Source organism: Pteronotus mesoamericanus, unplaced genomic scaffold, assembly GCF_021234165.1.
Source record: "Pteronotus mesoamericanus isolate MK-2021 breed Mesoamerican mustached bat unplaced genomic scaffold, CSHL_Meso_final contig_182, whole genome shotgun sequence".
Taxonomy (NCBI): Eukaryota; Metazoa; Chordata; class Mammalia; order Chiroptera; family Mormoopidae; genus Pteronotus; species Pteronotus mesoamericanus.
The window spans coordinates 35076629-35148717 of record NW_026555078.1 but is presented as its reverse complement, the minus strand read 5'-3'; the positions used below and the strand labels follow the sequence as shown (position 1 = coordinate 35148717).

Below are 72089 nucleotides of genomic sequence, written 5' to 3'. Positions count from 1 at the left end.
TATTTCAGTGACTACTTGATTTGATTTGTGTTACTCCAGAAAGAGAAAGGAAAAAACAGACTATTTTAGTTTGTGATTCATTCTAAAAATGTGGTTCCTGGGCCAGCATGCCTCCCAGAACTTGATATAAATGCAAATCTTCCAGGGCCACCCCAGACCTACTGAAGCTGAAACTTTGGGAATGGGGCCAGCAAATTGTGTTCCAACAAGCCATCTGGGAGATTCTAATACGTGCTAGGAGGAAGTCTGGCTAACACCACTTCTTCTAGTGTGTATTCTTTAGAAAAGTATTTTATGGCATATTAAAAAGTGTTATATCACATAGGGGTTCCTCATTTGAATAAGTTTAGGAAATTCTTGGCTAAAAAGTTTGCAGAGCCCATGGACCATGCCCCTTCACAGAGGTTCCATGCAGTTCACGTACCCTGATCTATTACTACATGAAGGCACCTGCTTACCTGCTTATCCCCACAAAAAGCACATCCCATGTTCTTTCTTCCAAGAGCCTAGTTTTCAACCTCTCTCAGGCATTGCGAGAGAGAGAAAGAGAGAGAGAGAGAGGTATTGAGAGAGAGAGAGAAAGGAGATATCTCCTTCCCTCAGTCCAAAGCCCGCTTTTCTTTTTTCCACTCCAGTCTGGCTAACAGGTGAGAAACTCAGTGTGGTCTGAGACCCCATCCCTTCTACTGCAAGGCAATCACAGTAGTTACTGGGCAACATAGTAACCAAAGTCTGGGTTATTCAGTCCTTAATAACTACCCTTTCAGGACACATTCAGTACAGTCTACATATATATTTAGAAAAAAAGACATATTTTCTGCAAAGACACAGTCTTGCTAAAGACATATCCACTTTCTGTTTCTAAACTGAATAAAAACATCTCAGTCTGCGGGCCTATATTTGTGTCATTTCAATGGTTCAGGGATTTCCCAAAATTAATGTGGAGTAATTTGTTTTACAACTACCTGTAATGCAAAACCTAACAAGGGCCTGTCCACAACAGACTCCGATTTTCATTTTAACATGAAAAAATTAGTTATGGACTCCCAGAGAGCAGTGTTTCAGTTTCAGCAACTTTAAATTCAGACTCTACTTCCAGCAACAGAAAGAAACTGTCGGTAACTTAAATATACTGATTTGTCCCCGATACAGGACTACTCAGCAAGACTTAAATAAGAGGGCTCAAATTGCTTTTTTACTTATGTAAAAATTAAAATACTTGAATACTTTTAAATTTTACTTTGTTTAATTGTTGGTTCAATATCACAGGCCAAAGAGCAGGAGGATCACAGGCAAAAAAAGATTATTTCAGCCTTTAAAGAAAACAATATTGCATTCCTTGTTTGCTTTTGCTTGGGTCAAGATCTATCTCTACACAATGAACTACAAACACCTAATGGTCATGCAAGGGGACAGCTTTCCAAAGCCAGAACCCTAAAGAAAGCTGATAAAATCTGAGTGAGAAAACACTTGGAGGTTAACTCAAGCATGACTTCAGATTTAAAACTTCATAAGGGAAAACGCCAAATTACACCAAGCTGCGTGTGCCCAGCTGCCATAATTAGAACAATTCTGTTCCAAAGGAGAAAGGGCATTAATGTAAGGATTGTTAGCATGGCAAACAATAGATGACGTCTCATCCCTTTATATCCTACAATAAGTGTGTGTCATCCCAGCTTTCCCTCTAGTTCCTCTGACTCAAATTCATGCATCGTTAAAAACTTATTCAAACGAATTGAATAAGAGCACTGCAAAACAAAAGTAGAGGCAGTTTTTGATTGCAAGCCAAATAATTTTGGCTTTTCTTCCCAATGTGAATGTAAACACTTTGTCAGACACCCATACATAAGAAAGGAAAATTATTCATAGAGGGGGGTGATGACTGAGGTTTTCGGAACAGTTATAACATCAGGGAATTAATTCACTGACATGTCTGTGAAGGGCTGTTCCTTCACGGAGAGTCATGTGTCACGTTAACAGTTACCTCATTTCATGTTGTCCACCACTAAACAAACTCTTGTGTAAATTACAGTAATTAAATCCCAGCTCTTTCTGAGAAAAAAAATCGAGGCTTTCCCATATGCTGCTTGTTCTTTCTCCAAGAAAGAAGGTGAGAAAGCTGTAGAATAATTGTCCTGAAAATTTGGCAGTCAGGTCTTAGAAAATGATCATTGGTAAAGCAGTCACATGTATCAAATAAGGGGTGTGGTGCACCAGAAACTCATATGACAATTAGAAGAATGTGAATCTAGGGAGAACAGCAGTAAAAATGTAACTGGATTTTAAATGTGCTAAATAAATATATGTTAAAGGTTTTGTTTTGATTGGATGAGGGGTTATAGGTTCTAATTAATCCTTGAAGCAAATAACAAAATTAAAAGTTTTAGTTGTTGCAGAGACTGCTAGTTGTTTCCCAATACCTATCCTCCCAATCTTCTTAGTTTTAAGATTTGTAGTTGGGTTCATAGCCTCGCAGGCACCCTTATAAGCCAGGTGTAACATATGATGAACTTCTGATAGAAGAGACCTGGGGAAAGTGTTACGTGCATCTTCCAAGTTGCATCCCTAAAAAGAAGGGACATCTCCTTCAGTTCCCCTTCCTCCTTACCATGGGCTGAAATGTGAATAAGAAGGCAGGTACATGTGACACCTTAGTGATGAGGACCTATGAGATAGAATCCTGGGTCCTGATACTGTGGTGTTGTCAAAGCAGCCACTAACTGCTCATATATAATCAGAAAACTAAATTATATTGTCATATTGTTTAGATTACCAGTCACAGAAGTTGAGTGCAGCCCTGGCTGGTGTGGATCAGTGGATTGATGGCCCACCTGTGAACTCAAAGTTCCATTCCGGTCAGGGCACATGGCTGCGTTGAGGGTAGTTGGGGGCTTATGAGAGGCAACCAATCGCACAAGTATTTTCTCTTCCTCTTTCTCCCTCTTTTTCCCCTGCTCTAAAAATAAATAAATAAAATTTAAAAAAAGTTGAATGCATATTCTATTAATGAAAGTTATGTTTGTTAAAAAAAAAGGAAGAATGTAAAAGTTCTAATACTCTATAACAGGGGTTGCTAAATTATGGCCACAGGCCAAATTTGGCTGGCTGCTTGTTTTGTAAACAGTTTTATTGAAACACAGTCATGTTTATTGATTTATGTATTTTCTCTGGCTGCTTCCACAGTAGAACATGAGAACTGAGTAGTGACAGAACCATACGGCCTACAGAGTCTAAAATATCTATTATCTGTTCCATAACAGAAAAAGTGCCTTTACTGTAGAGGGAAAGAAAAGGAAACCTGGTCCTCCAGTACAAGTCAGGAATGAGAGAGAAACAATAGCAAATAGGAAATCATGAAAGAGAATTTAAATAAGAAGCCAAGAACATGACTAAATACACTGGTGGTTAAAATAAATGTGAGTGGGCTAAAGTCCTCCACTAAATATGTTAACATTCGTCAGGTAAGATGAGTTAAGCCAGGAGTTGTTAGGCAATTTGGGGCAATCAGATAAAGAATAAGAGACTTTCAGAGGAGAAACAGCAGAAGGGATTGGTATGGGTAAAATTTCCCAGGAAAGGGGAAGAATTTTAATTTCAAAAAATTCCGTGTGCAAAATTCCAACTACTTGCTAGTAAGCTAAGAGCATCAGTAATCATTCCAGCTGAAAAAGAAAGAGCCCTTGGTAAAATATTCTCAGAGCAGGGTGGCTATAAGAGAGGTAGGAGTGATTTAAAAGTCAGTTCTACCAAAACACAGTCCAAGTTCAATTAAATGGGATCAAATGGTTGGAAATCATTTAATTGGTACAGATTATTTACCCTACAATTCCCTTACATTTTCATTACAAAATAGTATGCTTAAGTATCTCATGGAGCTCTTACCACTGGAGAAATACAGAGAAACAACCATGACTCCAGTGATAAGTAAAGGAGAAACATCTGGGATTACTCAAGGGCAGAGACTGTGAGGAAGCCTCTTTCTTTGAGCTTTTCTGGGGTTATTCTGTTTCTGTGCTGCGTGAGGAGCATGCTAGCATTCTTGATGCTCACTCTTGTCTTGGTCAGCCCTTCTTTCAGGGGCATGTGCTTAGACTTCCTTCTAATGCCGGCACCTGTTATGATATCATCTTCCCAGCCTCAATCACTTCTGCCAGAAAAGATTACCCAAACTCCCTAATTATTTACAGAGCAAAATAACAGGATGCTGACGTGATATCAGTGATAGAGTAACACTTTAAATCCAGTACCAGGGTGAATTTTTACTGGTGTTAAAAGTTATACTTTGAAAAACTGGTCTTATTATCAGTTCATTCAATAAATACTCCCTACGCTTCACTTGTAAGGTACTGTGTTAGGTAATGGGAATGCCAAGGTAGATAAAATGTGTTCTCCTAATGTTGATTAATTTACACCTAATAGACAAAAATTCAAGAATAAAACTCCCTCCATTGTCCCTTCACCACTTTCTCTTAATGCACAAATATAGACAAATATGTATAACAATGTGCCAACTGTTGGTCATAAAATTATTGCTACAGTTATTACAATACTTAGGTTGTCTGCTTGCTCCTAGAATCAGCTGTCTTTGAAAGCAAAGGGAAAGAAAATAAGGGTCTCAGGCTATTATAAGCTAAATTTGTTCTGCTGATATTTTAGCATTATGAAAATTTAGGGATAGAAGGAAAATTTAGTCTGAGTTTTAAAAATCAATTCCATGTCCTTTGAAATCAGTATTTAATTCATGCTATTTTTTTGAAACCAGTTCTAACACTTTCTGGCCTCCAACAAATACTGCTTGAAAAATCACAGCATTGTAGTGTGGAAGTGACTTGAGCTCACTTTTCATACATTTTGGATAGTTTTAGTTTATTTGTTTCTGAATTCAAATGACCTTGTGAAACAAACAAACAAACAAGAAACCCAGAAATTCTACTTTCAAACTTCCAACGAAAGGAAGGAAGGTTAATCAAGAAGCTGTGGGACAATGTTCCTGTGTCAGCAATTTTGAGACAACAGTTTTCATTTACCACTTCCAGAGGCATGTTTTACCCACCATAGTTTTTTTTTTTTTTAATGCATAATAGAATTAAATGAAGATCCTTTGAGTGAGGACGGTTGTCCTTCTGCTGGCAACTGTCAAATTTTTTCATTAAAGAATTGCATGTTCTAAGGATGGCATTGGGCAAAATTACCAAGCAAGTATAGTTTCTTTGCTCTCCCTCACTTCCTCTTTCCATCCTTCTTCCCTTTTCCTAGTTACCCTTTTCCCTTCTTTATTATCATCATTTTCCCATGCCCAATTGCCATCCTCAACTCCACTGTATCTCAGCTGATCCCTTAGGCTGGTTTTCATTGCCACTTGTTCCTATCAAAATCAAGCTATTTATGTCATATTCCCTTAAGAGCCCCTTATTCTCCAGAGGTTCCTGGAGCTAACCTGCTTACATAGAGTTAATGCATCTGTGCCTGTTAAATGTTTTATTTTTTCAAAATTATATTTTATTGATTATGCTATTAGAGTCGTCCCAATTTTTCCCTTTTTACCCCTCTTTAACTAGCACCCCCCATTGCCTCAGGCAATCCCCATACTATTGTTCATGTCCATGGGTCATGCATGGGTTCTTTGGCTACTCCATTTCCTATACCGTATATCCCCATTGCTATTCTGTAACTGCCTGTTTGCACTTCTTAATCCCCTGCTCTCTTCACCCATTCCCCCATACCCACCCACCTCCAATCTGGCAACCATCAAAATGCTCTCTACCCATGATTCTGTCTCTGTTCTTCTTGTTTGCTTAGTTTGTTTTTAAGATTCAGTTGCTGATAGATGTATATTTGTTGCCATTTTATTGTTCATATCTTGATCTTTTTCTTAAATAAATCCCTTTAACATTTCATATAATAATAGTTTGGTGATGATGAACTCCTTTAGTTTTTTCTTGTCTGGGAAGCTCTTTACCTGCCCTTTAATTCTAAATGGTATCTTTGCTGGGTAGAGCAATCTTTGTTGTAAGTCCCTACTTTTTATGACTTTGAATATTTCTTGCCAATCCCTTCTAGCCTGCAAAGTTTCTTTTCAGAAATCAGCAGACAGTCTTATGGGAACTCCCCTGTAGGTAAGTAACTCCTTTTCTCTTGCTGCTTTTAAGATTCCCTCTTTATCTTTAAACTTTGGCATATTAATTATGATGTCTTTTGGAGTGGGCTTCCTTATATCCATCTTGTTTGGGACTCTCTATGCTTCCTGGACTTGCATGTCTATTTCCTTCACCAAATTAGGGAAGTTTTCTTTCATTACTTTTTCAAATAGATTTCCAATTTCTTGCTCTTTCTCTTCTTCTAGCATCCTTATGATGAGGATGTTGGACCTCTTGAAGTTATCCCAGAGGCTGCTTATAGTATACTCATTTTTTAAAATTCTTTTTTCTTCTTGTTGTTCTGATTGGTTGTTTTTTTCTTCTTTATGTTCCAAATTATTGATTTGATTCTTGGCTTCCTTCACTCTACTGTTGTTTCCCTGCAAATTGTTCTTTATTTCAATTAGGGTATATCCTTCATTTCTGACTGGATCTTTTTTATGCTGTTGAAGTCCTCACTAAGTTCATTGAGCATCCTTATGACCAGTGTTTTGAGCTCTGCACCTGATAGATTGCTTTTCTCCATTTAGCTTTTTTTATGGAGTTTTGATCCCTTCTTTCATTTGGGGTCATGCTTCTTTGTCTCCTCATTTTAGCAGCCTCCCTGTGTTTGTTTCTATATTTTAGGCAGAACTGCTTTGACTCCATGTCTTGGTAGTGTGGCCTAATGTCATAGGTGTCCTGTAGGGTCCAGTGGCACAGCCTCTCCTATCACCCAAACTGGGTACTCAAGGTACACTCTTCATATGGGCTAAGTACACCCTCCTCTTGTAGTTGAGCCTTGATTATTGTTGGCACATCAATGGGAGGGATTTATCCAAGCCAGTGAGCAAGGACTGGCTGTGACCACTGACCATCAACCTCCGCCGTCCGTGGAGGATAGCTGTGCAGAGGCAGAGTAGTGGTGCTCAAACATGGTCTGTAGCTGTCCACTGGGAGTGTATGCTCTGGGGTTTCCTGGGTGGTGAAGGTCAAGGTCAGTCCCCATGTGCTTTGCTCAGGGTCACCCTGCCTGGGCTATAAAGAATCTGCGATAGTTGCTACTTGTGCTGGGCTTAGAGATTCCCAGCTGAAGCCAAACTATGAATCTAGGCTGGCTGCTGCTAGTGCTGGGTATGGGGCCAATTAGCAAGAGGTATGGGGGCTGGGGGCTTACTGAGGTCAGCTGTTGCTTGTTTGAGAGGATTTAGGAAGTTGTGAAGCATGAAGTGAGACCAGCCATTCATATGGGAAAGCAGCTTAGGTAAGCCTGTAAGTTGGGTGAGATGGGGTCTTTAGGGATCTCCAGGACAGGAAAACAGTGTTAGCCAGGTAGATGGAGTCTCAGATATGGCAACAGCTTGCCAGTTCTGTGGCTCTCTTGGGGTCAGGTTCAGAAAAGAGACAATGGCCTGCCTTTCTGACTGGGAGAAGGTTGCCTCCCAGTTCTCACCTTGATGTCAGCCACTTCAGTTTCTCCCTGTATGCCACTGGTGCCTCTAAGGCAGCTACCCTAGTACTGGAACTCAGAGGGAGTGCATCTGTGTAAATCTGTGTGTGGGTTCTTTAAGAGGAACTGCTTTAGGCTCTTTGAGTTAGTTCACCAACTCAATCCTTGCTGATTTTTTGCAGCCAGAAGTGATGAAGGTTTACCTTCCTGGCACTGGAACCCTGGGCTGGGGGCCTGGTATGAAGCTGGGATTCCTTGCTCCTGGGATATCCCTTTTGAATTTTTATCCACCACACATGGATGTGGGATCAGTCCGTCCTGTGTCTCTGCCCCTCCTACCAGTCTGGATGGATGTGGTTTCTTTAATTTTGTAGTTGTCAAGACTTCAATTTAACTCATTTTCTCATAGTCCTGAGTGATGGTTGTTCTATATTTTAGTTGTAATTTTGATGTGGCTGTACGAGGATGCAAGCTATGTTTACCTATGCCACCATCTTGACCAGAAGTGGCTATTAAATGTTTTAAAGCATTACATTGTTGGCTTCAGTTTTATTTTGAGGCTATAACCTCAGATATCATCAAAAGTTAATATAATAAATGGCTAATAAGTGGAGAATGATTTTGCATATTTTCCTAAGTAATTGTTGAAGAAAAGTTCATTTTTCTGTTTCCTACATACAAGGGTCACTTTTAGGAATGTAGTACCAGAGAAGTGTATCTCACCTGATAAACTGGTGTCTTTTCTTTTGACAGGTGATAATCATATAATAAGTCATAATAAAAATTTAATTTGACTGGAAAAAAATTCAGGAAATTTGGAGCTCAATTAATGGTAAGCACAGTTTAGGTCTGGGGCAGATTTACTTATTCTTTTCTGGGGCCGCTATACTAATGATCTTAGAAGAAATATATTTTTTATTATGGGTCACCTCATGCTTTCCTAAAAGTTAGCAGAATATAAAATATAAATCTGATCCTACAATACCCCTCCCAGAAGCAGATGGAAGCAAATGACCTAACACAAGGCAGCGGTCATGATAATCGGGGCCCGGCCTTAGAGAAGATTAGTTCGCACTAGTAGAGTCTTTTCATGCCTCCCAAATCGCACTCCCAGGGTGCTGCTTTTACAAGCCCACCTTTCTGCCTGGCCCACAGAGACACTGACTGTTTTGACGGCCAGGAAAGGAGAATCTGGTGAAAACCTCCCAGGAGCTGGGATAGTTGCCTTAAGAGAGCTAGTCAAGATGAATGTGAATGGCGTGATAATTTATAATGTAGTGTAGCTTAGAAGGCTATGCAGGAAGAACCTATGAGGGAAGAAGGTAGAAGAATTTATCAACAGACTCCTCTGATATATTCAAACCTAGTTTTCATTGGTCTCAATGTTATTTTTGTGTCTGAAATCATGCCCTGTGGGGAAAAAAATCAGGGCAATTAGGGCATGCCTGTGAACATCTGGGACTTTAGAGTAGGTGTAGTTCTAAGGTTTTGTTTCTTTTATTCACTACCCTCAACCTAATTCCCGTCTAGTTCCCACTTAACTTAGAAGAAAACCTTCATTTAAAAAGCACCTTCACTGTGGATCTTCATTAAATGATGTAACATGACCTCTTTTAGAATTTAATTCTGCACAGCTGGACAAGCAAGGGGGCGAAGCAGGTTGCCACAGAAACTGCTGTTGGTGCTAGGACTCTTTATACTTTGCTCCTAAAAATAAGATGTAAAATGTATGGAGGGTGTGATTAGCACAGCACAGAAGGGAATTTCTAAAAAGAGAGCCAAGCCTCCCACCCCCACAGGAACGGGGGTGTTCTTCGTAGCTGGGGGACAGGACAGCGATCTGGGAGCAGATGCTCAACACGGTTCCTCCCTTATAAGGTGCCGGGAATGACAAATGGGAAAGTGGCTTTTGCAAAAGAAAAGTCTTCAATGAAGCATAATTCATATACATTTCAAGGTTGAGATGTCCTGAAATCACCCAGGAAGGAAATCGAACTCTTCTCCCAGCCTACAAAAAGGCTGTAGAAAGTTGGCCAAAACACTGGGTCAGAACATTGTAGTTCAGTGTCTTGCCCAGTACAGGAAGATGTTACAGACTACCCTTGCCAGGTGGTCCTCCAGTCAGCCTGGACACAAGCAGTGACCTTTACTCCTTTAGGCGTCACCTGACAACTGGAACTTTCTCTTTAAATATTGTTAGATGCTGCTTTTCTGTCAATTCTACTCACTTGCTTTTACTTACCTTCTGGAACAATCAAGTAAAGTCAGTTGCCCCATTACTATTATTTTTTGTCTCAATATGATAATCTTCACTTAATACCAAAACAGAGCAATTAGCCCAATTGCCCACTCACAGCTTGGGGAGGCTGGCCAAGCTGACAAGTCAATTTCATAGATCTCTGGCTTCAATGTGAAATGAAATGACATTAAAACTGTTCAGAGAAATGTGTGTGTGTTTTTAAGCACAGTCATTATCTGTTGTTGCCAGGCACTGTCGTAGGTGTATACATTATTTCATTTTATCCAGGTACACGAGTGTGGGACCTTTATGATCCCCATGTTACAGAGGAAATTCAGTTCAGTCTGAATGGCAGCATCTTCATGGGCGTGTGCATAGAGTACAGTGGCAAATGCGTAGACTTTGGCGTCAGAGGGAGTTGAGCTTAAACACCAGTTCCTCTACTTGCTAAATTTGTAATCTTGGATAAGTTATGTAACCTCTTTAAACTTCAGGTTTCTCATCTCTAAAAACTGGGATGATAAAATGTCATGAGCTAGTAGAAGGAAAGAAAATTATATGCTTGAAATGTCAAATGCATAGTGGGTGCTCAATAAACCCTGGTTCCCCTTCCCTTCCCTGGCAATCCTAGAGGTCCCCTACTACTGTAGTATAGCAGAGCTGTCAATCAAGTCAGCTTAGATCCACATACAATCAAGCCTGAACAAGCTACCTGTAGAGGTATTAAATAGTCAATCAGAGCAAATGAACCATTAAATGACTAAATCCTTTGCAAGCAGATTATAGTGAAATGATAGGAGCTATTAACATAAAAAAAAATTAACCTCCCCTAAGGAGGTGATATGGAGATCTCACTAACTATTAAAATGGAAGGAAAAAGTAAATACATACATACTATTGAGGTAAAGGTTAAAATAGTCTTTGTGCTAGGTCTGAAATTCCTTGTTGTGACTGATACTTCTCAGCCTTCTATCTTTACTAGCTATTGCTGTGCCTCACCTGTTCTTTGTATCCCTAGAGGGACAGACAGCCAGTCCCTGGGCTCCAAGCCTTTCGGTCCTTTCACCCTCATTTTCTTCCTACCTGAATGGATCTCACAGGAAGTCTTTTCAATGAGACTTAGACTCCTTCTGGGACCCAGCTTTAGAGACAATGCCACCCAGGGTAGAAAGGCCCTCTCCTGGCCATCAAGAGATCTAATAAATGTAAATTCTCAGGGATGATAATATTGATTAGGGACTCATTATTTTTACATAAATGTGAAACTCATTTAAATAACACAGATACTCGTATTTTGAAACTCTTGGCAGACAGACCTGGGTTTAAATCATAATTCTGACACTTAGAGTGTTGCCATGCATAGGTCAATCGCTTAATCTTGGCCTTGACTAATACAGACATTGATTTCTCCTACAACAATGCAATGATGGTGGACGGGTTGTGCTGCTCCACAGAGTTATCCGTGAATCCAGGCTAGCCGGATGGCTCTGTCGTCCTCAACACTGAGCTTCACCACCATCATTCATCACCAATCCTTACCATCTTCAAACAGCTGGGAGGCAAGGGATAAAAGAATATGTAAGTCCAGGATAAGGAAATTTCCTTTTAGCCAAGTAAATACAGCTTGGTACACATTGCTTCTGCTCTCCCCCCATTGGTTAACACTTAGTCACATAGTTGCATCGAGTTAGTTAAGAGAAGTTGGAAATACAACATTTAGTTGATCAGCCACATACTCAGGAGAGAATGGATGTAGGAAGACAATTAGGACTCTCCACCATAAAACCCTAAAGGAGAGTCACATTATCATCCCCATTTTACAGATAAAAACACTGAGGCACAGAGAAGTTAAGTAACTCGTCCAAGGATGCAAAGATAATAATGGTGGGCCAGGATTTGAATTCCAGGGAGTATGGCTTGAAAGGACTTGCTGTTACCTATGACACTCTTGTACCCTCTCAGAGTCTACTGTATATTGTGGTCATTTTTTTTTCTTTCCACTGTGCTATATTATCTCCTTGAGGACAAGATCCCTCTCATATTTAAAATTTCCTTCAGTGTAGCTTTACATATAAAGGGTGCATCAATTAGTTCTTAGTTGCAAGCAACGAAGTTGCAAATTCTAGCTAGTTTAAGCCAAAAAGAAATGCAGAAAATGATTTTGGTAGCACACATCTCTTCTGGAGGGCCAGCCAATTAGTTTTGAAGGTTATACAGCCCCTAGCAATGTGCAAATCCTAGCACAGGATGGTCCTGTGGAGTCACCAGGTGGGAGCACACCACAGCTCACTGCTGCCCCAGAAAACAATCTGTAACTTACAGTCAAACTTTGGCCCCTGCTGTCTTTGCAGTCGCTTTCCCCAGAATGAGTCTGTGGTGCTAGCTTAGTAACTCACCAGTTTCTGATTTGAAGTGTTGCATGTGTCTGATTGGAGTGGCCTCCATCATACGTGGGTGCCTAGTTGTCATGGGCAGTGGGAAAGGGTTTCTGGCTTCTGTCATGGGAAAAAGAGGACTCAAAAGATGGAGAATTTCTCAACATAGGAAGGATGTTCCAAGGAGTAGGACAACCAAAAATATATTAACTGTGTATCCCAAGGGGGATTGAATAAAGAGTCTTTTCTCTCCTTACTTTCCTAATATTTTTTCTTGCCTGAGAAGTGCAGTGCCTGAAATATTTCCTCTCTCTGCTTGAGAAGAAATTTTAGCATTCAGAGAAACCCAGCATTTTCCAATTCTAGAGATTTTAGGCATTGATTTAGTAGGACACAGGCGAAGGTAACTTAGCCCATTTAGCTGCTATAAGAAGTGATTAGCAACCTCAAGGATGCCAGCCTCTGAATGAACTTTAGTCTTTTCTATGTCTGGCTCACTTCACTTTAAAATAAGTAGTTATGCTTTTATTCTTATTGTTTTATCCTAAGAGCCTACTGATAGACATCTACTGAGTAAAGTTTCACTTTTCTTGTTGATATTTTACCAATTTACAAATTCATCTAAAAAAAAGAAAATATAAGTGAAAGAAAGAGCACTGTATTAGCATATTTCTTTGAAAACATTAAGTGATATAAATAGCAATTATTGTTCTTATAATACATAATACTATATTATCAAAGTATAATAAAATGAGATTTATTAACAAAATGTACCCTAATAATTTATTATATTGATCAGAAATTTGGAGATACAGTAAAGTTCTAGAAATCTGACTGCCTCAGTTTGGGTTCACCTGTAGCAGATATTGTCTCAAGTGCAGGTGGTTGATTATTTGGGAGGTGAAAAGAGTCCCAATAAGAGAGTGAAGAAATGAGAGAGGAGAAGGCGGCCAATAAAGAGGGTGCTATCAGGCCAACTATGAGCGGGGGTGGGGGCGGGGGGGGGGGGAGGTGGAGGCTGAGCTTAATCCCACTGAGGATCTGGGGAGCCAGTTTACTCTCACTCACACCTAGAGTTCTCCCACCGCAGGAGTTAGGGAGTGCTTGGGGCTGCCCTCAACGGGTGTCCATTTCCGCCTCCACCCTGCCCCGCCTCCCGCCCCGCTTGTCACTGAGTGATGGTAGTAAAATTTCGCCTTGCTGGGTCTGGCAGCAGGAGTTCTTATCCTCAGGTAAAGAAACGCTGGCAGTGGGAAATCACAACAGAGTAAGATGGTGAGGGTGGGGATGGTGGGCAGGACACCAAAAGTGTCTGCTGCTTTGATTTCGTAACTGATCCAAATCTCTTAAAACTTGACTTACATAAGCTGCTGACCTAGTAGTTAACCTCTTTATCTGTTAGGAGAAATAAATGGGTCGGATGTTTTCTAAAGTTTCTGTTTCTGTGATGTTCTTCAGTTTTCTCAGTTGCTTAAACTTTGCGGCCAGAGTTACATGTTTGCTTATGGTTTCTAGTACAACATAAATGGAATGTTTAATACTGCTGCTGTGTAGGAAAACTTAAGTTCCAGGATATTATTTGTGGTATGTGATATCAAAATATCTGATTTCTTGGTGGCTTTTTTGAGATGTTATTGTGACTCTATTCTAGCACATTTTATTGCAATAATTTTCCTAAGCTATGAATAAGTGTTAATATCTAGAGAAGCTCATTTTGAAGAAAGTAAATATGGGGAGATGTTACAGAAGTATTTTTTAATAATAAGAAATCACTCTGGGCCTATGGCTTGACTATGAAGCACAGATGTACTTGTTTGTCCAATTACTCTTTTTTTGTGGGTCTGGGACATTAAGTTTACTAGATTCTTCATCTGATAAGCATCTAATCCTGGTTTTTGAGATGGGAGATACCTTTGAAGTTGGAGATGGAATGACCACATGGAATGAAATTCTGATGAGCTTTGCTCTGCCTCTGCTAAGCTGGTGAAAATGACTGTTGTCCTCTGCTGTGTGGCTCTTTCTTCCTTCTCCTATTTGTTTCTTTTTCTCCTCTTCCTTTCTTTTTCTCTTTCCCTTTCTTCTATTTCCTCCTATTTTCTATTTTCTCGATTTTCCCTCTCTCCATTTCTCCTAGGGTTGGGATACTCCCTTAGTCTGTTCCTTCCATTTTAACCAGCTAATTTCAGTCCTAGCAACATCTGGAACAACTCAGCTTAGTGCCAGTTGTTTTTATCTGGATTACATTCTTTTTATTTATTAAAGTGATTGGAATTATTCAATAGTCTTAGTAAAACAAATAAATGAGAACTGTTTGGCTTCTCTTCATATCTAGGGTTGTCACATTTAGAAAATAAAAATACAGAATACATAGTTAAATTTTAATTTTAGATAAAGAGTAAGTAATTTTTACTATAAGCATGCCCCATGTAAATTTGGGACATACCAGTACTAAAAGTATTTGTTGCTTATCTGAAATTTAAATGTAACTGGACAAACTATATTTTATTTGGTGGCTCTAATCTTAAACCACTTCAAATTATCCTCTTGCTTTTATTATGTGACTGGCTTAACAGCAATAACTGCAGTTCAATTTCCATTTCTAGCGCTTACATCCAAGGAGGTATCAGCATAATCCCATCATTTATGGTGAAAATGTAGTTATTATAGCAAGAAGTACTTCATTTAAGGAAGTTTCCTCTTACTTTTTTCTTTTGAAACTGAAGTATTTCCAGAATTGTGTGAAATAATAAAATGAAGTGTACAATTATTATGCTGTTAGGTTAAGGAATGGAAATTGAAAAGCTATTACTAAAGCTCTTACTAAAGCAATTACTAAAGTAATCACCTACATATGGCTTTTGTGATTACCTGTAGGTGATTTGTAAACTTGAATATTTCCATATGTACTCAAGGCGTTCTGTATAGTGTCTGTTACAATAAAAAAAATTTAATATATCTTATATACTGGCACACCACAATAATAATTTTCTACTCTTTATCTTTACATCTATCACTTACTGGGCTTAACTTTAGAAACATACTAGTTGATGGCATTGGAATTCTCAAATTCTGCTCTGTCAGTCGTCCTTTCCTCTTGCTCTTTTCCTCTTGTGGGTGATTCTAGAAAGAACTATACACTAAAGAAATAAATAACAAATCAAAGAAACAAGGTAATACTATCTCATTATGTGAGCCAATGTTGAGCTCTGGTAAAGATGATTTGGACCATGTGGTTCAGACTCTGGGACTGTGTGAAGCCCCTATTTCCCTCTGAGTGGATCAAAGCCTGAATAACTTGAGGAAGATAGATACCCATGTAGGAGGGCAGGCCTCGCAGGAGGTATTAGAGCACTGGCAGAATGAGGGGGGCATCCATTTGGAAAGAAGGACTGGGGTCAGGAACTGAAGCCCAAATGGGGCGATGAAGGTGTCCATGAAGAGTAGAGAGATACATATAGGGAAAGTAAATTTATTAAGGATAATGGGAACCAGGTTTTTCACTGTTTGAGAAGGTGGTTACAGATATGGAAAGGGAAAAACTATAATGAGTGCCAGGATGTTGGCCTGGAATTGGAAATATTGGTATGAACTCATGGGTGTGTGTGTGTGTGTGTGTGCGCGCGCGTATGAAAATGCGTGTGTATATGTACTTTTGCTCAGCCCACAGAGAGGGTATGAGAAATAAAAATAATCTGTGGGCGAGGCATGTAAATAACTTATTAGAGTGGAAACAAAGTGTGAGATCTTCATATTGCACATTAATGCCCACCAGAGGGCATCCACTGTAGGAGAAGCACTAAATAACCAAGTAGACAACATGACTTGGCCAGCAGATGTCAGCCAGCGTCTGTCATTGACCACCCCAGTGCTTACCCAATGGGCTCAAGAACAGAGTAGACATAAAGGCAGGAATGGGGACAATGTCTGGGCTCCATAGAACATCAAGTCATTCCTTCGCTGAATGTTTCACTTTCCAGGAACAGAAACCTGACTGAGCTGTGATATGGTACCAACGCATTAGGAGACCCACCAGCTTACCTGATGGTGGGGTAAGTACATCAGATGCCTTCTACTCTGCAAAGGTCAATGATTCATACTGATCAAGATCAACAAATACTTCAGGTACGGGTTTGCCTTTCCTAACAACAGTGCCTCAACAAGCGCCACTATCCAAAGGCTCACAGATTGTCTGACAGCCTGACATAATATCCTGAAAAACACTATCCTCAGCTGAGTGAAACATTTATGGCAAAGAGGGTATGGCAAAAGATATATGGAAATGATATCCATGGTCCTACCACATACTTCATCATAATGAAGCTGCCTGCTTGACAGAACTGTGAAAAAAGGTCATTTGAAGCCACAGTTGATGTGCCAGGTAGAAGGAGATACCCTTTAAGGTGGGGTGCTATCTTTCAAGATGTAAGTCAAAAACTACTTTATGGCACTATGTCCCAAACAGGTTGGCCACATGGGCTGGGGACCCAGGGGATAGAAGTGGGAGCAGCACTGCACTCCATTATTATTAATGACCCACTTGGGGACTTTGTGCTTTCAATTCTCACAACTTTTGGGTCTAGAAGTTCCTTGTTCAGATTAGGGACTGCCGTCTGGTCACTTAAGCCTCCTTGTGTCAGCAGAGTAGCAGGCGCACAAAGGAGTTCCCACACTGCGAGGCATAGTTGATGCTGATCATTATGAGGAGATCAGCCTGACAGAAAATGGGGGTGGGGGAACATGTTTGGCACTTAGGTGATCTCCTGGACATCTTGTGATTTTCCCATACCCAATTTTAATTGTAAATGGGAAAGTATAGCAACCACAGACTAATAAGGCACAGTAAGGTAGAGCCAGACTCTTCAGAGATATGCATCTAAGTCACTGCCCCCCACCCCGCTACAAGCAAGCCACTTAGACTAGTAGGAGTACTAGCCAGGGATGAAGGAAATCAATAATAGGTGGTAAAGGAGAATGTTAATGAGCTCCCATGAGAGCCTTGGGATCAACTGCCATAGCAGAAATCTACTTTCTTCCTCTAATCTTCCCCAGAAATTGAGACCAGCTAGAATCCTGGACTAATTGTATTTAGATGGAGTGAACTTAATGTGAGAAGTCATTGGATCTGAGTGCTTCTCGTTTGGACTGTAGTAGATGCTGCTCGTTCTCCACGCAGTTAACCTATACCAGACCTGTGCACACATCTTCCGCCTTCTCCAAGTCCCATGGCTAGGATGCTTGGGAGGTCATATATTCCTCTCCTGGGGACAGAAAATAGTAGCCTGTAACAGGCAGGGCAACTCTGTATTGTGATATTTTACTCCATACCAACCTCCCTTACCCCTACACAACACGTACACACATACATCCCAAAGGATCAGGCCAAGGATAGACTACATGAGACCATCACCTTGTTTAGTACTTTGCTCTTCCCTATACTACCTCACTCGTCCTTACAGGTTCCTTTATTTTTTCCTGAAAAGCACTCCCTCAATAAAACATGTGCCCCCAAATCTCTATTGCAGATAGATTTGGATCCACAAATCCAAGCATGGGTGGATTTCAGAAGGGAAAAGAATCCTATGGTATATTTAGGGGAAATTATTATAAAACTCCCCAAATATAAATTTAAGATACAGAAATATTGGTTAAGCCTAAAGACTGACAAAAAAAGAACTGAGTACAGTTGATCTCAAGAGCCAAATATTAACTAGCAATGATAGTGCTATTGTTTAAAATATTATTAAAAATAGAGATATATTATAGAAATTTAATGTCTGAACAGCCACTAATAAGTCTTCTATTATCTTCTGAAAGTAGTTTATCCTATTTGATAAAAGAGTGTGTGGAGAAACTTGAGAGCAAGTGAGGAACAGCAATAGAATTGGTGAAAGTCAGCACAGTATGGAACTAACTTAAGAGGCTTGTTTTGGGAGATTGAAAAATGAATTCATTTCCACCCCTACCTGCCAAATCTTAAAGTTTATATAGTGGCCCTAAAAGTTTACTTAGTTTATATAAAACTAAAAAAGTTCATATAGTGGGTTGAGTCACGTACCCACTCCAGATAGTCTCAATACCACTTTCTGTCTCAAGGCTGCATCCTTGGGGCATCTTAGGAGCAGGAGAGGCAAACAAGTGCACCTTCCCAAACAAAGGGGAACTGGTAAGGAGCCTCTGATTGTCCAGGTCTAGCTCATGGTCTAAATGGTGATTATGTCTTTTGATGACCTGCCCAACAGTAAGTACAGAAACTGACAGTAAGACCTCAGAAGTTTTTATAGTAATTTGATTTTTCTGATATCCAGTGTTGTTTTATAGTAATTCATTTTAATTGTATCTTGTACAACTATTGGTCTAAGGAAATTTTTAAAACTCATCCTTCACCACAGATACTATTTTGAGAAACATTTGTTTATAAATCTCTGGCTGAATTACAGGATATATTCTAAAGTATCTTGATTAGACAAGACGGTGAATGAATCTATGAATCCAAAACCATAGATTCACCAAAGCTGATTACATGGGAACATAGCATGTTATGTTAGGACAATTTTAAACATGCTATCCTTGAACAAACTTAATATGGTTCTTCTAGTGTAAACCTTATCAGTACAGAGAAGATCAAGATGTGAATATTTAGATGGTTGGTTTCATTATATACTTACCTTAAAGAAATAGATTAGAACATGGTAGTTCCTTGGGAACAGTGCTCACCTTGAATTCTTTTGTAGAGCAGACAAGTGGGAAGACTCCAGGAATAGAATCAGTAATATATGGATAACTGTGTGCAGAAGAGAGTAGGAGTAATTCAGTGTTCAATCCCAGAGCAGTGAGAACTGAGATGACTAAGGCAGTATATAATGGAAGACATTTTGACCAAAATTATTAGGAGATGAATGGAAGTGTCAGTCTCTTAGTGACAGAGGTTTCTTTCTACCTCAGTTTCAGTTCTGCTTCTCCCTTGGTTATTCTGTCATTTGAGACAATTTGGCATTTCCTTTTCAACAATGGCACCAGTCATGATTCAAGCAGCAACTTAGCTCCACCATGTTCACTTTAGGTTACTACACAAAGTAGAAGGAAGGAATATTAATATTGCAGAGGATTTTAAATCTATGACTTTTATGATTTCTACTATAGCTATTACATGGTACAATTATTAGTTATCTTCATTTCATTATTCATCCATTCATTTTGTACTTTATGGTGTATTAGGAAATAATCCTTTGACAAATGAGCCAACTAGATGAATAGAAAATAGGTTAGAATAAATTTAAGTCTGAGGAATGCAAGATATTCTTGCCTATGGGAAATAGGGGATTTTTTTTCCTTTTTGAATCTATTATGTTTAGAAAACATTCTAAGAAAGCCATTGTTCCTTCCATTAATTCTAGCAGTCAACTGTGCTAAAAAAATGTATATACATCAGTGTCTAAATGCTTAGAATAAGAATGCTTATGGACACAGGCATGTTTTACTGACTTTTTGAAAAAGAGAAATCAGAGATATTTCTTACATAATCATAGGCAGTGTAGAAAACATTTGTGTTCTGATAACTCATTATCCAGTGTTCTGCCTGTAGCCAAATTGCTACATAAAACAGACTCATATTTTTAACAAAAATTATATTTTAAAAAAGAGACTTTATATTAGATCGCTATCTCATGACTTTGTTCAACATCCAGTTCCATTGTACACTCAATCTTGCCTCCATGAAGTTCTTTGTAGTTTAGCTTGATTTTTTCCAATAATCACTGAGTCCCTCTCTCACATATCTTCTTTCAAGAATTGCTTCGGTATAATATGGCTGCAGGACAATGTATGGGACCCATATTCACAACTGTATATTTGAAAATTTTCTGACTGAATTTAAAACTTGCTGAACTTTTCTTACCCAACTGTATATCAGAGGAGGCAAAGTAGGGCTCTCCTGACAGAAGCAAAGCAGAAACTGTAGGAAGAGACAGAAGGAAATAAAGATGGCAGAGGTGGCTGTCTCCTGGGAGTTTAGTACCCATAGAAGGCTTTATACTAAGGGTTCCTATCTGTAATTCAATACTCCCCTGTGGCTAATAATTTCTGACTACTTTTTGTATATTATTTCCAGAAGGAACATTGCTCTTAACAATGAATGCCGTGATATATCAGAAGAAAGAGCCAGTAAAAATGGCATCTGGGTGACTGTAGAACTTACCAGCTCACACATTCATTATCCCCAGTGCGGTAAAGTGTGGGTGAGCTTAATAAAGCTTTTCAAAACTAAATTTCAAATGGGTGATAGATCTCTACAGACTCTGTCAACACATATCCAGCGTAGGTACTATTTTCATTGATAACATGGAATTTTAAGAAAAAGTTTTTAAAAGTATGCAGCATAATCTACTGAACATAAAATGCAGGATCCTTTCTTCCCATTAGCTATGTTAGAGCTCTTTCACATACTTAAGGTTAATAAAGTGTCTCAATTTAGTGGCATTAAATGGTACAGTAAACTATTATAAAACTTTCCTTCTCACAAAGGCATTGAATTCTAAGGTATTCTAATACTGTTGATAATTGTCATCAATTGATTGTTGTTGGAGGCTCTATAAATAAATATTATGTAAGATATAAGTCAAGAAAAAATACATAGTTTAAAACATTAGGGTAGCAGAAAGGTTGATTTTTGGTTTCTGTGACCAGGGACTCTGTGATCCCTGATTTTGATATGCAAAATCTTATTTAATCTTTATTTGGTTTTATTTCCTCTTTGCTTTATTTTTGTTTCTGAAAAATAAACCTTTAAATAAGTCCACATTTCTCCTTACACAAAGGATGATTATCGAACTAATATGTCTCTTGATTAATTTAATTGCTGTCTCACTGTTGTTATTTTGTAGTACTTAAGAGAGATAAACTATTGCATATTACTTTTATTACATTTATTATATTTATAGCAAATGGCACCATTTGTATTAGGAACTTTTGAAACGTTTAATAAAAATGCATTTATAAAAGATTGATTAAAAATGCATTTATGAATATAAAACAAATTTCACTTACTTATGAAAATTCCAAACATAAAGAGTGCCAATGAAAAACTGAGTTTAGTCTGTATAACTTTTCTTCATTATTTAAGAAAAATTAATGAGCCCTGGCTGGTGCGGCTCAGTGGATTGAGTGCCGGCCTACAAGCTGGGGGGGCTGCTGGTTTGATTCCTGGTCAGTACACATGCCTGGGTTGCAGGCCAGATCCCGAGTTAGGGACGTGAGAGAGGCAGCTGATCTATGTGTCTCTTGCCCCTTGATGTTTTGCTCCCTCTCTTTCTCCTTCCCTTCGCTTCTCTCTAAAAATAAATAAATAAAATCTTTGAAAGAAAAAGAAAAATTAATGAGAAAGAAATAGCCATTTTTCCTGGCTAAACAATTTTGCATAGTGTTTTTTTAACCCCAAAATGCTGTTCTCTTGGGCATGACAAGCATATTGTTGGTCAGCTGATAGCTAGCTGTGTGTGTTCCCTGGTTTCAGTAGTATTTGAGCTTATCAGTCCCCTCTTAATGGGCATGGGAGAAAGTAGAGACCACTTAAAGCCAATGTGGGAATAACATCCAGCACATAACACACAGCAGAGGAGCTGGAGGGCCCAGAGCCACCAGCTGCTATGGTCCAGCCTTTTTCCTCCTTAAGTAGCCACGCCAAAGGCAAGTCAAGGATAGGATGATACCCTGTGGCAAAGAACAGCTTGTTCCCCATCCCTTGCTGCTTTGGTCGTTCTTTGCTGCTTTTAATATCATGTTAACATGTGCTGCACCAGTGGCCCCATGGGCTGGTGGTGGCAGGGGAAAAGGCCATGACAAGAGAAGATGAGGGAAGTGATGAAGGATCACATGTCCTCTCTGCCCAGGAAATGTGTCCCTGGGGCTCAACTCAGAAAACAGGGATGGACTCTGCATTTCTTGCGTTAAACATCTGATGCAATATCACAGACACACCTCCTGTGTTATCCCAGAAGTTAGTGCTACTCGCTAGCACCTCCTTGATTTTATAATCTAGCTTCCAGATGAATAAAAATTACCATGTTCTTAATCAATTCAGGAGACTCACTGTGTCTAAACTTGAAGATTCTTGGTGGCTAAGACACCTCTGGTTAGTGGGTAATTTTCCTTTGAGATTTGATTGTTTTTAAAAATATGTTGAACACATCAAAGACAAAATAACTTCAAATTTAGGTCACTGGCATCTGCATTTTATATACATTGGAAAATAAGAGTAGAGACTTATTTAGTTATGGTCATTTGAATACAAAGAGCCCAAGATGAGTATTGATCTTCAGTTACCTCACCTATTCATCTTATGCTCATGCTTCCATTTATATCTGTCTGGTTCCTTAATTTTAATACCCACCATTTACAGCTGTTTCATTGATTTTTTCTCATTTGTTTTCCAGAAGGCATGTTTTCTTCAACAGCACCTCATAAATCATTTTTACCCATTCTTCCATTTGAGCAGGATATGTTCCTTTAGAACGATAGATGTTGAGGCACAGTTTGTTCTCAATCCAAATGATATAAAATTGGCTGTGCCACTGTTCAAATTTCTATTTTTTTATTTTCCCCTGCATTTGGAAAAGATATTTCCTTTGAACACAGCTCAGATTTCTGTTCTCCTTAGTAAGATGCATGCAATCTCTTAAATTTTTTAGAAGTATTTTTATTTTATCTCAATTAAATAATTTCAATTTCATCAGGGTAAACTAGAATTTCTGGAGAATCACATTGCTTAACAAAGGAGCAGCTAATGAATCTTTAAAATATTATTTTATTTCTTATGCATGATTATTATCTTGAATGTTGATTATTATCATAGGCTGATGCTACAAGAGGAAGCCCAGTGATTAGCTGGTAGATTGTAGCAGCTTATGAAGAGGAATAGGTCTTTAGTTTGGGGGTTTGAGTTTTAATTCACATGAGAATTTGCTAATGTGCCAACATTCATTCTGTAAACTTTGTGTTAATAGCATCTGCCCACTGGCCGGACTGTTAAGAACTCCCCTTGCCTCCTATCCGGGGTCAGGGTGGGCTCTTCCCATGGATAGTAGCTGCTTGACTCAAGCTGCCTGTCTCCTTCTCCTTTTCCCTCCTCTTTCGCCATCCTGACTGCTACTCCCTGAAAGGCCAGACCAAGTGTGTCTTGACACTCAGACTGAACAGACTGGGGCCCACAAAGCATTTGAATAGATGGGTAAAATACCCGTCTCAACTCACCAGAACTTTAGGAGTCTCATCCCAGTGGCTGTGCCCTTTCCTAGAGGGAGAGGGAAGGCCCAAGACTATGACTTGAGTTTTGGGATACGTGTTCACAAACCAAGAATAGTACCAATAATGCTTCTGGTTTCTAGACCTATTAGTACCTTATTACAATTCATCCATATAATTCTTATGAGGACTGAAGATATCGGACAAAGGAAAATACAGAAAACCCTGATCTGTATTCACATGACTTCCTTCACGGAGAAGAGATTTCCCAATTTCACTGAGAATTACCGAGAACTGTCAATGTTTTACAGATACAGTTACGCCTAAGCACAGTTTATATTTCCCAGCCTATTTTCCATGTCTAAATGCTATTTTCCTTTTGGGAAGGAAAATTATAATCCAATTACAATATTTTCCCAAGTAGGTGTAAAATATTTCCTTCAGTTTCTGTCAACTGTATTTCAAGATGGAGAGTGTCTATACTAGTAATTTACCAGCCTGTCTGAAAGATGTAAGAGTAGTAGACAGATCACTCAGATAACACATAACATACTTCAAAAAGCTATATAATGGCTGCAAATGGTTCTACACCTACTCCCCTCAAAAGTATGAATAAGAACTTCTGTGAGACAGAAATGTCATTCAAAATAAGTCAAGACAATGTAATGCACTTGGGATATATACTACATTCATGAAATAGAATATTGAGTCCTGGTAATACCATATAAAATTCTGGGTTAGGATGAAAGAATCTTTTACTAAAGAGAAAATCTGATCTTTGTATTTTATAGAAGAGGATATTTTATATTTTGAAAGATTAATGTCATTGGATCTTCATGGTATAAAAGAAAAAGTAACATGTTTTATAGCTTTACTCAGTAATAAGTAAATAGAAAGCTTATTACTTAAACTCCCAAATATGATAAACTTTAAATCTCACATTAGGTCACACTTAGAACAAACAAGTTACAGACCTATCTTTATAACTTTAGCTTCAAACCACACTGGGCACCAATTTCTACAACTATGGTGTTAACATATTTCATGTGACATGTTAACTAGTCAGCTGTCCCTAGCAGGTTCCCATAGCCTAGCAGATGGCCCACCATTCAAATACATTGCAACACCTGTTCTTCAGGGACTCCTAACCCAGGCCTTTCCCTAAACTCAAAGAAATTTTTTCCAGCTATGTGTGGAAGTCATTCTGTTATCTTTTGTTACACAAAAAAGACTGTTCACATTGGGGGTTAGGGAGACAGAGATGGAAGAGAATGCTCTTGAGCCCGCAGTGGAAAGAGTGTGTTGTAGCCAGGAAACAGAAGAAACCACAGGGGCAGGCCCCCTATAGCTACCCTCTGTTCACTGCACCATCTGCTTTGCAGTTAAGACAATACCAGGGGCCATATTAGACAACTAACTTACCCTGAAGAAGGCCACCTTTAACCTAAAAAAGCAACCCAATTGCCCCAGATGGTATATTAATGCCAATCTATAGCCTATTTAAAATGATTTGGGCAGTCAGATGGGTACTAGACTTACTGGGTGATGACTTTGGAAATTATATAAATATGGAATTGCTGTGTGGTACACCTGAAACTAATATAATATTGTATGTCAACTGTAATTTAAAAGTCAAACAATTTTAAAAAAATATGATTTGGGCAGCAAAATCTTTAGATAAAGTACTTAATTGATTTAAAAAAACTTTTAAGGGACTTTTCATTAAAAGAAAGGTCTTATCTTAGAATTGTACTTTTTGTCTTTAGTTATTTGAAGATATAAGTTTGCATATGTGGATGAATTAGCCCCAGTGTCATAAAAGAGACAGGCGCAGATCCTGAACTATTTTGATCATAAAGAGCACTAGGAAGATCACTGTGGTTTGTGGCAAAAGTCATTCATAAAAACCCCTTGGATAATAATTCTCTATAAGTTTTGGGATCTATAAAAGTAATTTTAGATAGCTATACCATAGCAAACCAGTATTTTTATAGGCTCAATAGCAACCCAAAATTCAGGCATTAACTGTTAGTTTGAATTAGGACAAAATGGTAACCTATAATTTAAAATAGAATACAGCCATGACTGGTAAAACAAAGTTCTTCATTAAATGGCAAATTAATGAAAACTGAAATAGGCCATGAGGCAGAGGGATTTCTAATTGTAAAATGAACCAAAGCAGGTCATTAAATTGACAAACAGGATAAATATCTGATTCTCAACACCAGAGCCAGTTTGACAGCTATGACTACATAGGAAAGCTCTCATCTAGATGCAGTGGAGTAGAGGAAGAAGGACAAAGACAAAGAGCTTCCAAAATTGGTCATTTCACTTAACATGAAAATGTTAGTGAATCATTATATTTGCATAGGTCTTCACAGAAGAGTCTACTGCTGTTTATAGAACTTGAGGTCATTAACTCAAATATGCTCTATAGAACATTTTCTAAAGCCTTTCCAGTGAATCTTGGTGAGGGTCTGGGAAGGATAACAGCTTTAGAAAGACAGCAGTTTCTAACTGCAGCTTTGACTTTCCAGAACTAAATGGTGAGAAGATAGCCAGAATGAGCCGAAGGAAGACTTCAAGTGCGTCTTCAAGGCCTGCATGGCTTCTTCAACACTTTCCCTGTCTGTCCACAAGTGAATCTAGAGAGCAGGAATTATTTGAGGGCTGCTGGGGGCAGGCTCGTGGCCTGGGGCAGGGGAACTAGTGCTAAACTGGATGGATATGCCAAGTCAAATCTACAGCACTTAGGAGGAAAGAAACGGGAGCAAGGATGATTTCTAGTTATAGTTATATCTCCTCATAGGGAAGAAGAAAAGAGGTAGAACTGAAGAAGAAATGGAGGAAAAAATGCAGATGCAAAAAATTGAAATAAACATAACTCAGGAATAATAATGGCTATCACATTTTGAGAACTTACAGTGCCAAAAATGCTACTTTGTTTTTATATATACAAGCACATATGTAACATATTTACATTTTAATATGTAATATAATATTTAATAACATATATTTAACATTTTTTAAGGATGACCAATCCTATAAACACTATAAACAGTAATGTACTGGCTACTGATAAATGTTTAATAACCAGTTCTCAAAAGAAAAAAAAAGAAAGCCAGATTTATAGTTATTGCCAATTTCAATGTATAAATACTCCCCCCACCCCCGTGGCCAATTTCAAGTTACCAATGTCACTGAACATGGGAGTTGGGTAGGAATTTGCAGTAGCCCACCCTTATATACTATATGTACCATATAGATACAACAGATATAAATAATCCCCCAAACATAAATAATAGTAAAATAATTAGGAAGTAATGAGTTTTGACTATTTATTACCTTTTATTTAATATAACTTATTATTAAATTATATAATTAAATTTTTAATAGGGGCTGTGTTTAATGAATTGCAAACTTTCTGAAAATTTAACAATTGGCTTTTGTAAACAAATACAAGTCCTCACACCACTTCTTGTGAAAGAAGTACTATTATTATCCTCATTTTACATTAAGAAGAGACTGAGAAAGAGAAAAGTTTAGTAATTTGTCTAAGGTTGTATCATTTGTGAATGCCTGAGCTGGGATAACACAGGCTCCAAAGCTGGTTTGTCTTTCTGATAGAGATGTATAGACTTAAAACTGGCCCCAGGGACCCCAAATTCATCTCAATTTACATTCTGATTACTGGTTGCAGCAAAAACATTTTTTTGCAGATCCTTAGTGGAGAGGGTAGTTTTAAGAAGAGGTGGGTGATTCTCCAGCCTGGGTGATTAGAGGCTGGTTAGAGGGAGGCACCAAGAAGGACTGCTACTTCTTCCCTCTGCACTCCAGCGGGAGGCTGCATTTGAACTCAAGCTAATATGTAGAACCTTGTTGAATATTCCTTGGGGAGAATAGGAATGTAAACTTACTTTTCCACTTACATGAAAGCAAGCATAAGATGTCACTTCTGGCTAAAATGAATGATTTTAAAGAATCTAACAGTCATTTGGGCTAAATCCGTATTTTCTGCAGAATCTTTACTGAGCTTTCTGAGTAGGTCATAATTCAAAATGAGAAAGCTATAGTACTAAAGGAAAAATATTGTCATTCGAGAAAAGAGTTTGTTATGAGAGTTAAATAAATATTGCAGGTCATAACCATTACTAACACTAAACTCACAACAGCAAATTACTTTCTGTCATGACTTTTAGTGATTCTCATTTATGTATATATTTTGAAATAATATTTTAAAATTTAGAACAAAAAATTTATATACTATATAATATTAAATAATTTAGAATAGAATATTAACATTAAGCTTGATATTACATATAAAATTTTTCATTCTAATTGTACATTTTAATGATCTGTAACTAGCAAAAAGCAACTTATATCATTAATTGTATTTTTTTTGCTCTAACATTTTTTGATGAACTAATTAATAACTCTAGACTCATAAAGTGAATATTTCAGTAAATTATTCTGTTTTTATAATCTATGATCCTGGGCTGCATTATTTATGAAACTGAAGTAAAAAATCCATATTCATTTTTGACAAAAATGTAAATCACTTCAAAAAGTATTTGGAGTGAATAAATATATAAAAACATTCATTGTTTAGAGGCTAATTCATTTGGTTTATAAATTTATGAAGATTGTGCTTTCTGTGATCTCCATGGCAACAACAGTAAAACAAGTTAACAGGAAAGGTTTCTCTTAATCTCAATAAAAGGGGGTAAGGCCCTTTTATGAAATATTCCAATTTAAACCATCAAATCAAATTTACATCTAGTTGGCTTCAAATATTAAAAAGTTGATCAATATACTTGAATGTAATTTTCAATAACCTAACAACCCAATTACCTAATTCTGTGCTAGGTTCAAATGTCCTTTATAGCATGAGGGTAAAAATAATATTTTTCACCTGTTTTAAATATCACTAAATTATTCATTAATATATTTACTTAATGAAAATCAGTACTTTTTATTGTTCAGGTTTTCATTTTTCATTCTACTGATGAACATTGGCCACATTCCCAAGAGTTCTCTGTCTGCCAGAGGTGGAAGCCAGGTCACACTAAAAGAAAGGGAGTACAGATTCCAAGGACAGTTGGAACACGGTGGCAGAGCTCTCATTCTGGCATATGAGCAGTGGCCTCAGCCAAGTCAGGTAAACCTGAGCCCTTACTTCAGCCATTGCATGTCCATCTTTCCTCTTTTGTGCCCGTCCACAGCTTCTGTCTGCTCTAACGACTTCCAGAACCATGTAACATTTGAGATCTCTTAGTAACAGAATTCACTGCAGTCTTACTCTACAGCAGGAATTTTCGACCTTTATTTCCTCAAGGCACACATACACTAATTACTAAAATTCTGTGGGACACCAAAAAATATATGATATTTTTGGCAGATCTGACAAAAAATAGTCATACTTTTGAATCATTCACACTGGATAGCTATTGTTGTGTTGGCTGTTGTCATTTTTATTGTTTGACACTCTAAGGCAAAAGAGGTCAATGTCCCTGACTGAATAGTCAGGTATTGCATGTTTTAAAAATTCTCGCAACACACCAATTGAAAATTGCTGCTCTACAAATTCAAAGATTAAGTGTGGTAGCAGGGAAGGGACAAGGCTTGAAAATTCTGCATTCCCAAATTTCAGTTGTTTCTATATAAGGAAGGCATGAAAGAGTTGCTGAAAGTAAGCCATTTGTTCAACAAAACCTTTACCTTTACTGTATCTCCTTAGTTCCCACTTGCCAGCTGGATGCAGAGGACCCAGCAGAGAAGTCTGAGGTCTTAGCAGATGGTGGAGACAAATTCCCTGAAGGACCACATTGAAGGCTATTCTCCACCCCATATCATCCTCCTTAGGCTTTACATGAGAGCAAACCCTGAACTTTTATTGTGTTAGCTATTGGCATGTTGAGATTTGATTGTCATAGCAGCTAGCCTTACTCTAGTACAATGGGAAGGGGGAAGCAATGTTATACAATATGAAATTTTTTACCCTTGATGCCTTTGTCAAGGTTGCCCCCTTTTTGTTAAAACTACACTACTATTTACAATGGAACAATGGCTTTTGATGCTTATTAGGTAACTAAAAAATAGATATTTTTAGTAGGAAAACAAAAAGCATTGTAGAGGTTCAGAGAAAGGGAGAAAGGTACAAAAAAATAAATAAGATATCTGACTTTTAGTTTTATTGCATAATAATATATATACAAAGTAGGCAAAACATAAAAATGTAGGCAATAATCTCTTCCTAAACAGTGAATGGATGGAAAAGGATATCCAACAGTTAGAGGAACTAAGTTGGCTAAAGTTATATTGTACAGGATAATTACAATCTAAATGCACAGTATTTTAAGTTGTAAAATACTTAAAGAGATCTCTACTGACATAAGAAGCCTCTCAAAATTGTTATAGATAAATATAACTTCTTTTAAAAAAAAAGAAAAAAAAGAGCCAGTAAATCACTTGTGAAAAATCAATGAATCAATAAAGTGACAGTAAATAGACTTAAATTGTTAATCCCTGACATACTTTTGTTTATTTCTCTAGCTTAAGAAAATAATACTAAAAAGTTACTTGCCAGTAAAATTTACAATCAGTGTAGTGACTCGTTCTTGCAAATTCCTAAGACATTGGATTCTTGGAAGTTTTATATGTTTATTTTTGTTTCATCTCAAGAAAAGTTCTTTAATTATATACATTCACAGTTTACTGGCATATTTAAAATGTACAGTCATACTAGACATTTGTTTGACCAATGTAAAGTTTGAATATTTAAAAGGACGCCAAATAAAAAGGTATTAGTTTTGAATTTTCATTTTACCTATTATAATTTGAAGACCTGTATAATAAAAAAAACACTAATATCTAGCTTAAATAGTAATACAAACAAGTATCACATTTAACATAAACAAACTACCAACCTTCATTGAACAGTATCAATGGCCATTTTAAACTGTTAACTTCTCTCCCTTCCCTATTTCAAAGTATGGTCCTAAAGATTAAAAAAGCCGATGTTTCTGAAAGCAACTTCTAAACTATAAAGCATTATATGAATGTCATGTAAGATATCATCAGTTTGATTATTTGAGGATAAGGTGATAACATAACAAGGAATAGCAAATGAGATTTAAACTTCTTTCATTCATCATCAGTCCCACCTTCGTATCCAGAGATATGAAGATTTGGAAAAAATCTTTTGTTTATTCAAATAACATCTATGTAGGTACAGGATATCACCTTCACTCTCCCAACTTCATTTCCAAAGAGGCAAACAGAAAGGAAGCACAGGATAGAGACGCTAAGTAAAACTTTACCCATTAGGAGGCCGAGCCCTGTGAGCTTTCCTCTGAGTCATGCAGTCCTATGAAATTTCTGCATAATCACTGCCCCTTGTCAGATTTATAAAAGTCACATACAGCCACAAAGCTTAACATTAACCAATATTGTCTCCATAGTCTCTCACTTTTCCCATTATATCTGTAAGGTAGTTATTAAATGTTATTTAGGAATAAAGAAAAATGCCTCTTTGCTACATTGGAAGCCTTCTGTCAGCTTGAGGCTTTAGAATACGGTGTTGTTTTCTGAAGATGAGCACAATGCATTGCAAAACCTAATTTTTTAAAGGATTGTCATTTGACTTTACCTTATTTTCTACATGTATACATTGAGACAATTATAATGTGGTTCTTGTCAACAGGACTTGCAGGGAACTTGAAAGTTTTTGGCTAGAGTTAGATCTCTAAGAAACACTATGGGAAAAACTGGCTTTCATTAATAAATTCCCTTTTCCTGGCATACAAGCACACTGGAAGGGAGGTCTTGAGGGAGTGTGTTAAATATGATTATTAGAAATTGGGTTCAAATGGCCAGAAAATGGGAAAAGCAGTAAGAGATTGTGCCTACACACATGTAAAGTCCTTAGCAAATTCTTTATTTCATAGAGTCTTTAAGGATTATGCTCAGATATTATAACAACATCTAAGATACTAGAAAATATCTGAAGTCAATACATGTCTAAAATCTAATTATATCATAGAGTGGTTAGTCTTACCAAAAACTTTAAACATTCTCTGAGTACTGAGAGTCTTGAGTGTGAAATTCTTAATCCTTGAAGCTCTGAAATCTGATAGACCTTATTTGAATCTGGTCTCTGCTACTTACCAATGTTTTATGCACATTGTTTCTTCTCTTCAAACTCAGCTAGTTTTCTCTTCAGCAAAAAGGACATTTATAGTGTTTGTCTCCTCTGACTGCTGTGAGGATTAAACAACAAAAGGTGTGGGCACCTCTTAGTCTGGTACACAGTCATCATTTAATAAATGTGGTTTTGATATTATTGTCATTGTGGTTGTTACTATAATTTAGCCAACAGGCCAAAATTGCTGATTGCTGGATCACAGGATGCTAGTGCAATATATTAACCTATGAAGTCTACAGCGTGATGCTTTTTATGTTTTCCGAAACCTGTTTCACACTGACATTTTGAAAAAACATTTTTTATTGTAATCAAAGGGAGCATCCTCTGCCACCTAGTGGCTCCTTATGACCAGCCAAAAAACCCCCCAAAAGACATGCCTGCCCCTGACCCCCACCATAATAACAATAGTAATAATAACCATTATTTATTTTAAACAAAGGAACTGTGCTGTAAATTTTCAAGAGAAGTAATACATAGAAGAAGAAACACTGCTTACATTTAAAATATTGAAATATTTTTTCTCTATAATATTGGTCAAATTGCATTTGAATATTTTAATTGCTAATAGCATCTCTGCAGCGACTAGGAGTCTTTATGGCTTTTAGGCCACAATTAAGATCCTTGATTTTTCATGGCAGAGGTAATCCATACACATAAGGATTTTATCTTTTATGCTTTTAAAATACAAATCACAGATGCTGATTTTTTTTAAGTAGGGTACTCAGGAGCCTTCTGTTTAACCTGGGGGGTGGTGGTTAAGAATATGTTTATTTTATTGTTATTCTTCAAGCTAAATATATGTTTTACTAAGAGTGATAATTCACTGGGCAAAGAAGCAAGAAGCGTCATCTAGACAGAGGGGACATGGGATGCAAAGGCAGGCTATGTGTAAGCAGGTTCTGGAAGCTTCATGTAGTTCCATGCATTTAGGCTGTAAGGTTCATGGTGAAAGGCGTGGGCAGGAAGGTAGATGGGGCCAAATTCCCAAAGGCCTGGAAGGAGATGTGTCTGGACTTTAACCTGTGGGATATTAGGAGCCATCATAGGTTTTTAGATGATGATGGCAGAAAATATTGATAAGGATCAAAACCTACCATTGAATAATTACCTCATATGTGCCAGACCCCTTTTGTTCTATTATTATGGCAAGTTTTATAATAACCCTTGAAACTTTTCCTCCCTAATTTTACCTGTTGGAAAACTGAATCTCATGGAAGTTAAGTTACTCATTGAGATCACACAGCCAGTAAGTGAGGGAGCTTAGATTCAAAGATGATCTATGAGTCCATTCTAGTAAACTAGAAGGGCTAAGTCATGTGTCCTGATATAGTCACATTTGTTTTAGGACAATAAATACCATTTTCTTAATTTGATTGACTTTTTGAGAATTAGGGAAAGTACTCCGGGGGTGGGGTTATCTTTTTAACTATTTTTGTCTACCACTGTGCACAGTAAGTGTTCAAATGCTTGCTGAATCACTCAAATGTGGTGGGCCAGTCTGACTCCAGGAGGGATTGGAAGAAGATATGAAAGGGAAGTATTCTTACATGAACTTCATTTTTACCCAGTTGCTCATAACTACATGAGGAGGACTATTTGAAGAACCCTCCTAGGGTTTTTGGTCTAACCTATACTAATAAATGATGTGTACTGAGTACATATTATACATTTACATAGATTATCTCACAGAGGTCTCACAATAAGCCAAGACTGAGGCACAGAAAGTCTCAGGTTATTAATTGGTAGAGGCAGGATTCAAGGCCAGGACATCTGACTTTAGGATCCTCTTTAGCACTTTGCTACGTAGTCCCCAACTGTGCTAGGCTCCCTCTCAATGAAGACTTGTTCTGCTCAATATGATTTTTTTTATTGCTGTTCAAGTATAGTTGTCTCCATTTCCCCGCCACCACCTCCCATCCTCAATCCTACCCCCTTTTGGGTTTGACCATGAGTCCTTTATACATACTCCTTGATAAACCTTCCCTACTTTTCCCCCTCACCCTCCTGGTTACTGTCAATTTGTTCTTTATTCCCATGTTTCTGGTTATATTTTGCTTGCTTGCTTGTTTTGTGGATTAGGTTCCACTTATAGGTGAGATCATATGGTATGTCTTTCACCATCTGGCTCATTTCACTTAGCATAACGCCCTCCATCCATGCTGTCGTGAAGAGCAGGAGCTCCTTCTTTCTTTCTGCTGTGTGGTGTTTCATTGTGTAGCAGGGTAGCCATCTCCCAGAATGACAGTAGAGATGTGGACAGCCCGTGTGAGCAGCACAGAAGGAACAGAGACTTCTGCTGCCTGCCACAGTACTCTAGGGCCTCCAGCCAAGGGGTGAGTGGGGCTCGAATTCAGCCTGCATTCTATGGGCAGTCATGTGCCCTGGCCATTGTTGCTACCAAATCGGATCTCACATAGGTCTTCTTCTGCCAGGAGGAAAGTCTGCCTTTTCCTAATTTATATAAAGGTACTACAACATATAGGCAAGCAGCTCTTCATGGGGATCTGACTTGCTAGGGACAGCTGGTAAACAGAGGGAATAGTAAGTGTGTGAAGAAATTACTAACCTTGCAGGAAAACTCCAAAGGTTGGAGAGTCATAAAATGTAATCCTCTGCTTCAGTTTGGCCTGGGGATCTGGGGCACTGCTCAACCACTAAGGGCTCTTTTAAGAGTCAAGTTTTAAATTAATTTAAAATGGCCAGTTTATAATACATATTTTTTTTTCCTGAGGACTGCTTATATAATGACTGTCAGTCAGACTGAATAAAATTGGAAAGGAAAGGTTATATTAATACTAACTTGTCTGAAAAAAAGAAATAATCATAGCTAGCACAGAGGTAGGAATTTAGAAGATTCTTTCTAATAATCCTGCATTGAATTATAACAGCAAGCCTTAGTTAAAAAAAAAAAAACTATAGCAAATCATTATTTATTAAGACCACTGACATCATTTAACTGTTATAAATATTCTGCATTGGTATATTCCTTGAACATTAAGCATTAGAGGCATATATCTGATAGATTCTAAATACGAAGAGAATAGATTAAGATAGTCAAATATGTGGTCATGATCTTGATTTAAAAAGAATGGCAGAAATTCAAATAACAGAACAATGAGGACTGTGGAATCAGAGAAACAGTTGGAAACATGTAATTTGTCCATAACTGTTTCTTGCTAAGACAATGTTTTTAAGGGCTGGTGCCCACCTTACTCTATCCTTTGTCATAGTAGATTGCAGACCCCTAATTACAATTTTCATCTGAAGCAGGTCCCATCCCAGAATCCATCTTTAAAGGATTCTTTCACTAGCTATTTTATGAAGAAAACAAAATGACTACTTGAAAATGACCAAACCCTCCATATACAATGCAAACTTCTTAGAGTCTATGAAACTTTTAACTCACACACACATGCACACACACATATTCATGATTGTTAATATTTTATATCTCCCTCCTTCTCATGTATTGTAGGCATCTAATTTACATCACACTCTCTCTTCAGAAAGTATCTTTCCCTGAGGATGGCCTACTTGGTGGGAAAAGACCAATTTTAAGGCAGGGCCATCTGAAAAAAAGTCACTTATAGGAGAATCCTCCCCGTCCGGTTCCCAGTTTCCTTACCTGTCAGAGCAATCTCAACCTACACAATCACAGCTTTGCTTTTAAAGTATTATTATTTACTTTATATATGACAAAAGAATTTGAAAACTATAAAGTGCCATACACATACAAGTGAAATAGTAGAGTGGTCAGGGGATAGTAGAAAGGACGTTTATGATGATGATTTTGAAGTTAGCTAAGATTTATTGAACTCTCATGGGTCAAGCAATGTGCTGAGTAATATGCATTCATTATTTAATTTTTAAACAAATATCTATGGAGCATGTACTATAAGCCAGGAATACTTCTAAGCACTAAGGATGATGTGGTGATGAGACACAGTCCTTGTTATGGTTCAGAACAGGCCTCCCCAAATGTGCCACTGTGGCATGTGAATTATTTTGAGCTGAAAGCATTCGACTTTGCAGGCTCATGAGAAACTTTCCCCTTTCCCTTAAAGAATTGAAATTAGGGGCCTTGTCCATAATAAGATTTATTACCGGAAATAACTTCTTACTACCTATAAATAAAGCAAGGCACACTTCTAATTACTGAACATTTTCTCTTATCTCCCTGAAATGAATCTCTGAAGCCCCAAAGCACCTTGCCTCATCCATAGTTCAGAATGCCACATATACCTCATTTTAACTTTCTGTCCCTGGGGTCTCTCTTATGTATGTGGGGTTCCCATACATATGTATTAAATTTGGTTATTTTTCTCGTTAATCTGCCTCATGTCGATGTACTGATTAGACCAGCCAAAAGAACCCAGGAGGAAAGAGGAAAGTTTCTTCCTCTTCCACATCCTCATAGAAGTGACATATTAATGAAGTTGAACCATAATAATTGGCATGTGCAAATATATAATATAATGTGAAGTAGTGGTAACTGCTATAAATAAAAAATAAATAAGTATAAAGGGATAAAAGGAATGGTCAGGGATGGTCTCTCAGGAGGTAACAGTTAGGTAAAGACCTGACTATAGTGGGCAAATGATTCATGAAAACATAAGGAAAGAATGAACAGCAAATGCAAAGGTTCTGAGGTAGGGGAGAGCTTAGCATGTTTGAGGAATAAGGAGGCCAGTGGATGAGATGGAGTGAGGAGGGAAGACAGAAGAAACAAGGTCAGCATAGCAGCTAGGTTAGGTGGTGGTGCTAAGTGGTGGAAGCAATAGTAGTAGTATTAGTAGTAGTAGTACTAGCAGCAGCAGTATATTAAGTGGTGGCTAAGTGAGTTAGTAGGTAGGTCAAGATCTGGTAGACAAGTTGAATTTCTAAGTCTCATGGGAAGCCACTGGAGGATTTTGAGCTGGGAAATCACATGATCTGACAGAAAGATTATTCCATGTATATTAACTCACTTAATGCTTATAGCAAACCTTTGAGATGAATCTAGCATTTCCATACAACCAATGAAGAAATGGAAGATAAGACAGAATCAGTAGGCAGTGCAATCAAAACTGGGATGCTGCTCTGCCCACAACCAGGTTCTTAGCCACCAGACCTAAGTTATCATGACCATTAAAATTAAGACGTTAGTGGTGGTAGTCGGCCTCCAGGATGACTTCCAGCCATCCTTGTTTGCTCGTATCACACTCTTGTGTGGTCCTCTCTCACAATGAATAGGTCTGCCCTTTCAGATCAATAGGATACTATGGACGTAACGGACGGTGAGGGACCTCTGAGGCTAGGTCATAGAAAACATTACTACTCCTGCCTTGCCTTCTTGGAGAGCTTGCTTTGGAGGAAGCCAGTCATGAAGACCTCAAGCAGCTTATGGAGAGGCCTACGTGGAAAGGCAGTGACGCTGTCCACCATCCCTCATCAACCTGCCAACCGCTTTGGAAGTGGATTCTCCAGCACCAGTGAAACCTTCAGATGACTGTACAGCAATCAACATCTTGTCAACTGCTTCATGAAAGACTCTGAGCCTGAACCACTGGGAATTAACCCCCCCGCCTTGAACTCCCGATACACAAAAATGGTGTGAGATTTTGTTTATTATTTTAAATTACAAAATATTAACGTACTTTCAGGCAGCAATAGAAAACTAATATATTAGGATTTTGTAAAACCAGAGGCCCCATATATTATTGGGTCCAAATATTAGGTTAAGTGGAAATATTAAAAACCAAAAGCATATTGACTTGCTGCCTTTAATTTTTAAAAAATTACTGTCCTAATGCTTGGGCTGCTATAACAAAATACCATAGACTTGGTGGCTTATGTAACAGACATTTACTACTCATAGTCTGGGGGCTGGGAAGTCTAAGATCAAGGTACAAACAGGTTTGGTTCTTGAAGAGGGCCAACTTTCTGGTTTGCAGATGGCTGCTTTCTTGCTGTATCCTCACATGGCAGATGACACAAATTCTCGTGTCTCTTCCTTTTCTTGTAAGGGCAGTAATTCCATCACGGGGTTCCATCCTCATGACCTAATCTAAAGCAAATTATCCCTAAGGCCCCGCGTCTTACAGTCATTGCATGGGGTTAGGGCTTCAACATTCCATCTTTGGGGAGACACAAACAGTCCATAGCAACAATTAGGTGTTCATTTTTAAAAAGAACCCTCTGCAGAGGACATGCTTATTGATTTTAGAGGGTGAAGGAAGGAGAGAGAGGGAGAGAAACATCAATGTGAGAGAGAAACCTGGATCAGTTGTCTTTTGTATGCACCCTGACTGGAAACCTAACCAGCAACCTAGGCATGTGCCCTGACCAGGAACTGAACCTGCAACCTTTTGGTTTATAGGATGATACCCCAACCAACTGAGCCATGCTGGCCAGGGATTTTTATTATTATTGGATTTCAGAGAGATGCATAGGTATTAGTATACTATATCAGTGTACATATATGAAATTTCATATATAATGTACTGTAATTAATAAAATATTAAATACAAGTTAATATGCAATGTTGGTTTATATTAACTGCCAATTCTCAGGGGCAGGGAAACTGTGACATCTATGGAGTGCTCAGATAACCATCCCGGTCCTAATCCAGTTCAAGCATTTCTTGTAGTCTTGACTTTGCATCATTTATGATCTTTTCTGTGCCTTGGGCAATCTGTGTGGAAGGGTTGCTACTGTGTCGGAGATATGTTAATACTAAGTGAATTTACTTCTCTTCATCCTCCTGAAATTGACCAGACTTCAGAAATTAGGTCTAGTGTCTATAGCTTTAGCTTTCCTTGTGACTTTTGGACAATTGCAATAACATATCAAATTAATCTTAAGCTACAAATCCCCTTAAAGCACCAACTAATTATGTCAGTAACTAGTGAACTCTTCAGATGGCCAAATCTTTGTTAATTCTAATTCAGGGTTGCACTTGATAGTATCCCTTTGAACTCCTAGAATTTTCTCTAGCTAGATTTAAACACTTTATGCATGAACAAGAACATTATAAAACATCCAATCAGCTTCTTTAAAGTTAAAATTTAAAGCCAACTTCACAAATTTAGGGTGATCCCTACTTTTGCCTTTCTTCGTCCAGATGGGAAAGTAGAATTAATCTTCCTAATCTTGGTTTAAAAAGCCATGAGACAACCTGAGGATATTATCTCACAGACAGCATAGTTGTCAGAGAGTTTAGCTAAGCTACTCCGTAACATTTCTGCCTTGGCATCCATTTTGTGTTGCCAAGAAACTTGCAGGGGCCTTGAACTGACACCAGCCCCTCCCATAGGCACATGCCCTAGATAACAGCATACAGAGTCACAAGTAAATGTAAGTTACTCATACGACTCCCCCCAAGGCCCTTGTGATAAACAGTCCCCTAGTCCTCCTAGAGCCTTCACTCTGTGTGCCCTTTAGATTAGACCCCATGTGAAGTTTACCAAAAACATGCTCTTTTTTTTTTTATTTGAGACGATCAATCTGGCTTTAGCCTGGGAACCCAAAAGCATCCCACACACTGACTCTAATAAAGGCATTTGGTACAGGTAACACCACTTTATATGCCTGCACCCTACCTTGTGTGGATCCTCAAGATATGCTGTATATCTCCTCCAGGACTTGTGAGTAATAAACTTCTCTATTTCAATTTTCCTTGTGGTCTTTTGTTGAACTATGGCTAACCAACTGACACAGCATTAATTTAACAAAGTCAAAACAAGTGGCTATACTAATATCAGACAAAATAGACTATAAAACAAGAAGATATTACTAGATATAAAGAGGATATTCTGTAATAATAACAGAGTCCATACACGAGAAACGTATAACAGCTATAAAGATATATACAACAGAGCCTCAAAATACCATAAAACAAATCTCAACAAATTAGAACTGAAATCATAGAAAGCATGTTACTTGATCATAATATAGTGAAATTAGAAATTAATAACAGAAAGATTTTTGGGAAATTCACAAATAGGTGGAAATGAAGTACACATCTCTAAATAACCAATGGACAAAGAGGATATGGAAAGGGAAATTAGTAGAAACTTTGACATGAATAAAACGACATAACGACAACAGTTATGGGATGCAGCTAAAGCAGTTTTAGAAGGAATCCTAGAGGTTTAATGCCTACACTTAAAAAAAGAAGAAACATGTCAAATCAATAAGCTAATCTTCCGCCTTAAAATACTTTGGGGGGAAGTGGGAAGCAAACTAAAACCAAAGCATGCAGAAGGAAAAAATAATGAAAGAAAGGATTAAAAAATAATAGAGAAAACCAACAAAACTAAAGGTTGCTTTCTTGAAAGGATAAACAAAAGTGATAAAACTTTAGCTAAACTCACCAAGGGGAAAAAGAAAAGACTTACATTACTAAAATTAGGAGCAGAAGAAAGGACATTGCTATTAACCCTACAGATATATAAAGGACTATAAGAAAATATTAAACACTGTAGGCCAACAATTAGGTAACTTAGATGAAATGGACAAGAATTATGAAAACTGACTCGAAAAGAAAGAAAATATGAATAGATCTACAACAAGAAATTTGACTTGTACTTTTAAAACTACCTACAAAGAGAAGCCCAGGCCTATACGACTTCATTGCTGAATTCTACCAAACATTTAAAGAAGAATTAATAGAAATTCTTCACAAACACTTCCAAAAATCAGAAATGGAGGGAACATTTCCCAACTCATTCTATGAGGCCAGTATTATCATGAAAACAAAATCAGATGAAGACATCATAAGAAAACTATAGACCAATATTTCTCATAAATATTGATGTTAAAAACCCTCAATAAAATGCTAAACTGAATCCACCAATATATAAAAAGAACTAAACACCATAACCAAGTGGGATTTATATCAGGAATGCAAGGTTGGTTTATCATCCAAAAATCAATTAATATACCATATCAGTAGATTAAAGGACAGAAGCCACATGATAACCTCAATAAATGCAAAGAAAAGAAAAAGGCATGTAACAAAATTCAACAATTCTTCATGATAAACATACACAGCCACCTAGTTAGTTATGGGAACTTCCTCATTAAAAAGGGCATCTATAAAAAACCCACACTCGCTTCATACTTAGTGATGAAAGATTGAATCCTTTCCCCCTAAAAACAGGAAAAAGACAAGAAGTGCAAACCTTATAATCTGGGAACTACAAAACATTGCTGAAAATTTTAAGAAGACCTAAATAAATGGAAAGACTTCCCATGTTCATAGACTGGAAGGCTTAATATTACTAAAAGGCTTAATATTACTAAATACTCCCCAAATTGATCTACAGAGTCAATGTAGACTCTTGTAAAATCCCAGCTTGCTTTTGTTAAAAATAGAAATTGACAAGCTGATTTTTAAATTTATATGGAAATTCAAGGGTCTCAGAATTGCTAAAACAATCTTGAAAAAGAACATAATTGAAATACACTTTCTGATTTCAAACAGTAGTAATAAAGACAGTATGGTATTGGCATCAAGGGGACATTTAGATCAACAGAATAGAACTGAAGATTCAGGGGGAAAAATACAAACCTCGTATGTCTACAAACAGTTGATTTGTGACAAGGGTGCCAAGAGCATGCAATGGTGAAAGAAGTCTTTGCAACAATTTTTGCTGAGGCAGATGAATATCCACATGCAAGAGACTGAAGTTGGACCCCCAATCCCACACCGTATATAAAAATTAACTCAAAATAGATCAAAGATTTAACAAAACTATAGAACTCTTACATGAAGACATAGGTGAGCCTGGCATTTCAGGAGTATGGATTTAATTTTAAGTGCAGTGGGAAGCACTTGGAGGGTTTTAACGAGAAATGGCTTCCTCCTATGATGAGAAACAAGAGAGACAGAGGGCTACCAGTTAGGAATTTATTATTGCAGTCTAGGCAAGAGACAATAGACTCATGGATTAGGGTGTTGGCTGTGGGAAAGGAAGTAAGTGGTCAGATTCAGGATATGTTTTGGAGGTAGAGTTTATGGGACTTGCTGATGGTTGCACAGAGAGAGTAACAAAGAACTAAAATGTAAATTTTTGTCTTGAGCAACCAAATAGAATTTGCAACTTTTTACTGAAATGGAAGACTAGAAGAGGGAGAATCAAGAATTTTATTTTTTGGCCGTGTTATGTATGAGCTGTCCGTTAGATACCCAAAGGATATCTAACAGAGTTGAATATACGTCCAATGTTCCCAGAAGTGTCAGGGCTGGAACAATAAACATGTTGATGGCTTTAAGTCAGCATTGAGGTTACCTGAAAGAGTGAGTAATTTACAGAGAGAAGGAGGGGACCAGTACAGCATCCTGCAATAAGCCAATGTCTGGAAGTCAAGTAGAGGAGGACCAGCTGATAAGTTTCAGAAGGAGCAGCTAGTGCAGGAGTAAAAACAAGTGAGGCACCACAGAAGGGAAGACAATAAAGTACTTCACATAGGGTGTGGTGACTGCAAATTGCTACTGGCAGTCAAGTAAAATGGATACTGAGAAGAAAAAATTGGCTTTGTTAACATCCAGATCACTAGTATCTTCGAAAAGGTCTTTCTGTGGAGAAGTGGGGAAGTACCAATTGAAGTGAATTTAGGAGAGAGAATTAGGTGAGAACGTGTAAGGGCAACTATTTTCATTTGACTGATACTTTCTAAAGACAGTGCACGTTTTAATTTGCATTTGTTCTATTTCGATTTCTGATCTAGCATTTATGTATTAAAAAAAAATTGAGAGATAACATACTCCCTAACGTGCATAAAGTGCACTCGTCTTAACATTTACAGCTCGATGGCTTTTTACGTTTGTGTATGCCCTTGTAAACTACCGTTCAGACCAAGACACAGAATATAAAGGGTGGCTCATAAAGTTCCCGGGTGCACTTTTCCAGTCTATAATCCTCCAGAAGTAAACCAACATTCTGACTCATATAAACATCCGTCAGCTTTTCTACAAAAGTTTCCAAGAAAACAAATGAAAACTCCGAAGGGCATTTAATTGGAAACTGCGGTGAATTTACCAATTAGCTAGAGTTAAGTATAAAATGTCGACCACTTGGCGCCAAATGCAGAGGCAGACTTTGAAAGCCTTTCTTTCCGAAGCCCCGCCCGCTTTCTACACCGCGCCCCGGGACCGCAGTGTTTCTTCCCAGTAATACCGAGGCACAACAGGCACTGGGAAGGGACCGCTTTTCTGTCATGCGCACTAGGCATAGTCGCGCTACCCTCCGTACTCAACCTACTGGAGCAGTCTCTTTAGGCGCTTTCAGAGTTCTCGAGGCGCGCGCGCGCGTCCTGCCGCGCGGTCTTGCGCATGAGCAGATCATCCCGCGAGGGCGGAAGTGAGGGGCTGGTCCTCGGAGGTGGGGGGGCCCCCGCGCTTGCTGTGGGGTGGGCGAGCGGCCGATATGGCGACCCCCGGGAGTCTTGTAGTTCCCGTGGAAGTGCTGTTGCTATTGCTCTGGGGGGCTCCCTGGACCCACGGACGGCGGAGCGACGTGCGCGTCGTCACGGACGAGAACTGGAGAGAGTTGCTGGAAGGAGAGTGGATGATAGAATTGTGAGCTCGGGGCGGTTGTGTCGGGGTCCCCTTGGTGGGCCGGGCAGGCCGCGTTCCTAGGTCCGAGTCTACACGCCCGACTTCACCCCTCCCCTGCCCCTCCTCCGGGGCCCGAGTTTGTGGGGACTGCCACTGCGGACTGCCACTGCGGACTGCGGAGCTCGCGCCTCCGCCGCCTCCAGGTCTCCAAACTGCTCTGCGGACCAGCCGCCGGCTTGGTCCCTCCCCGTCCTCGTTTTTCACCAGAGAACATTAAGTTTCTCCTAAAACTGCATCCCACTTTCGTGTCTAAGGCTCTGGTGTGCCTACGAGATTGCGTTCCGATTCTCTCAACTTTAATTCATGGCTTTGGGTGTGGAGTGGTTGGGGTGACTAGTTCCTATACAGTTATTTATTTTAGAATGATGTTTCACAAACGGACTCATTTTCACCAAATTTTACAAAAGAGGAGAGCAGAACCTCTCTTCTTTTTTCTAATTATATTTAAAAGGTAGTCCATTTATAGTGTTGGAATTTGGGACTCGTAAATTTTATTTTATGGGCTAGGTATATTTTTATTTTACATGTCAAGTTAATTGAGGTTTGGTTATTTTAAAATCTTAATTCCCTTTATCATTTTTTCTTTTATTGCTTTTCTCTTTATAATACCTCTCTTTTTTTCTTTGCGTGTGTTGTAAGATACTGAATGTCCTGGGTTGTGAGTCTTAATGCTGTACAAATGGTACTGCATTAGAAGATATGTGAATGTAATTGTACACTGTTCAAAGAAAATCGTGTCTGCAGTGGTTCTGTTACAATAAGGTGCCTTTTGCATTGGCAGAAGATAAACAGTCTGCCTGCCGAAGTTTTGGGTTCCAAATTGGTGGTAGTGGTGGCAGTATTATTGATACTGGTGGTATTAGTTATGTTAGTTAATAACAACACCGTTATTTAGTGTTAACTGTGTACTAGATACAGCTAAGCACTTTACACATCACTATAATTAATTCTCTCAAAATTCTGTAAGATAGGGATTATTTCCTGCATATTACAGATGAGAAACCTACTTAACCTGTCTAGATATTGCTATACTGCTTTCAGTTTCTAGAGCCTAACAGAGCAGGCATGCAGTGATAGCTGGTAAACCACCCTCCTTCTTTAACAAGTGTTTTCCTGTATTGTTGTGTTGCCAGTTTAGGAGGCAGGTGAAAGTGAACACCATTAAGGGAAAGCCCAGAAGGCCAAATCTGTAACTCTTGAGTCGTAAAATCAAAAAAGGCATAGAACATAGAGGGTAAGATATGAGAAAATGTTTTTAGTGTGTGTATAATCTGTAACTCAATGAAATGAATTTTTCAGGCACCATTGGAAGTTGGAGGTGAGAGGAAATATAACAAGTGACAGCATTTAGTTTTTATTGTCAGGAGGAACTTTAGATTGTGCCCATAAAATATTGTTTCATAAATAATGTGTTAAGCAAGTGATTATGAATTTATATGGAAAATACAGTCAAGCATTACTCAAGGAAATTTTTAAAAACTCATTTTGATCAAATTATATAAATAGTCAAAAGTGAAGTATAGGTGATTTGAATTAGAGCATCTGTGTGAAATTAGTATATATGATAGTAGTTTTTTTTTTCCTCCATAGTTACTGATTTTGAGGCTGAATCTTTAAAAAGCACTTAAAAAACAAAAAAGGAACCTGGTAAAGGGATCTAGTTAGTAGTCCTAATACTAGTCACTACAAGTCAGTTATCTATATTAAATCCATCCTGATGAGACGTTTTGTTACAGAGGTATTTTCATAGAATACAATTTATTATTAGGAACTTCCAGTTTTATGTATGGTACTAGTCTTGTTCCACAATGCCTATTATTTTTAGGGGTCTTGTTTTTAATAAAACAAGTTTTATTAAAATGTAACAGTTTTGTATATAAGAAAAGCCTGCCATACTGGGCCAGCAATCCCTTGTGGCAGTCGTCCTGAGCGGTGGTTTCCTGCTTAAGATGTAGTGCAAGCTTCCTTATTCACTACAGCCGTGGGTGCTTCCTATTTTTCTTATATTGGCATTTGTGACTTCTGCAGTGTAAATTTATTAAAACTGGTGAACTCCAAAGTTAGCTTTGAGCTTTCTGGTGGCCACATTTTCATAGAAAAATATGAAGGATTTTTTTTTAACAGCTGTTTGTGTGAAAAAGTCCTTGTGTCTTATTCTCAGAATTACTTTTATGTGATTAGCATCATCAAATCAAAGTTCTTGATTGCCAGAGTGTTAGGCTCACATTTAAAACTTTTTTTCACAAAATTAACCACTCTGCTATCTTGTTTGTTTTTTTAATTTTATTTAAGAGAGGGGAAGGGAGGGAGAAAGGGAGAGAAACATTAATGTGTGGTTGCCTCTCATGTGCCCCGTACTGAGGACCTGGCTCTCAACCCAGGCATGTGCCCTGACTGGAAAGCAAACCAGCAAACCTTTGGTTTGCAGGCCAGCACTCAATCCACTGAGCCATGCTAGCCTGGGCATGCTATCTTGTTTTTGGTATAAAATATTCTTCACAAATTATACATTTTAGAATTTTTATTCCAATATGGTTGTATTTGAGTGCTTAACTTTTTTTTTTTGACTGTATTTCTCAGTTATGCACCATGGTGTCCTGCTTGTCAGAATCTTCAGCCAGAGTGGGAAAGTTTTGCCGAATGGGGAGAAGATCTTGAGGTTAATGTTGCAAAAGTAGATGTTACAGAGCAGCCAGGTACTGTAAGTCTATGGATAGCTTTGTTTCTTTGCATATTTGGTTGATAAGTTTATCTTGTTTTCCACATTGCATGGTCTTAACTCTCCCTTTCATTAGGTTTTGAAAACATGACTGTCTGCAGTTAGTTAAGTCAACTCACTACTTCCCCAATGGAGGCTCAGTGTGCAGTGGCTTCAGAAAGCAGATTCCTTGTTTGTGTATGCAGCTCATCCTTTATGTGTTAGTATGAGGGACCTGGGAGTTGTTTTTTTCCAGCCATACTTCCTCATATAACTGCCTCTGATCCTTTTTTGCTGTGTATCCCAGGCCACAGACTGGTGTGTAAGATGCCTTTAAGAAGTCCTAGAACACTCGTCCAGGTGGACAGTGACCAAAGCCACCAGTTGCATCCATATTAAGCTTCAGGATATGGAACATGTGATTGAGGTTCTTTACAGAGTCGTCGTATTCCTTGACAAGTTGCATGAATCTCTGTAATTGGGTTCCAAATTTAATACTTGTGATTTGAGGACATGGGCTCTTAATTACAAAGCCTGCATGGTTATGGGGTCAAGTACACTCCTGACTTGGCCCCCTGGTCAAGCGGTAGGTCCTGCCCTCAAGCATGCTCCTTTCTTAGTCCAACCTCGTCTCACCTGTTCTTGCACACAATGTACTTAGGTTCTTGACTGCTTGATTCCAAATGGTAATAATAGCTAATATTGAGCACTTGCCAATTATAGGTTCTACAAATGTTTTACATTTATTATGTAATTGTAATAAAAATTTTTATAGATAAGGAAACTGAGGTAGAGATGAATCCTGTTAGGTTAAAACTTGATTAATAACGTTAGCTATTATTCTTATTGCCCATCTTATGATTCATGATGTGTTCCATTTTTAACAACATCTTAAACTCAGCCTTTGTTTTCTGAATGTCAAATGCAATTTGATTTGATTTTAGACCTTTATAATGTAGACTGCTGTTGGCTGTCCCATGTAGTCTTATCAAACAGCTGTATAATTGATCAAGTGTTTATGTATAAATTCACTTTTTAATTGAGGTAATGTGTGGTAGGTTTTTTTTTTTAAGTTGCTTTAAGTAAATAGGTTTCATTGTTTATGTTACAACGCTCAACTATTTTTGGTATAATTTAATATTTTTTCCCTATTAATATTTTAATCAGAATCAACTTTTAAGTAGTAAGTGATTGGCCCATATAAAACCTGCTGTGTATTCTTTCTTGTATTTATTTCTAATCTTTATCATTTGCAGGACTGAGTGGACGATTTATCATAACTGCTCTTCCCACTATTTATCAGTAAGTATTTGAAGATTTGGTGGTTATGAAAGAGGATGAATCATAATATAATCAGAATAGTAGGCTTCTGGCCTGGATTATGTTTAAAGAGCATTATATTCATTAAGTGTATTAGAAGGTTTATTAACTACTAGTGCTGTCCTAGGTGCCTTTAAGATAGATGAATGATGTATGAAACAGTCCCTGATTCAAAGATTTGTAATTGTTTTTGAAGGTGATGTTCACGTGAAATGATTTGCTACTCTTTGGCATAGTAAATTTTTTTGAGCCAGTGTTGTGGTGAGTCCTGTAGGAAGATTCGTATGAGAAAAATCTGAGTTGGAGCAGTTTGTGGAGATTATGGAGTTTAAATGCAACCTTGGGGGTAGACTTCAAAAGCCCAGAGTAAGCATTCTATCCTGAGTTCAGTCTCATAAATAGTCATAAATAGGCACATGGTATGTTCAAAATTAGCTAAGAAAGTGCTGTATCTCAACCTTGGGGACAGTACTAGGTGAAATGGTTGGGTGTTAAGTCAAAATGAACAAGATTATATAGTCTTCAGTATCAGGTTTTTTAGTTTTACTTTATTTAGTTATTTCAAGGTTTTATTTATTTATTTTTAGAGAGGGGGAGACAAAAAGAGGGAGAGAAACATCAATGTGTGGTTACATTTCACATGTTCCCTGCTGAGGGCCTGACCTGTAACCCAGGCATGTGCCCTACAATGGGAATCAAACTGGCAACCTTTTGGTTTCACAGGCCGGTGCTCAGTCCACTGAGCCACACCAGCTAGGTCTTGACTTTATCTTCAAAGTGAAGTTAGGAAATTTCAAATCTGTACCTGCTCTCTACCTGAAGGCCCATCTAGCTGGTGGGTTGAATGCCAGGACGTATTAATTGAGCTCTTCTCATTTAGTTATGCAAACAAGTTGGCAATTCTTTACGTCTATGTTTAGACATAAAGATATGTTTTCTTTGTTGTGTTTATTTTTCGTGTTTATATGTTTCCCTGTACCTTTTTTACTCTCCCCTGCTCCCTTTGTGTCTATTTAAATATCTGTTCTCTGTCTCTATAAGTGCTTCTCTTCCTTTTCAATCAGTACTTTTCTCTGCTGGCCCCTTAGGTGGCTATAATCAAACTCCTCCTTTTCTTTTCACTTCTCAACACCCCCTGAACTTATCTGGAATTTCTTGCCCATTTTCTTTTAGTCCTGTTGTTTATCCTGTCCATTCTCTTAAATTCTGACTTTTGAAATCCTACCTGTTCTAAAACAGCTCAAATGCCATTTTTCCCCACAAATCTTTGTTTTTTGGCTTACTTGTGGTCTTTGGCTCTAGATGGATAAAGGAGCCTTTACCCCTACTGTAGGTAGTTGGGAACTATTGAAAATTGTTGCATTTAACTGATAAAAATAGAAGTGTTAATTAAGTAGGATTAGACTGGCAGTATTCTTTAAGGTAGTTTGGGAATGGTTGAAGATGTGGGAGCGGGGAGAGCATTTATCACACCACAAGAGAACTCCATACAGTGGGGATGGGAAGGGCAAGGCGGATGTCAGGAAGAACGCACAGCAGACCGTAAAGTAGACTCACTGAAATGGGACGAAGGGAAATGCTTTACTTGATCCCTCTAGTGATTTAATGATGGCTGAGATGATGTGCTTATGACTGGAAATATCAGAAAATTGCCTTAAACAATTTAACAGTAACTGACAATAACTATCCCTCTTCTGACAACCTTTCATGTAAAATGTGTATTACATGTAAGGCTTAAAAGTGATTTTCTGAGATTTATCTACTTTGTGTCTGTCCCCCCCTCATTATATTGAGATATAATTGACATATAATGACTTACGTTTCATAGTTTTATTATTTGGCAGAATAACAATAACAGTCATAAGGCTTAAGAGTGTATAAAAATACAAGCTCATTGATCCAATTTGGGGCTGTCATGAATTGATAATTAATGTAATTTGCTACTTGTGCTTTGCTAATGATTTTGAATATTAGGGTTATAGTAAAATGAGATTAAAGAAATAGCAAAACAAATACAAAGTTTATTTGGTGCTGAGTAATGTTTAAATTCTGATCCTCTTTAGTTGTAAAGATGGTGAATTTAGGCGCTATCAGGGCCCAAGGACTAAGAAGGACTTCATAAATTTTGTAAGCGACAGAGAGTGGAAGAGTATTGAACCTGTTTCATCATGGTTTGGTCCAGGTTCTATTCTGTAAGTATAGAGGGGCTTTTCTCTTATTTCAGTTTTAATTGGAACAGATCATTATATTTCATGTAAATAAAGCATTTTTGGGTTCTTAAAATATATTCAGATTTATTGTGATATTTTTGATTTGACTCTTCTAGGTTAAACAGATACTTTGATCCTTATTAAGCTAGGAGACATTTTGTAGAATTAAGTTGAAATCCTTTTCAGGAATATTTTAACTCTGTAGTTAAGGTCTTTTGTATCATCAGAAGCTAAATGATCCCCCTAAATGTGAGCAAAGTAATGGATAAAGCTATCATTTGAGCTTAATATTTGAATAAGAAACATCAAACATGTACCTATTTGTTCTACCTTTAGATTTTAGGTTTTTATTTAATGTGATTGGATTATTCCAGCAGTCTGATAACTTTGTTTGAATAGAGGGAATGAACAATGACCCTAATAATCCTAATGGCATGACTAACCATGGAGCTTTACAGATAACTAGGGGGCAGCAGCTTGCTATGGAGCAGTAAGGATTGGAGATAGTATGCATATTTCCTGCTAGATGTTGGGGTGTAATATGTCATGGGTCATTTGAGTGACTTTCAGGAGTATCGAGTTTTACTGAGGTCACCATGGACTTAGCCTGATGGGGCTAAGCTCTCTCTTCCTGTTCGCTCAACCACACTTGCTGTTGGGAGTATGGCGGGCATTGGGACACCACTGGTATAAGAGATAAAAAAATGCTCTGGATTCTGGGAGTAGAGGAATGGTTGGCTCTAAGCATTATTTTGAAATAGAAGTTCATCTTTTCCACCTTTCCTTTACACCTCTCCTTTGTGAAAGTCTGAATTGATTCGTCCTTTAGCTGTCAGAATTTCTCCACTGAACCACTGTGTCAGCCCAATTAAGGCACCTATTGTTCATGATAGAGGTTAATTATTAGTTCAGGCTATAGTGTGGCTACATGGTACTTTTTATGTTTCAATTCCTTGTTCCTCTTCCCATTTTGCATTTTAAACAAAAGCAACATGATTAAAGTACCTTTCTGTGTTGGACTGAAAATGTAACTGATTTTTGTTTTTTGAAATCTCAAAAATGAATCTCCTTAGCCTTTTGGTAGAAGAAGGGGTTTGCTTCTAGTGTCTGTTGAATCCTCGGGGCAGCAGTCTGTACCTTTTTTATTGGTGGACTGAATAAGGGGCACTCCCAGAGTCAGCTCGGCAGATTCACTCACCCGGTGATGGGCAGTTGGATTGCCCATCCTGCATACAGGAACTTTGGCTTGTGTGGACAGGTTTATGTGTTGTTGGCAATGCTTTTGATAGAGAGAAAACAGTTGGGAACCAACAAACCCTTCTTATTTTTGGAGCATGCCTTTTTCTAACTCCATCTAAACTACTTGGATTTAATGATGTGAAAATAATTATTTTTACTTATATGATGACTTAGCATTTGTTTCCTATGTAATTATTTTATATATCATTAAACTATATCAAACTAAAGCTATTGTGAGTTTAATTTTAGTATGGAAGCGAGGTAATGCCACGGTGGAGAGGATCAGCTCAGTAAGTGCACCTAATTCTACCTTCCGGCTCTGCTTGTGGAGGGATTCTGTACTCATTTGAAGCCATTTACTTTACAGTTTACCTGACTTCACCTGGTTCCATAGAGCTTGTAACCTCTTATGCAGTTCTTTGGAGAAATCATCAGATGAAAAGTGAAAGGTTAATGTCAAAGCTGTAGGGGAAAAGGAAAAACAAATTATTGTGTTTTATTTATGAGGACACCACATAATGGGAACAATTCAGAAACTTAATTTTGACTAACAGGTCTTATTTACAGTCTTGAAATTAGTGTTGTTATGACTAATCTTGATTAACACCACCAGTAAAATCTGGCCTGCTGAGATTACAGAGTGAAAAATAGAAGCTATAGCTATGTACACATATATTCTACTTCAAAGCTGTATATCTTAATCATTTTTTTCAATCATCTCTCTTTTATTTTAGGATGAGTAGTATGTCAGCACTCTTCCAGCTGTCTATGTGGATCAGGGTATGGGCTAAGCTTTTATTTCTATTTTAAGCATTTGTGACAGTATTACTTCTTTAAAATGGCCAGGTTGTTAGGTTATTTTTTTTTCCCTTTTGATTTTAGACTTGCCATAACTATTTTATTGAGGACCTTGGATTACCAGTATGGGGATCATACACAGTTTTTGCTTTAGCAACTCTGCTTTCAGGACTGTTACTGGGACTCGTAAGTACTTTATTTTCAGAGTACTAGGAAGAAAAATATCTTAAAACTTGATAATTTTATGTAGTTGCACTAGTTTTATAATATGTTGTACATTTCGCTTTCTTATGTTTATTTTTGCAGTGTATGATATTTGTGGCAGATTGTCTCTGTCCTTCAAAAAGGCGCAGACCACAGCCCTACCCTTCCAGTAAGTATATTTTTATTTTTCTCTTCTTTTGGATTCTATTTTTACTTATTTATTCATTTTTTAAACTTATTTTCTTTAATATAGTTGACATATTTTAGTTTCAGGTGTACAGCACAGTGGTTAGACATTTATATACCTTACGACAGCAATTTTCAACCTTTTTATCTCATGGTACACGTAAACTAATTACTAAAATTCTGTGGCGCACCAAAAAATAGATTTTTTTGCCAATCTGAAAATAAAAATAGATACAATTTTGATTCATTTATACTGGACAGCTGTTTCTGTATTGGCTGTGGTTATTTTATTTCACAGACTCAGGAAAAGAGGTCAGTGTCCCTCTGTCAGGTATAGCATGTTTAAAAATTCTTGTAGCGTACCGGTTGAAAATTGCTGCCTAACAGATAAGTCTAGTTTCAATCTGACATCATACATAGTTATTACAATATTGTTGACTGTATTCCCTGTGCTGTACTTTACATTCCTGTGACTGTTTTTTATAACTGGCAATTTGTACTTAATCCCTCCCTTCCAACTTAGATTTCTAAATATGGAGGATGGCTTGTATCAGAAGCAGGGAGGAAAATGTTATTTTTCATTTAAAAATAACAGCTCCATGGATTTTGGAACATAACTTTCTTGGCTTTTATAATGTGGAGAATTTTAATATTGCATATAATTTGCAGATATTTAATAAGATTGATCTGATAGCAACTTATTTGAAAATTCCGTGATATTCATAGATCTATTTGAACGTACTTGAGTGCAAAAAAGTTAAATATATTCTACTTTGGAAGTCATTCATTGCTGTAGTGATAACATGTGAAGATTTTTCTTTTTATTCAGCCAAGTCTAAGTTTTTCTGATAGGAAATTGGGAAAAGCAATTCCTGTAGTTGATTTAGGATTGGTATTGACACACTGCTATGAGTTTATATAATTAGAAGTATTCACTGCTCTCTGTCTTAATATAATAACTTAGCAATCATTTTCAGTCTTGAAAATTACATTTTTATGGGAGCCCTCCTATTTGGTGTTTGTAAAGAACTTTCACTTTCTGTCATCCTGTTTGCTTTTCAGCAACTCTGTAAAGTGGACTGCATAAAAGCAGTACTCTTCCTATTTTTGTGGCTGAGTAAACTAAGGCTCAGAGAGATGAACTATTTTCCAAGGTCACATAGAAGAAATGAGAGCTTAGAGTAGAACCTAAATCAGACTCTTGGCCTGGCGTTTCCATCTCCTGCCTTTCATGATGTAGGACTTATTGAGGTCAAACCCCTGAAATGAAGTCAGTGGAGATTGCATTTAGAGTTTATTTAGTTGATTGAATAACTGATAGATTTTCTTTTCATTTTGTAGGTAATTGCATTGATACTATAAAAAGGGCATGAATAGGGGAGGGAATCATTTTATTCACCAAAGGCTTCTGCCCTGTAGGAAAAAAAAATATAAGCACAGATTACTTAAAACACAATTTAAAAGTTGGTGAATGTGTATTTTATTTCACTTCAAAACCTTAGCCGAACAAATACTTCTCTTAAGTAATCTGTGACACAGCTGATAGTAATCCATGCTTTGTGATATTGCCCCTTTTAATAATAGGCCAAATGATTTGAGTTGTTCTCCAGTATGTGTGTTTGGCTTAGATTTTGAGTTGCTAGGGAAAGACCTCAGTCTAACTTTAAAAGAGTACAGGAATTTATTGATTTATGTAAGCAAGGAAATGTGAGGGCAAAGTTGATTGGATTCTGAGGCTCAAATATTAGGATGTTATGTTTCTGACCTGCTCAAATTCTCCTTGCCTTTACTTGCTCCATTTTTGGCTCTTTCCGGTCCTTAGCAGAAGGTGATAGTTTACAGTTGCAGAGTGAGAAGGAAATACATCTCTCTACCCACAACTGTCTCTTCTTTTGTATGTTGTTGGCTGTTCAGCAGCATCCGGTTGGTCACCAGTAGTGCCACCTCCCAGTTGTGACAATGAAAAATTCTCCAGACATTACCACCTGTTCGTTGGTGGGGCAGAATCAGCCCTGTTGGAGAACCACTGCTGGAAACTGCAGTGCTCGCCACAGCCACAGGGGATGTGGTAGAGGGAAGAGGCTATTAACCAAACACAGAGGGATGCCAGACAAAGAACAGATTTGTTTACTATGTGATAATTTATTCCCATGGTTTCCTAACTTACACTCCTGTATTTTTCCCCCTCCATCCTGGAGTGCCTAGAGCTAGGGGCAGTGTAGGGTCACTGAGGAGAGTGAAGTTCATTGGCTCAGTTCTGTGTTCTGTATCTCAGTTTAATGTGGTATGTTCTAAGTTTCAGTTAACTAGCAACAGGCCTTATAAAAAAATAAAAAGTATATGTATACATTCTTGAGAATTCATTGAGCTATATGCACTTAAGATTTGTACATATTATTGTTTGTAATTATACCTTAATAAAAGTACAAGTGGAGTAGAGGAAGCACATTTATGAAACCACTAGGGGAAAAAAAAACCAGATAGGAATATAACTTTCAACTGTTAATGTCTGATTGCTGTTCAGTTGAGAACTGAAACAAGGGTAGTGTTGAAATTTGTTTCAGTATACTTATTAATTAAAAGATTTAGTAGCAAATTAATATAATTATATTTAATGCAGTGTATTTTTTTTACAATGTTCATTTTCACAGCATTAATTCTGATTCATTGATTTCAATTCATAAATAGGTAGGTAATTATAATGAGTTTGGTAAATAAAATGGATCTTGCAACACAACTTTTATTTATACAGTACTCTTAGTCTTGAAAATAACTGTTTCCTTTTGGATTGATAAATAAATGCCAAAGCAGTTTATGGGCATATGAATCATGTCTTGACTATACTCACACAAATCTAATACATCAACAAAAAATATTTTGTGATCTTTGTCTTTAAGAAAAATTATTACCGGAATCTTCTCAACCTTTGAAAAAAGTGGAGGAGGAACATGAAGCTGATGAAGAAGATATTTCAGAAGAGGATGCTGAACGTAAAGAAGGAACAAATAAAGACTTTCCACAGAATGCCATAAGACAACGTTCTGTGGGTCCCTCATTGGCCACAGATAAATCCTAGTTTATTTTTATAAATATCTTAATATAATTTGGAGAAAAACAGAAGATTAATCATTTCTTTTGGTTTGAAGTGATCCGTGACTTGTACCTTGCGGGAGTCAGTCTGTTGTCACTAGATTGAAAGGTTTACTTTCAGAAAATAAAAGGAGCACTATGTAAAAAGTTTCAAATAGGATATAACAACAGTATGGTGGTTTAAACAATTCTTTAAATTTTTGAAGAATCTGGTGTGAAGCAAGAGGTTTGTGTGTTTGTTTAATAATGACCTTTTTCATAATAAAATTTTTCTGAGTTGAAAAATTACATTTCCCAAGTATTGCATTATTGAGGTATTTAAGGAGATTAGAGAAAGATTTCTCGTTTAATAAAATTTTCTTCAGTTTCACTGTGTGAAAAAAAAGAACATATTTCCCATAAATGGGAACTTTGCCCATTGTCTCAAGAAATACTATTTCAGTGACAATTCTGTGGTCCTTTTAGAGATAATAGTTCAAAATTTCCTCATATTTTTAGATAATGCAACTAATAAAAACTAACCTTATTTTAATTACAATTTTTTTACACATGATAATACAGGATATGCTACTGATTTAGGAAGTTTTTATAAGTCCATGGTGGTGTCTTGATTCCTATAAAGTTTGGTTACATTTTTGTTTCTGCATTCAGTATACTTTTCGTACCATGGGATACATTTTTCATTTTCCAAATTGGAGAATATCCTGGAAATATTTTTCATATTCTAATAAATAGTATTTTATTTTGTTGTATTTTATTTTGTTTTTGCAAATGGAAGGTTATTGAGGGATCTTTAAAATTGAAGAGCTGTCTACTGATTTAAAAATTTGGCCACCTGTTTCAGATTTTAAATTATTGTTGAACTTTTACTTGGACTTTTTTTGTATTTTTGATGTGAAGGTAAACTTTCTTGATTTTTATGTGATGTGGAAAAGCCTCCGCATTTTATGTTTTAAAAATTGATAGAAGCTTAATCTGATATAAAATAAAGTTAGCATTTCACTCAGGAAAAAACATCTTTAATAGTGCTAGTTTTCAGTGTATATTTGTCCTCATCCAGGAGGTTCTTAGTTGTGATTTTACGAAGTGTACGATTGATGTTTTAAAATCATAATATTTTTATGTCTTTGAGAAGACAGAACTTTGTATTCAATACTTTCTTGTGTGGTATATAAAGGTGGGAATCAGCAGGATGGGACATTGAAAATATTTTTAATCTTTTAAAGAGTTTGCACCTTACAGCAAAAGTGGGGTCGGTGTGGGGTGGCAATAGAGAACTGTATTGGCTACAAGCAGGTGAAAACAGTAAATATTCAAACTGATCACCTGTCTATTATGTAATAGAAGATTTCTGTGATGTCCCCTCTCATGTTGACCACATAGAGGTTTGATTTATCTGCTGCTTTGTGAGTTTGTTAGACTTAACAGTTTCATAATATACAACAGTTTTCTTTAAAGGCCGCCTCTTTAGGATATTAAGTATTCTACCATTGAAGAGTATTGATGTGCAGTAATTTTGTGATGCTTTAGACAAATATTCTAAGCACAAAATAAACTTTTCTAAGCCACTAAAATGGAAGATGTATGATTTCTAGGTGTACATTTAGAAATGCTTAGTTTGTATTTAACAATGTTCAACTGAATAGTTGTGTCTCTATATACTTGATAATGTGTAATCATCTTTTTCTGTTACTTGAGCAAATGATAGAGGAAAACAGATCTCATTAATCAAAACTCTGTTTTCCAGTTTGTAGTATACATAAAATTATAAATTTCAAGTTTCTAATTAATTAGAAAATACATACACAGCAAATTAAATATAGACTGAACAGGTAGAGACTTGATATTTCAGAAGACATCATCTTTCCCTTCTTTAGGACTGCCACTGTAGAAATGATACGGGATCATTTTACTTTTAAGGGACCCCTTTTGTTTCCATTACTGGTTTAAGGGGGCTCAACATGGCATCTTAACTACAGATCACTTCGGAAAGAGTAAGGTGCAGTACCAGCATCCTGGAGAACTCTGCTGCTGCCCGCCACAACCCCCTCTCCTCCTTCCCCGCCCCCCCCATCCCCTGCCCACCCGATCACCCAATAATCATTCAGCTCCACCATGGAAGTAAAAAGTCTGATCACGCCAATGGAAAATGCAGTGTTTCACCACATACTGCCTAAATACTTAGAATGACAAAAGTTTTAATGATGATTCCTGTGTCTATAATAATAGCTACCATTCACTGATTACCTATTGGGATTTATTCTAAGTATAATTCATTTAGTCCCAACTACAACCTACAATAGGTAAGCATTACACATCTTTCAGGTGAACAGGCTCAGAAGGCTATGACAGAAATAGGTACAATTTGAATCCAGTTCTGACTTCAAATCTTGTGATTTTTTTCCAGCATGAGTACTGAAGATTTAGCAGTCTGTATGTTAAATTTAAATGTAAATTTTAATACTTAAAATTTCACTCGTCAGAATATTGTAACAACAATATTCAGAATATTCAGAAATCAACATGCAGAAATAACATTTCAGTATTTGAAGCCTTGTGATTTTGGATACTGCATAAAGAAGGTTATTACGTACAGTAAGTGATAGTTTTGAACACAATTTTCTCTCAAATCAGTTGTTCCCTTTTTCAGCCTAATGCATAGAAGGCATAGTTCTAGACTTATTTATGTTTTAGTGAAACTAACATTTTTGAACATTCTGATTCATAGTTAAAGGTAGAATTCTTTCAAATTTTTTTCCACCCTTACTGAAGTATGATTGACAAAGCGGATTAATTCTGATGTGAATCTTTTATTAATAAGGTAATTGATGTGGGAAGGAATTGAAACGAGCAGTCCTACAGAGTAATTGTATAATTCTAAAAGTAAAACTTTAAATTGAATATTCTACTCGCAGATTTTGATAATGTCTATTTGGCTTAATTATAAATGGTGATAGTATCAGTATTTTGGCCGTAATATCAGTGTCCCTCCTTTTTACCCCTTTGGCTATGTGTGACGTTACTTTTAAACCTCATTGTGGTATCACAGCTCATTCTGGTTGCATCCTGAAAACGAAAACAATGAAAACATAAGTCAGTTGACCAAATAGGTTTCATTTATCTGAAACTTCTTTTTAAATCTAAGTATAATTAAGAGAGTCATTTTAAATTCAGTGAAAACATACTTCACTCTGAAGAATAACTTAAGTAATTAAGAATTTTTTAAAAAACTTCCCTAGCTTTAGTGTTTGATACGGTGTGTCACAGAAACAAGGTTATAGTAGATTGGAATATATCAATTCATGTATTTGGAAAGCTTCAACGTATTGCTACCTGGGTGTTCCTCTGAAAGTTTCTCTAAACTTTGGATATCTCTCTGTTCCCACAGAATCAAACATATACTTGACTGGGAATTTTAAATGCTCCTAACTATATCTCTGCCCAACCCAATGGATATTCCTGAAATTAAGAAATCAGTTGTTCCCATGAACATGCCTCACAATCCATTTGTTGGTTCAAGAGTCAGCTCAAGTCCTGTAAGTCCTTTCTGGCCCACATCATTTTTTTCTTTGCATATAGTGTGGGTTTTTTATCATTCTGTGGCAGTTTAAACACATTCTGTCCTGTACCATCCTCTTGCATTTATTATACCAGTTAACTGAGTGACATTAAGCAAGTCACAATACATCTCTAGGCCTCTTTATGAGTAAAGTGATTTCTGAGGTTCTTTACCTTTAATGGATAATCACTGCATTTATATGTTGTCTCTAAAATCTGATTGTTAACTTCTTGAGGCCCGAAACTTAGTGTTAATTTGAGACAAAGCATACTGTTGTGGGAGACTTCTGGACAGTGATCAAGGGACCCCTGACTAGGAGTGTGACTGCCACATTTCTGGACATTGATATTTGTATTTGTGAAATGAGGGTAAGTTAAATAGAGGAAGTGTCCAGATAAAATGAGGAAGTCCTTAAAATGAACAATAATGAAGTTATTTGCCACTTTAGTTTCCTGGACAAGTTTCCTAGGATTTTTATACCAGCTGAATGAAGACAAAATTGTTAATGTGTACAGTAAGCTGTGTGGATGCAAAGGATTTCAGTTCTCAGTGTCACTCATTTGCTGCCCTTCGGCCTGAGCTGAAAGAGTGACAACGGGACGTGATCCCCCCGTCTTTACTGCAGATCTTCAGTACCACTTAGGGCGTCATGATGTGTCGGGTTCCCAGGTGATTTTTAAAACGTCCATAAGTGTTAGATTTTTCAGTTCTTTTCATTGACCATTTGTTTAATCATGCAATGGGACAAGAGTTGAATAGCAGCATTAAAAGCATGTGATTGCCCATCTGAGCCCTTGGAACAGACAAATACCAGGAGAAGGTTTGTAATTAGTTTGTAGAGTTCCAATAAGCCATGAGCCAAGAGTGCCCAAATTAAGCCAAAAGAACATTTGATTTCCAATATGATGAGTTTGCAGTACCAGATACAGGCTTACTAGCCAAATTACTTAATTTTGTGATTTCTTTGTGCTAGAGGTCTGCAGGGATACAAACACACCATTTTCCCTCTAAAATGGCACATGTTCCCTTGCAAGACACCAGTATTATATCTAATGGGCTCTTACTCAATTTAATTTCCTGAACCTCTCAGATGAAGGGTTCTATAGCTGTGGTTTTTTAAAAAATTGTTGTTCAGTTACAATTGTTCCCATTTTTCCCCATTGCTCTTCCTGCCCTAACCACCCCCCATCTCCCACGTTCAGTCCTCCCCCCGCCCGGTTATCTCTGTCCATGGGTCCTTTATACATGTTTCTTGACTCTCCCCCTTTTTTCCCCTGTTATCTCCCTCCCCTCTGGTCACTGTCAGTTTGGTCTTTATTTCCATGTCCCTGGTTCGATTTTGCTCGCTTGTTTTGTTTAGGTTCTACTTATAGGTGAGATTATATGGTATTTGTCTTCCACTGCCTGGCTTATTTCACTTAGCATAATACTCTCCAGTTCCATCCATGCTGTTGTGAAGGGTAGAAGCTCGCTCTTTCTGCTGCATGATATTCCATTGTGTAAATGTACCACAGTTTTTTGATCCACTCATTTACTGATGGGCACTTAGGCTGTTGCCAGTATTTGGCTATTGTAAATAACGGTGCTATGAACATTGGGAAGCATAGGTTCTTTTGAATTAGTGTTTCAGGATTCTTAGAGTATAATTCCAGCGGTGGAATTGCTGGGTCAAAAGGCAGTTCCAGTTTTAGTTTTTTTGCGGAAACTCCGTACTGTTTTCCAGTGACTGCACTAGTCTTTCTTGCAGTGCACTAGGGTCCCCTTTTCTCCACAACCTTGCCAGCACTCGTTATTTGTTGATTTGTTGATTCTGACTGGTATGAAGTGGCATCTCATTGTGGTTTTAATTTGTGTTTCTCTGATGGTTACTGATGCTGAGCATCGTTTCATATGTCTCTGGGCCCTCTCTATGTCATCCTTGGAGAAGTGTCTATTCAGGTCCTTTGCCCATTTTTTAATTGGATTGTTTGTATTCCTGGTGTGGAGTTGTGTGAGTTCTTTATATATTTTGGGATCAGACCCTTGACTGAGATGTCATTGGCAAATACATGTTTCCATACAGTTGGTTCCTTTTCCGTTTTGCCAATGTTTTCTTTAGCTGTGCAGAAGCTTTTTAATTTGATATAGTCCCATTTGTTTATTCTTTCCTTTATATCCCTTGCTTTAGGGGGCATATTGGTGAAAATATTACTGCCTGGAATATCTGAAATTTTCCTGCATATGTTCTCCTCTAGAACTTTTATGGTGTCATGACTTATACTTAAGACTTCCGTCCATCTTGAGTTTATTTTTGTGTATGGTGTAAGTTAGTGGTCAAGTTTCAGTTTTTTTGCATGTAGCTTTCCACATCTCCCAACACCCTTTGTTGAAGAGGCTATTTTTACTCCATTATATGCTCCTGCCCCCTTTGTCAAATATTAATTTACCATAGAGACATGGGTTTATTTTTGGGATCTCTATTCAGTTCCATTGATCTATGTGTCTGTTCTTATGCCAGTACCAGACTGTTTTGATTACAGTGGCCTTGTAATATAGTTTGAAATCAGTTATTGTTATCCCTGCTACTTTGTTCTTATTTCTCAAAGTTGCTGAGGCTATTCGGGGTCATTTGTGGTTCCATATAAATTTTTGAAGTATTTGTTCTATATCTATAGAATATGTCATTGGTATTTTAATAGGGATTGCATTGAATCTGTAAATTGCTTTAGGTAGTAAGGACATTTTGATGATGTTAATTCTTCAAATCCATGAACACAGTATATGATTCCATTTATTTGTGTCTTCCTTAATTTCTTTCTTTTTTTTAGTATTCTGTAGTTTTCTGAGTACAGGCTTTCATATTCCTAGGTACTTTATTTTTCTTGTTGCTATAGCAAGTTGGATTTTTTTCCTAATTTCTGTTTCTGACATTTTGTTGTTGGTGTACAAAAATGCCTTTGATTTCTGCATATTGACTTTGTATCCTGCTCTTTTGCCAAATTTGCTTATTAGGTCGAATAGTTTTTTGGTGGAATCTATAGGGTTTTCTATGTACTCTGTCATATAATCTGCAAACAATGACAGTTTTAACTTCCCCTTTTTCAATTTGGATACCTTTTGTTTCTTTTTCTTGTCTGATCACTATGGCTAGAACTTCTAATACTGTGTTGAATAGAAGTGGTGAAAACAGACACCCTTGTCCTGTTTCTGATACTAGTGGGAAAGATTTTGGTTTTTGCCCATTAAGTTTGATGTTAGCTCTAGGTTTCTCGTATATGGCCTTTGTTATGCTGAGGTATGCTTCCTCTACTCCTGCTTTGCTGAGTGTTTTTATTATAAATGGGGGCTATACCTTATCAAATGCTTTTTCTGTATCTATTGTTATGATCATGTGATTTTTGTCTTTCCCTTTGTTTATGTAATGTATTATTTTTATTGAGTTGCGAATATTGAACCATTCTTGCGTCCCTGGGATGAATCCTACTTGATGATGGTGGATGATCTTTTTAATGTATTGCTGGATGCAGTTTGCCAATATTTTGTTGAGGATTTTAACATCTATGTTCATCAGTGATATTGGCCTGTAGTTTTTCTTTCTTTGTTGTATCTTTATCTTATTTTGGGTTAGGATGATGCTGGCCTCATAAAAAGAGTCTTCCCTCTTCTTGAGATTTTTTGGAATAGTTTGAGAAAGATAGGGGTTAGCTCTTCTTTAAATGTTTTGTAAATTTCTCCTGTGAAGCTGTCCAGTCCAGGGTTTTTGTGTGCTGGGAGTTCTTTGATTACTGCTTCAATTTCATTAGCTGTTATCGATCTGTTCAGGCTTTCTTCTTATTCTTGATTCAGTTTTGGAAGATTATGTTTCTAGAAATTTGTCCATTTCACCCAGATTTTCAAATTTCTTGGCCTATAGTTGTTCGTGGTAATATCTTACGATTTTTTGTATTTCTGCGGTATCAGTTGTAATTTCTCCTCTTTCATTTCTGATTTTATTTATTTGGGTTCTCTTTTTTTCTTGATGAGTCTGGTTAAAGGCTTGTTGATTTTGTTTTATCTTTTCAAAGAACTAGCTCCTGCATTTATTGATTGTTTGAATTGTTCTTTTAGTCTCTATGTCGTTTAATTCTACTCATTCTGGGCTTTGTGTATTGTTGTTCCTCCAGTTCTTGTAGATTGGGTTAGGTTGTTTTTTTGAAATGTTTCCTTATAAGTTCCTTATAGCTTCCCTGTAGTTTTTGTTAATTCTCACTGAGCTCATGAGTTTCCTTATAACCATTGTTTTGAACTCAATATCTGATAGTTTATTTGCCTTCATTTCATTTAGCACTCGTTCTCAGGATTCCTCCTTTCCTTTCGATTGAGTGTTGTATCTTTGTATTCCCATTTTAGGGGAGACTCCTCTCTTTGGCTTTTGCTTCTTATATTGATCTTCTTTGACCCCCTGTTTTTGTGGTGCAGACTTCTATGGTAGGAGGCCTATGTGATTCAGTGGTGCTCTCTCCTTGATCTCCTGAACTTCATACTCTTGGGATGCCCTGTATGCCATTTATGGTAGCTCTTTGGATATAATTGGGTTTTGACTGCTGTTGGATCATTCTTTAGTGGGTCCTTCGCTCCAGTTGGTTGACTGAGGGTCACTCCACCCACCATGTCTTGTATGCTGCTGTGTAGATGCTGCCAGAACAAAACCACAAAGCTGAGGAGAGGAACGCACACCCCCAGAAATAACTCCTACCCACCATCCTACTATCAACAGGAAATGAACCAGTATTAATAAGGTCATAAAGAGATTAAGACTATTGTAAGAAAGGAAAACGTGCCCTGGCTGGTGTGGCTCAGTGGATTGAGTACCAGCCTGTGAACCAACGGGTCACTGCTTCAATTCCCAGTTGGGGCACATGCCTGGGTTGCAGGACAGTTCCTCAGTAGGGTGTGTGCAAGAGGCAACCACACATTGATGTTTCTCCCACTCTCTTTATCCTTCCCTTCTGCTCTCTCTTAAAATAAATAAATAAAATCTTTAAAAAAAGAGAGAGGAGAGTGACTATGAGATGACCTACTGAAAGAAAAATGATTTTGAGAAGGTAGAGGGAGGAGCACTAATAAGAGTAAGGAATCAGAGCAATGTGAAGAGAGATAGTAAAGATTTACATCATAAATGAAAAAGGGAATAAAGAAGGTAGAATGGAGTAAGACAAGGGAAGTGTCTAGTATTAGGTTTAAACAGAAATTTAAAAAAAAGCGAGAGAAAGAAAAAGGAAAAAAAGGTAAATACATAACGAAAAAAAAAGGGGGGAACCAAATTGGAGAAAAAGATCCACCACAGCACTATTAACAAATGAGCTAAAATTAATATAGGTGGGATGGGGATAAGAGAGAGAGAAGAAAGAAAAACTTAAAAGATGTGTAGAGGAAAGGGAAGTGATTCTGAAATGATAGAGGGAGAGAGACTACCAAGAGTGAGGAATGAAAACCAGGCTAAGACAGGGAAAAATTAAAATTTTAGACAAAAAAGTAGGAGAGGGGAACAGTAAAGTTTGAGATTTGAAATACAAAAATAGTGACCTTCTAGAGATAAAATTGAAAAAATGCAACAACTACCCTATCCACAACCAATGAGCAAAGATTGCTAAAGGTGGAGAGAGAACGCAGGTATTTTAAGGGTGGGAGAAAGAGTGTGAGATGACCATTGACAATAAAATTGGTTTTGAGAGGCTGGATGAGGGAGGGAATGAAAACAAGTTGTAGCAAGAGAGAAAACAAAATTTAAAACTAATAAGAGGAGAGAAGAAGGTAAAATGGGGTAAGAGCAGTGAAGAGCAAAATATGTGCATTAAAATAAACTATAATATAAAATCTAGTGACTTAATAGGCACAAACTTAAAGGACCAGAAATGAATGTTAAAAAGCTATGCAAAAAGCTATCATGGAGACCGCAGTCGATTTCATCTTGGTAGCATCCAGTATTTACTACTGTTTTTTCTTTCTGGATTCGCCTCCAGTGATGTCAGATGGTGACCCTGTCTGGCCTTAGGCAGTTTGTTGGAGACCACCAGGGATCTACTGTCTGTGGCTGGCTCTTTTCAGTTGTTAATCTAGTTACTTTGCATTCAGCAGTTAGGCTTAAGCACCACAGGGAAGGGCAGAGTCCCTCCTGGGGGCGGGATTATTGCTTCCCCTCATGCTGCTGCCACTCGGAGGGGACAGGTCTGCCTGAGCAAGGTGGTGCTGCAACAGCTACCCTCTTAGTTTTCTCCCCAAAGCCTCCATCCCCAGTCTCTCCTCAAGCATCTTTAGTCTACTCTGCCCCGCCTCTTTTCCAGAGCCTAGCATAAGTGGCTGCAAGTGAAAACCTATGTGTTCGCCCCTTAAACACTCTTTGCATCTCCAGCCATCCATTTCTGGCAGAGAGAAACTGCTGCTTTTCGTAGCTGGATGTTGTCTGTGTACCTTTCAGGTTCTGGTGCTCTAGGCTGGGGATGTTAACTCAGGGTTTAGATCTCCCACTTCTTAGGGAGATCCAGCCAGCCCCTTTAATATCCCTCTGGTACTTCAGCTGCTGCCCATGGGTGCCCATCCAGCCCTCTCATATCTCCACTGCACTCCCTACCAGTCACATTGTGCCGAAGCTGCCCCTTCTGTCTGACTGTGGTTATAAGGCTTCTCTCTTGCTATTGTTCAGTTGTTTATTCCAGATGATTTTTCCACAATTTAGTTATAATTCTTTATTGGTCCTGGAAGGAAGTTAGTGTAGCCTCCATTCACTCCTCTACCATCTTGAATCCTCTATGGTTGTGGCTTTTTCTAGCTCTCATGTCTCCCTACTTCCATGCCTCTTATAAAATGAAGTAAAGAGTCTAGAGGAGAAAAGAGAGCAATCTAGAATTTTTAATAAGTGGTTAAGTTTTCAGTTCTCAAATCAAGGCCCAATTTTTCTCCTTTCATTGAGCTACCTCATCTCTTTTTCTAAAATAGAAATTGATGAGTCAAAATGGACCCTGGATGATGTTGGACTACTTGATAGCAGTATCTATTTACCAAGGTAACTAGTCTCTGTCTAGTTTGTAGTTGGTAGCCAATAGACTTTTGTGTTACAGATCCAATAATATTACAAATTGAATTTTGTGTTACAAATTTAGTAATTAGTGGCCATTTGGTCACCTGTCCTGGATCAAAATAACCCCATGAGGTTGTCAAGTAGTTTTTTATGATTTGGGGCTGCTTATAAAGACTTGTCTTACTTTAGATGATGAAATTTAAGTATCAAGACCATTAATCAGGCAGATCTAAAGTGAAAAAAAAGGGTGTATGTAACTATAAAATTGGATATAGTGAGACAGTTTCCAAATATGTACCATCTGTCCCCCAGCTCTGTTCCAAGTTCTGTATCTGAAAGTTCAGGTACCAAAGGTAGCTCCCACAAAAGGTGCCGAGTATTAGTTTTGGTGGAGATAGGAGTCTTTTTTCTAGATATGATACGTTAGAGAGCCCTAGGTTTCTGGCTATCTCTCTTTGTATTGTTTGCCATCTAAAAGGTCACCTAATAAAATCTGAGTCCAGTTACCCAGAAAATCACCTTGATGTCATTTCAAGGAAATAGGAGTAAAGGAAGCTGTGTGACGCCTCCCAAGGGAAAATGAATACAACCCCAATAGTTAGTTTGGTTGTATGCTTTAACTAATTCATGAGTAAATTTTCTCTTTCAGAAGACCAAATCTTTGGGTTTTAGGTTGTACACATTTAGGAGCATTTTGAGGACAGGCAGCTAGCTCATACCTGTTGATGAGTTGTATCAGATGAGCGTCATGCAATATTTGGTCATGTGTGCTTGCTAGTCATATGTGGGGTCTACAATCAGTTGTAATATTGCTAGATGCCTGGACAGGCCTGTTACCCATAAGGCAAGAGTTGTTGAACCTAAAAGGAGTTATTAAAGCCAATGAGAATATCTCAAGCCAGTGATTTTTCAACTGGTGTGCTGCAAGAATTTTTAAAACATGCAATACCTGACTGTTTAGTCAGGTACATGACCTCTTTTCTGTTAGATTTTGCCAACAAAACAGTAGCTATCTGGTGTGAATGCCCTGTCTTGAACCTTAAATATATAGGTCTTAATAGAGTTATTGGTCACATCACATAGTCAACAAGTGCTGGTGAGGTTGTGGAGAAAGGGGAATCCTAGTACACTGTGAGTGGGAATGCAGACTGGTACAGCCACTGTGGAAAAGTTTGGAGTTTCCTCAAAAAGCTAAAAATGGAACTGCCTTTTGATCCAGCAATTCCACTGCTGGGATTATACCCTAAGAATCCCAAAACTTCAATTCAAAAGAACCTATGCACCCCAATGTTTATAGCAGCACAATTTATAATAGCCAAGTGCTGGAAGCAACCTAAGTGCCCATCAGTAAATGAGTGGATCAAAAAACTATGGTGCATTTACACAATGGAATACTACGCAGCAAAAAGAAAGAAAGAGCTACTACCCTTCACAACAACATGGATGGAACTGGAGAGCATTATGATAAGGAAATAAGCCAGGGGGTGAAATACAAGTACAATATGATCTCACCTGTAAGTGGAACCTAATCAACAAAACAAACAAACAAGGAAAGTATAACCAGCAACATTGAAAAAAAAAAAAAAAAAAAGAAACCGACAGGAGAGGGAAGGAGGGAGGGAGGTAATGGGGGAAATAAGGAGAAGGGTCAAGTCAAGGAACATGTATAAAGGACCCATGGACAAAGCCAGAGTGGGGAAGGATTGAGGGAGGGAGGGGCAGGGGAAAGTGGTGGTGGGAAAATGGAAACAAATGTATTTGAACAATAAACAAAAAAACAAACATAAATAAAAAGATTGTGTCTGATTGGTTAATTCTTGGTACCAGAAATCCTTATGTACAAGTATAGGCACCTGATTTTTTAAAAAGTCACTTTGGAACAAAAAACGTAGGTCATTGCTATTATTATTTTTATATATCAATCAATATTATATACATTTTTGTGAGATTGGCAAGAAATATATTTTTTGGTGTCGTGCAGAATTTTAGCAATTAGTTTGTGTGCCATGAAATGAAAAAAGTTGAAAATTCCTGTCCTAGACTGTAGAGCTTTGAAAATCTCTGAGGTCCTTGCTAAACCGAATTTCAGAATTCCATTTGTTCTTTTTGCTTTTCCTGGAAATTGGGGACAATATGGATAGAAGACTTTCTAAATGGTATGGCCTTAGAAAGCTCTTAAGTAACAGCCCCAGGAAAAGTGGCGCCCTGTCACTAGAGAGACAGAGTTGAATTCCCCAGGTCAGGGTCCTCTAGTCTTTATATTTATTTCTGCCAACCACTTGGGAGTGTTTTAAACTAAATTCTCACCTGGGGGTTTTTCATACCCAGGGTCAGCACAGATTTTGTGTTTGCGCATAGGGCCACCTGTAGATAGGAATTCCAGGGGAAACTTTTCCCTTCTCCTAGAGCTATGGTAAATCAGGTACATTTCCCTACTGTCTCCTTCCATCTTTATCTTATCTCAGAGGGAGCTATTGGTGGGCCTGACCTCATCTGACCTGGCACCCTGGGTCCTGGGCATTTTCTCCAGTGACCCTGTTTATGTAAAGACCAAAACGCTAGAAATCTAATATGCTAGTCATCAGCAGAAGCTCCAAGTGGTAGCTCTTAGGCTTTGCATTTGAGTGCCTCTTTTGATTCAAGTTTTAGGTTTATTTTTGGCCTATGGGGAATTTCTCCTTTAACACCCAATCAAAAATTTAAAGATTAAAAAACAAAATAAAATGAAACATTTTATCCAGAACATTCAGGAGTCTGTCGCAGTTGTTCTCAAGTTATTTACTAACAAAATTACCTGAAAAAGAATTGCTCTCCTGTTCTTTTTGGTATTACAGATTTATACTTAAAAATCTCTTTACCATTCCTTTAGTAGCATTTTGAGAAAATCAGAGATGAATAAAAGCTTTTTATTGTGGAAGATTATTTAACTATTATGCTGGGGTTTTCTTTATACTGAAGCATAGAGGTGATACTGTCGCGAACTCAGAACTGAGTTTAAATTTGTAGCTGCATCCTGAAGTTGTGTTGCTTTTGATCCTTTTACTGTCAGTTTTTGAAAATTAAGAGTTGAGTTTGGCAGATGAACGTATGTATCTCAGGGTATGTTCTTGTGTCATGTCACTCAGTTAAGCCATTTCTGAGCTGTTATAACTGATAGCTTCAATTGATGAATTCGGCTCAGTTTAGTGAAACTTTACAATAATATAAAGTAAATATCACAGTTATAAATGCTGAGACTTTTACTTCTGAATGCACTTTTCATAATGATAATTCTTTTTTAAATTTATAAAGGCCAGAGGTTGTCTCTTCATTGGACAGAAGAGAAATTACAGAAAAAAGTGTCTGAGAATTATTGTCTTAAGATCTTACTTAGATGAAAATCTTGTGCTTTGTAGCAGAGGACAAGATTGTTAATTAACTTGATAAAGATAAATGTTCTTTTACCTTGAAAAAGACACATTTTAAATTAAGTTTTATACCTGAGGTAGGATTGACTGAGCAACAAATTCTTAATCAATATGGTATAATGCAAATCTCATTTATTTGGATAGAAATTAATAGCGCATAGGGTTCTGAACTTGCGATATAGGCTTCGTATGGTTTCGGCTTCCCTAAAAGCAAGTACAGTTTTGCATATATGTTTATATTGATGCATTTTACTGGGGCAAACCATCCTTGGCATCACATCTTCTTTCACTAGACATATTTGTGCAGTGCATAGACTGTAACTGTGTGGTGGCTGTATTGCCTAAGAGCTTGCACCCCATTGTTTGAGAAACTGAACAAGATAAATGAAAACAACATTATTTCACATATTGAGAAACATTTGTCTTGCGGGGTTCGCATCTAGAAACTTAAGTCATCCTCATCCGGTGTATTAAATGTGGAGGTAATAAGAGTCAAACATATTTTATTCTTTTCATTTACACAAAAATCTCTTGTGTATATGTTTTCTTTCCCAGGAAAGACCTGGGAAGGGTCTTTCATCCCAGGAAAGACAGCTCTTTGGAAAATCTTCAAAACTTTAACCAGATTTCTCAGAGACCAGGTTGAAGACACACTATCCTTAGTGGTTGACTATTTTTCCAGCTGACTTTTCAGATTGGCAGGGAACTTGGCCACTGGCTAGCCATAGTCTTAGTTCACAATTCCTATTTTTTCTTCTTAAGAGAAGTAGCTAATATATCTTTTAAAGAAAATGAACAGATATTACCATAGAGAAAGGCAACATGGAAAGAAAAGAGCAACAGACGTTTTGCGCATCAGTTATAAAATAATGTGATTGTAATTGTTGTACATTGTTTGGCAGCTGTTTTGTTATGGTTTTAAGTATTACCAATAGGGCTGAATTTATTTTTCTTAACACACTGAATGGAAATTTTGCTAAATTCTTTTTCTTTTAGGTTCCTCTGCTCTTTTGTCTAACTCTGCTGTTTTGTCTAATAGTTGGTTGCATAAATAAACCAACTATTTCCTTTCTGGTATCCTGCAGAAGAAATCTCTACCTATAAAAATGTAGGACTTACGTTTCATATAAACAAACCTGAAATACATCTTTTTGTTTCCCAGGTCAAAGTTCTTTCATTTTAAAATTTTTTCCTGGCTAATAATGGACTTCTTTAAGAGTTCATGCAGAAGAAGTCCTTGAGCAGGTGTGCTAAAGTGTTTTCATGGTCTTGTTTTCCATGTGGCGAAAAGAAAACCCAATTTGATCTGGCTCCTGGGTTGTCTCTCCATAGGTGGAATGCCCTCTTTGCTTATTCAGTCACTCTCTTGAAGAGTTATTATTCCTTCAGAGATCATCTCACAATCTACCTCTGTCTAGAACAGATCGTTCACTGGGTAGAATTCTCATTTGTGGACCTCATTTTAATACTATTTTATGTACTTAGTAATATCCCACTGATCTATTTCATGTCAAGTGTCTGCAACTTGTACTTAAGGGCAAGGCTATACCTTTTTCTTAGCTTGGGTCTTCCCCATTCCTTCCCCCACGCCCCACCCCATCCAGCCCTGCTCCCTCCACCCCCAACCACAGCAGAGCCCAGGACAAAGACTGGTGAGCAAGTTGTTTGGAAGTGATCCAAGGAGCAAGAATAAGGGACCAGTAGAGCTGAACCTCAAGAGAGGGAAAACAAATACAATGATACGTTATTAAGTTGTTCATTCCTTTGGGTGAAGTGCTCAGTCTTGATGGAATATTCTTTTAAATGTGTTTCAGAACTGTTTGCCTGGGGAACAAGAAGGGGGAAGCATTTATCCATTGGTTTCTGCCTCCTTTTGGTTAAGGCTGGCCATGCAAGCATTAACTCTAAGAGGTGGGGCCAAGAGGATTTACAGTGGTACGTAATAAGTGTCCAACAGAATTTTGTGAATGTAATAAGGCCCAGCTCAATTTTGAGCACATATTATATATATCTAGTGACTACTTGCTGACTTGAAAATTATGGTTGTATCTCTGAAAATAGAAATAGCACAAATAACACATTATTATTCCCATTTCTGCAACTCTACTAAACAAATAGGCTGCATTTTATTGTATGGTATTTTAAACATGATATTGTTCGACTGATTTTTTTCTGGAGTCCAACATTCCTCTACAGAATTTAGACATTAATATCTACAGAGCTTCAATCTAGTAATTTAAAAAAAGGTGTTATGCATATAATACTCCTCAGAATTGTGCCTCACAGACATGCTTTCACTTCATAGAAACACTTTTAAAAATGGTTTAAAAATATTTTCATTTTGAAATAAGTGCAGACTTACAGAAAAGACTTACAAAAATAATACAGAGAGTTCCATACACCCTTTACCCAGCTTTCTCTCATGTTTACACTTAGCAGAACAATAAGAAAATTGACACAGGCACTCTGCTATTAACTGACCTATAAACCCCAAACTGGGCCCCCCAGCCTATAGCACCATAGCTAGAAAGAAGCCCAAATAACATCCAGCTTTGAAAAGCAGCAGGGTTTCTGTCTGCCAAGGAGAGACTTCTGGAGATGCAGAGAGCCTCTTAAATGGCCAACACACAAAATTTTGTTTGCAGCCACTTACCCTGGGCTCCAGCAGAGGGAGAGCAGAGCAGACTAAAGACGCTTGAGGAGACCATCTCAGGGCTGTATAAATCTTATTTAAATTTCAACAATATTCCCACTAATGTTTGAGGAAATTGTTTTTCGGGTCCTGGATCAAATCTGGGATCACACGTTGCATTCATTGTCGTATGTCTGTAGTCTCCCCAGTCTCTCTTTTTCATGACCTTGACAATTTTAGACTATTGGTCAGTTATTTTATAGAATATCAGTTTGGATTTGTCTGATATTTGGTCATTAGAGTGAGATGATGCATTGCGGTGTTGTTGTTTTTTGCGAGAATACTGCAGAAATTATATTGTGCCCTTAACGGTGTATCGTATTGGGGCATGTGATGTCGCTGTGTCTTATTACTGGTGATGCTCACTTTCATCACTTAAGATGCTGTATGCTGGGTTTCTGCATTGTAATGTGACTTTTCCCCTTTGTAA

The 72089-nt window shown here is 37.6% G+C and overlaps 1 protein-coding gene and 1 non-coding gene across 2 annotated transcripts; both read left to right on the top strand.

Annotated features, from left to right (window-relative positions):
• The first annotated feature begins 42952 nt into the window (after window positions 1-42952).
• TMX1 (thioredoxin related transmembrane protein 1) lies at window positions 42953-56539 on the top strand. Its single transcript, XM_054567577.1, has 8 exons — window positions 42953-43181; window positions 45801-45916; window positions 47175-47220; window positions 49302-49430; window positions 51422-51467; window positions 51570-51671; window positions 51792-51858; window positions 54773-56539. The coding sequence occupies exons 1-8, from the start codon at window positions 43030-43032 to the stop codon at window positions 54949-54951; spliced, it is 837 nt and encodes a 278-aa protein (XP_054423552.1). The 5' UTR covers window positions 42953-43029; the 3' UTR covers window positions 54952-56539.
• On the top strand, window positions 46035-46166 carry LOC129066126 (small nucleolar RNA SNORA70). The gene has a single exon (XR_008528658.1). It is a non-coding gene; the product is annotated as a small nucleolar RNA SNORA70 (small nucleolar RNA).
• Window positions 56540-72089: the final 15550 nt, after the last annotated feature.

Bases quoted from the DNA above. Each gene is read 5' to 3' on its own strand.
- TMX1 (XM_054567577.1), top strand. From the start codon at position 43,030: ATGGCGACCCCCGGGAGTCTTGTAGTTCCCGTGGAAGTGCTGTTGCTA. The intron at 47,221-49,301 runs GTAAGTATTTGA...GATCCTCTTTAG, and splicing joins GCTCTTCCCACTATTTATCA to TTGTAAAGATGGTGAATTTA. The intron at 51,672-51,791 runs GTAAGTACTTTA...TTATTTTTGCAG, and splicing joins CAGGACTGTTACTGGGACTC to TGTATGATATTTGTGGCAGA.